The sequence below is a fragment of the Mustela nigripes genome, chromosome X (assembly GCF_022355385.1).
Source record: "Mustela nigripes isolate SB6536 chromosome X, MUSNIG.SB6536, whole genome shotgun sequence".
NCBI lineage: Eukaryota > Metazoa > Chordata > Mammalia > Carnivora > Mustelidae > Mustela > Mustela nigripes.
This window is the reverse complement of record NC_081575.1, coordinates 4,821,400-4,893,488: the sequence shown is the minus strand read 5'-3', so window position 1 is coordinate 4,893,488 and position 72,089 is coordinate 4,821,400. Positions and strand designations below refer to the sequence as shown.

The 72,089-nt window shown below is 46.8% G+C and overlaps 1 protein-coding gene across 2 annotated transcripts; it reads right to left on the bottom strand.

Moving 5' to 3' along the window:
- Window positions 1–30,122: 30,122 nt before the first annotated feature.
- Window positions 30,123–52,139, bottom strand: IDS (iduronate 2-sulfatase). 2 transcript variants are annotated; one of them, XM_059386293.1, is made up of 10 exons: window positions 51,904–52,139; window positions 51,314–51,450; window positions 50,438–50,615; window positions 47,399–47,487; window positions 45,658–45,858; window positions 43,993–44,163; window positions 40,018–40,144; window positions 37,706–37,879; window positions 34,520–34,702; window positions 30,123–33,339 (listed from the first exon to the last, which is right to left on the bottom strand). In XM_059386293.1, exons 1-10 carry the CDS (start codon window positions 51,998–52,000, stop codon window positions 33,284–33,286), a joined length of 1,413 nt encoding a protein of 470 aa, XP_059242276.1. In that variant the 5' UTR covers window positions 52,001–52,139; the 3' UTR covers window positions 30,123–33,283. The 2 variants fall into 2 exon arrangements, with proteins under 2 accessions (XP_059242276.1, XP_059242275.1); XM_059386292.1 differs by having other exon boundaries at window positions 30,123–34,702.
- Between the last annotated feature and the right edge of the window lie 19,950 nt (window positions 52,140–72,089).

The following is a 72,089-nucleotide window of genomic DNA, read 5'->3' as shown; positions in this document are numbered from 1 at the left end:
TTCAAGTGGTCTCTTCAAGAGAGGGCAGGGGCTTGCACACCAATCCTGCAAATCCTGCACAGAAAGGCCACCCCCCAGGTAGACCTTGGTCCACTGACTAACATTCCCATTTCCGCTTCTGTCACACATGCTCCTTGCAAAGCTTGCCAAACTCCCCCTCTTCCATCTTCTCAGCATTCATCAGGTTATTCCCTAGGTCTAGGGGAAGACTTTTATGCCTATTGAAATTCAACTCATCTTACAAGTTCAAATGGCCCCTCTGGGGACAGTATCAGGACTAAAATTTGAGGTGCCTATCTGTGGCATACAGTGAAAATAGCAGCTCTTTAAAATGATGAGACCTGATTAGAGCAGTTAATCCCTATTAAAGCCATCACAAATGTAAGGTTAATTTTTTAAACAAAAATGAGAGTGATATTTATGTAGTATGCATAAACCAATTATGAACATAAATCAATTAATAAAAAGTTAGTATGACACACCAGATGTCAGCTTATTGCCAGATGCCAATATTTATAACCATATCTATCTATATCACAAAATACCCTGCCACATAGATTAACATATAAACACTTTTGTATTATAAGATTACATGTGATTTGTAGATTTATATATGACAAAACACAATTAGCCAAGGGAAAAACTATAAAGATGATTGTCATACTCAATAGCCTAAACAATAAAGGAATGCCAAAAACTAGAAGATGATACCTAAGCAGCAATGATTTAAAGACAGAAATTTAGTATGTAAAGACCAAACACTCAGGTTTGAGGTTACCATACTGAAAGGAAACTCTGGTTATAAACTGTAAAGAATAGAATAGAATAGAAGAGAATTTTTATCCACTTAATTTGACTAAGCCAATCTAGTGGGTGAATAGTACCCCCCCATGTCCTTCTGAAAGCTCAGACTGTGATTTTTTTTTTACATTTTTTAAATTTATTTATTTTTTTCAGCGTAACAGTATTCATTGTTTTTTGCACCACACCCAGTGCTCCATGCAATCCGTGCCCTCTCTAATACCCACCACCTGGTTCCCCCCAATCTCCCACCCCCCCACCCCTTCAAACCCTCAGATTGTTTTTCAGAGTCCATAGTCTCTCATGGTTCACCTCCCCTTCCAATTTCCCTCAACTCCCTTCTCCTTTCCATCTCCCCTTTTCCTCCTTTCTATTTGCTATGCTCTACAAATAAGTGAAACCATATGATAATTGACTCTCTCTGCTTACTTACTTCACTCAGCATAATCTCTTCCAGTCCCGTCCATGTTGCTACAAAAGTTGGGTATTCATCCTTTCTGATGGAGGCATAATACTCCATAGTGTATATGGACCACATCTTCCTTATTCATTTCGTCGTTGAAGGGCATCTTGGTTCTTTCCATAGTTTGGCGACCATGGCCATTGCTGCTATAAACATTGGGGTACAGATGGCCCTTCTTTTCACTACATCTGTATCTTTGGGGTAAATACCCAGGAGTGCAATTGCAGGGTCATAGGGAAGTTCTATTTTTAATTTCTTGAGGAATCTCCACACTGTTCTCCAAAGAGGCTGCACCAACCTGCATTCCCACCAACAGTGGAAGAGGGTTCCCCTTTCTCCACACCCCCTCCAACACATGTTGTTTCCTGTCTTGCTAATTTTGGCCATTCTAACTGGTGTAAAATGGTATCTCAATGTGGTTTTAATTTGAATCTCCTTGATGGCTAGGGATGATGAATATTTTTTCATGTGTCTGATAGCCATTTGTATGTCTTCATTGGAGAAGTGTCTGTTCATATATTCTGCCCATTTTTGAAAGGATTGTCTGTTTTGTGTGTGTTGAGTTTGAGGAGTTCTTTATAGATCCTGGATATCAACCTTTTGTCTGTACTGTCATTTGCAAATATCTTCTCCCATTCCATGGGTTGCCTCTTTGTTTTGTTGACTGTTTCCTTTGCTGTGCAGAAGCTTTTGATCTTGATGAAGTCCCCAAAGTTCATCTTTGCTTTTGTTTCCTTTGCCTTTGGAGACATATCTTGAAAGAAGTTGCTGTGTCAGACTGTGATCTTATTTGGAAGTAGAGTCTTTGCATTGTCATTAGTTAAGGATCTCAAGATGGAATCATTCTGGATTTAGGGTGAGTCCTAAATCCAATAACTGGTGTCCTTATGAGAAGAGGAGAAGACATGGATAGCATATAGGAGAAGGCCATGTGAAGACAGGGGCAGAGCGTGGAGTGATGCAGCTACAAGTCAAGAAACACCAAAGATTGTTGATAAGCACAAGAAGGCAGGGGAGAGACAGGGAACAAATTCTCCCTCAGAGCCACCAGAAGGAACCAACCATACCTATGCCTTCATTTCAGACTTCTGACCTTCTGAACTGTGAAATAATGCATTTCTGTTGTTTCAAGCACCCAGTTCAGGATTACTTGATACAGCAGCCACAGGAAACTAATAGAGCCACCTTAACTCTGATATCTAAAGGTGCCAAAGTACCAAAACCAAGAAATAAAAAAACCTATCTAATTTGTGAATATAGAGGCTTAAATTCTAAATAGAATATTAGCAAAGAAATTCCTGAAGAATAATACATACTAGTTTACTATGACTGGGCACATTTTTTTGTAGGCATATATAGATGTTTGATTACTAGAAAAACCTTTGAAAAATATCCATCACATCAGAATCAAAGCTCTATGACCATCTTGATCAGTGTCAGGAAGGCAACTTTTAAAATCCACATAAATGAGTGCCTAATAACTTTTTTTTTTCTTTTAAAGATTTTATTTTTGTAAGTAATCCCCTCACCCAATGTGGGGCTCAAACTCATGACCCCAACATCAAGAGTTGGCACACTCCACTAACTGAGCCAGCCAGGCACCTCCCCTAATAACTATTCTTAATAAAGTGTGATTATAAAGATAGTTGCTTAGTGGGCCATACAATATACATCTGGATGCATATATGTGTGTATCTGTGTATACATACATATACTTCCTAGGTCTAGCCATTGGAAGGACCTAAAAGCAATGGCCCCAACACAAGCTGGGCCACACTTAGTGCCCAGATCTTGATTTCTAAATACCATTGTTTTGGAGAAATGGGCTGGGGCAGCAAACGTACAAGATGAGCCTGAAGCATCGTGTACTCACAGAAAGTAGGAAATGCTCAAAGAATAAAAACATGTCAATGGGATTCAGGAGGCAACCTGAAAGAGTACTCAATGGCTCAAGTTGAAATGACTTAAGCAACAAAGTAAAGTTGTATTGGAGTATAACCCAAAGTGTAAAATAAATATCCATGAGTCCACACTGAGCTAAATACATGATTGAATAAATAAATGAGAGGGAAAGGAAAACTCTTTCAATTCATAACTAGAAGGAATGATGGACATAGAAAATTACCATTTGGCAAACACCACAGTAATAATTACTTCTAGAAAAATCATCAGCAAATGCTAAAATTAGTGGGTAAAAGTATGATGAGAAACAGGATATTTACATAGTCTCAAAATATATTACCATAAGATATTTATAATTACCAAGGGAAAAATAGTAACTCCACAGTGAAGAAACCTGACAAACAATGATGATCATCATTACCATCATTAGTGTTGGGGCATAACTTCATGCACCCCTTGACATGGTGCCCTAAGAAGGGCCCATCACCACTTCCGTTGCATTCTTGCTAAAAACGCAAAATCTGAATTTCATTAAGGAAACCTCAGGCGGCAAATTTGAGCAATGTTACAAAATAATTGGCCAGTTCTCTTCTGAATTTTCAGAATCAATAAAAATAAAGCCTAAGGAACTGTCCTCCCAATTCATAAAAGACAAAGGAGACATGACAACTACATGCCATATGTGTTCCAGATTGGATGCTGGAGCAAAAAAAAGAAAATAGATATTAGTAAAACAATTGATAAAATTATTTTTATCAATTTGTTTTTTATCAATATATAGGCCTTGGTTTAATGATATTGCATCATGTTAATTTTCTGATTTTGATACTTGTACTATGATTACATAAGATGCTAACATTTAAGGAAGCTGGATGAAGGCTAGGTAAGAATTCTTTGGACTATTTTGCAATTTTTTGCAAATCTGGAATCATATGAAAATCAAGAGTTAAATTAAGAAATAAATTTAAAGAAACAAAACTTTTTAAATTATAGTGTATCTCATACAGGGGAATTTTATGCAAATATTAATCTTAGGGTTCTCTTAAAGTAATAGAATGCCAATGAGGAAATGCTCACACTATTTTAAATGGAGATATACATGAAAATTTTCTATTGTATATGATCCCAATTGTGTATAATTATCCATAGTTATATGATAGCAGAGCAAGAAAAATAAAGGAAATATATCATCACATTCTCCTTTTACTTAGGAATGCAAGAGATAAACTCTAAGAACTTAGGATAATTCAGTTAGGTAGTTATGAAATAAATGTATAGAATTTATGGTATTCTGTATGCAAGCAATAACAAGTTAGAAAATAAAATATTTAAATAAAATCCTATTCACAATAAAACCTTTAGAATACTGGGAAGAAACTTCCACTTTAGTCAGAAGGATATGAAATCCAAGTAAGTAAGAAGAGCTGGTAGAATTGGATAAATATGAGGGGAGACAAAAGAATGAATCTGTATCTTGCACTCTATGTTACTGAGGGTAACAGAATATACCACCACCAAATATGTCAATTTGGCATAAGGATTATTTTGAGCTAATTATTTTAAGAAACTGCAGACACAGGAGGGGCTTTGAAAACAGAGGAGAAGTGACCCCTTTTTAAAGGAAATTTACATTAGAAAGGTGGCCTGTACTAAGAAGAGAGCTATTACTAGAGATCCCTTTCTCATCTTAGACACTTATCTGCAGGAGACAGGATAAATTTTGTTTACTAAACATTTTCTCATCTCACCTTCTTAGGAGTTGCCTCTGCCCCACCCTTTTGAAGCAGCAGGCCCCTACCCCTTTCCACAGCTCAGGATAGAATATTAATCTCAATAGTTTGGTCACCTTCTGGGTCTCATATCTTTGTGGGGCTCCCATACATGCCTGCATGTAATTAAAATAGTTTATTTTCTTCTGTGAATCTGTCTTTTAGTATAAGGGGTTCTCCGCCAATAAACTAGAAGGGTAGAAGGAAAATTGTTTTTCTTCTTCTACAACATTATAAATACCCTATAACTATGAATTAAACTGTTAAATGTGAAATGTTTAACCACTGGGGTAAAATAAGCTGGGCATCATTAAGGTAAATACTTAATCTTAGGGGAAGGAACAATTCTTTGAGAATAAGTAGGTAGACGCTGTAAAGAAAAAGACTCCCACTTTTGTCTACACTGACATTTTAAATTTATTTATTTCAACATGACCATAAGTAAGAATAAAAGTGAAATGAAAAATTTGAGGAGGAAATTAATATATGTGACAGACAAATGTCAATAACCTTAATATGTAAAGAGCTCTTATAAATAAGCAGGAAAAAAGGCCCCAACAAAAGAAAAAACATTGGTAAGAGACATGGACAGAAAAACTACAAATGGCAAAAGAAAGAGAGGGAGAGAGAGCGAGTGGTGGGGGAGAGGTAGAATGTGAGGAAAGGACGAAGGAAAGAACAGAGGGGAAGAAAGGAAAGAAAGGATGTGTGACTTCATGAGTAAATGAGGAAATGCAAACAAAATACGTTCTTGTCTTTGAAATTGGCAAAAAGTACAAAGAATTATGTGAGGTTAGTGAGGATACAGAGATAAGTACACTCCCATAATGTAGTGTGAATAGGATATAAATTAGTGCAACTTTTCTGAAGTGCACTTTGGCAATATAACAGGAGCCTTAAAGAAATTTCATTCACTGTGATCTAGAACATCCAGTTATTCAGTGGATATATCAGAACTGTTCCAAAGAAAGTATGCATAATATACAGCAGTATTTATATGAGAAAAATATTGAAAACTGTATAAACAGGCAACACTAAGGACATGGTAAAGAAATCTTGGTCCATTTCTCTATTAAAAAAATACCATGTAGCCATCAAAAAATTACCAGAAAAAGGTGAAAATTTTAAGATAAATATGAAATACATTGTTAAGTAAGATATAATATGGGGTGAAGTGAGAAAAAGCATGCTACAAAATAGTACTAAAATATAATCTCAATTTAAATGTATATATGTTTAAACTATATAAACACCTCCACCATTTGGCTTATTTCAAATGTAACAACAAAGTCTGTTTTGAATATATTGGGAAACTTCTACAAGCAAAAAATTTTAAGACATAGTTGAAATTGAAATGCTGTGATATTTTAATAGAAGAAAATTCAATTATATGATTTGAAATCATCTACATGCATCTATATATATATATAAAATTCATATCTTTGATAAATATTTATCAGGCACCGATTATGTGGCAAGCACGCTAGTAGGCTCTGGGGACAAGATCGTGAACAAGAATACAGACTTGTGCTCCTGGCATTTACATTCTGATGTAGCAGTTGTATTCAACATATAAATACACAAATAAATACATAACTACTGATTTCAATAAGTGCCTTGAAGAAATATTATAAGTTCCTACTATCACACATAAAGGGGACTGATTTTTTAGGTGAGTGAGCATTGTGTGCAGAGCATGCCAAAAGAACTAAAAATTGTTTTCCATAATGCCAAAGTGATTCTTATTTTGATGGGATCGTTAGCAATTATTAGTGATTTTTCCTTTTTATCACTTTTGCTATATTTTCCCAATTCAGCAACACACATGTATTACTTTTATAGTCAAAAAATAGTAAAATACTTAGCAACACACTTAGCCAAGGAGGTAAAAGTCTTGTACACTAAAACCTGTAAGACACTGATGACAAAAATTAAAACAGACACAAATAAATGGAAAGATATCTCCTGTTCATTGAATGGAAGCATTAATATTGTTATAATGGCCACACTACCCAAAGTAATCTACAGATTCAGTGTAATCCCTATCAAGATCCCAATGACATCTTTAACAGAAATAGAAAAAAAAATCTTAAATTTATTTGGAACTACAAAAGACTCCACATAGCCAAAACAACTTTGAACAAGAACAAAGCTGGAGATATCACACTTCCTGATTTCATAATATTATAAGCTACCTTTGATAAGTGGTGTTGGGAAAACTGGATATCCATGTGCAAAAGAGTGAAAGTAGGTCCTTATCTTACACCACACACAGAAGTAAACTCAAAATGCTTTAAAGACTTAAAACATAAGACCTGAAACTGTAAAACTCATAGAAGAAAACTGAAGGCAAGAGCTTCTTGACATTGATTTCAGCCCTGATTTCTTGGATACAATAACCAAATGCACAGGCAACAAAAGCAAAACTAAACAAGTGGAAGCACATTTAAAAAAAAAAAAAAAAAAGCTTCTGCACACAAAGGAAACAATCAACAAAAAGACATTTTAAACCCACAGAATAGGAGAAACTATTTGTAATCCATATACTTGATAAAGAGTTAATACCCAAAATATATAAGGAACACTTAAAACTCAATAGAAAAAAAAAACAAATAATTAAAAACTGGGCAAAGGACTTAAATAGACATTTTTCCAACAAAGACATACAAGTGGTCAACAGGTACACGAACAGGTACTCAATGTCACTGATCATAGAGAAATCCAAATCTAAATCACAATTGAGATATGTTACCTCAGACCCCTTAGGACAGCTATTATTAAAGATAATAAAGGATAGTAAGTCTTTTGAGGATGTGGAGAAAAGGGAACCATTGTACAGTGTTCGTGGGAATGCAAGTTGGACCAGCCACTCTGGAAAACAATATGAAGGTTCCTCAGTAAATTAAATAGAATTACCCTATGATCTAGCTATCCCATTTCTAGGTATATACCGTGAAGGAATTGAAATCAGGATCTCAAAGAGATATCTGTATTCCCATGTTCATTGCAGCATTGTTCTCAATATCCAAAGAATGGAAACAACCTAAATGTCCATCATCGGATGAATGGATAAAGAAAACGTGATTGTCTTTATCAACTGAGGATGCTCTCACAAAGTACCACAGCTTAAGCAACAATTTATTTCTCACCATTCTGGGGGCTGGAAGTCTGAGCTCAGGTTGTCAGCATGGTTGAATTATACTGAGGACCCTCTCCCAGGTCACAGTCAACTCCTATCCTCACATGTCACTCAGAAAGAGAATGAGAGAACTCCCTGCGGTCCTTTTTCAAAGGGCACAGACCCCACTGATGAGGGCTCTGCCCTCATGACCTGCTTAACTTCCTAAGATCTCACCTTCTAATACTATCACATAAGGAGTTCAGGTTTATGAATATGAATTTTGGGGGGGGAGAGACACAGACTTTCAGTTCATAACATTGATATATACATACAGTGATATTAGTCAGCCCTTAACAAGAAGAAAATCCCACCATTTGTAATAACATAGGACATTATGTTAAGTGAAAGAAGTCAGGCACAAAAGGACAAATACTATGTGATACCACTTGTAATGAGGAATCCAAAATAGTCAAACTCATAGGAGCCAAGGGTAGATGATGATTGCCAGGGTCTGGTGGAAGGGGACCCAGGGACTTACTAGTCAACAGGTATAAAACTTCAGTTCTGCAAGCTGAATAGGTCCTAGAGATCCACTGTACAGCATAAGGCCTGTAGTTAAAAATACAGGATTTCATACTTAAAAATTTGTGAAGTGGGGGGACACCTGGGTGGGTCAGTGGGTTAAGCCGCTGCCTTCAGCTCGGGTCATGATCCCGGGGTCATGGGATCAAGTCCCACATTGGGCTCCTTGCTCGGCAGGGAACCTGCTTCTCTCTTTGCCTCTGCATGCCTCTCTGCCTACTTGTGTGTATTCGCTTGCTCTCTCTCTCTCTGGCAAATAAATAAAATCTTAAAAAAAAAATTTGTGAAGGGGATAGGTCTTATGTTAAGTATTTGTATCATAAAAATATGTTCATGGCATAGATGGTGGTGATGGTTTCACCATGTATATTTGTCTCCAAACTCATCAAGCTTTTTACACTAAATGTGCACAGCTTTATGTATGTCAATTAGACCTCAATAAAGCGGTTTTTTTAAGAAGTAAACAGTAAGTGTAAAAGAAAAACATACCAAAAGTAGAATAAAATTGTTTAAATATTACTCCTTAGCTTGCAGTCCTCCAAAAATCATACTAAAAAAGGTAAGCAGACTTGTCTGACAAGAGTCCCTGTATGTGCCTCATCCTTTTGTCCTGATGAACACATAGCCTTGTCCAAACTGCCTCTCAAGCCATCTTTCAAACTTTGTCATGATGTAAATAAACCTACTATAAGCTTACCACAAATACAAGAAGAAAGCCTATTTTGAATATACTTGAAGCATACTAAGAACAAAAATTTTAACATACTTGAAATTGAAATGCTGTGACACTAACAAAAGAAAAAGAAAATTCAAATTACAGTTGACCCTTGTACAATACGGGTTTGAACTTGAACTATGCCATTCACTTATATGTGGATTTTTTTATGAGTACAGTACTGTAAATGTATTTTCTCTTCCATATGATTTTCTTAATAACATTTTCTTTTCTCCAGCTTACTTTATTTTAAGAATATAATATATAACACATGTAACATACAAAATATATGTTAATCAACTGTTTATGTTATTGGTAAGGCTTCCAGTCAACACTAGGCTTTTAGTAAAGTGTTGCAGGGGTCAAAAGTTATACATGGATTTTTGACTGTACAGGGGCGGGGGGTGTTGTTGGCACCCTTAATACTTGCATTATTTAAGGGTCATTTGTATGTGATTCGAAATAATCATTGGTGTAGACCCCAATTATACGAAAAAGATACTGGGATGATTTGTGTATAGCAGTATCCTCCAACAATTATAGGATATTGATGTGGAAGAGAAATCTGATAGTGACTAGAAAAGAGTCTGGTTCAGACAAAGTGTGATTCTAAAGAACAATTAATGACAACAGAACAACAAAAACAACAAAGCAATGGGAATATATTGTAGCGCACTCAAGGCAAATGTATGTTTTAGGGCCATTTCTTGTGATCCCAAATTGAGCAATGCTCACTGGGCAAAGTTCCAGAAATCAGGAGGCTTTCAATCAACTACTGTAAGTGCTTCAGGGGTTACCTAGAGCTAGTTACAAACATTTTGGCATATCTCCTTCTGGGCACATGTAGTCAGATTGAAATTCCTCAACCTATTTGGAGAATATAACTTGTTTCTTCCCATATGGGTTGGCCAAGTTCTTGCCTGAGCCAATGAAATATGCAAGGAAGTAAGGCAGGGCCAGTGCCATCATGGTCATCAAAGCCTGTATGGGGCTGGAGGCTCCAGTGATGTAAGTGATCATAACGAGCAGAACTCCTGTCATCTGTCAGGCATGTATCATGGACAGTAAACATGCTTCTCTGCTAAGTCACTGAGATTTGAGGGTGTTTTGTAACTCTATCAAAACTTAATCCATGATGACCCATACTGTTATTAATCCAGACCATCAGCTGTCCTGGATCAAATTTATCTGAACTTTTATTTCTAGTAATAGAGAGTTTAGTTGCTGATATACAGCTGGCAAATAAATAAATAAAGGATATTGGTCTAACTTTCATAGGACAGAGAGAGAATAGCTCATAAGTAGCTATTACACATGCTTTGGATTCTGAAAAGAATAAGAACGGCGTGTTCAAGTTCTCGCTACTATGAGCGATATGCCATAGGCCAGTCATTGACCTCGCTGAACACCATTTTCTTTTTCAGATTTATTTATTTACTTGAAAGAGAGTGAGCGTGCATGCACACTCAAACTGGGGGGAGGGGCAGAGTAGGAGAATCTCAAGTAGACTCCCAGCTGAGCACAGAGCCCAAAGTGGGGCTCAATCTCAGGACCCTGAAATCATGACCAAAGTCAATACCAAGAGTCAGATGGATGCCCAACCAACTGAGCTACCCAGGTGCCCCAGAGCACCAATTCTTCTTAATCTGGAAATCACACAGTAACTATTTCTCAGGGTTACTGTAAGGAGAAAAAAAGACAATGGATGTTAAGCATCTGGCACTGTGGCCAGAAGACAGCAAGTTCAGTAAACAACTAGCAGCAGCAGCGGCATCATTATTACTGCTCTGTATGTATTCACAATCTTCCTTTTGAAATACCATTAGACCAGTAGCTTGTGAACCTTCTGGCTCCCCACATAACCTGAAATAAGCATTTTTTTTTTGCAGGCAAATACGCCATATTTATTGATTCCTCTGTCTCTGCTCAATGGAAGAAAGTACTGTTGGTAGAAATAAAATATCAGCCTCAACTTGCACATATACCCAAGATCTTGTAAGTCATTACAATGTGTTTTTGAGAGTTGCCACTTCACTGCTCTATAAAAAGCTTCCTGGAAAAAGTATTAACAGATGGCCTCTTACTCTCTGAGACTGTTAGTAGCACACCAGATGGCAACCCAAATGAGAAGATTCAACTTAAATTCTCCAAACTGAAGGAAATGTGACACTAGCTTTTTAATAGGTGTGCAGCATTAAAGGTAGCAAAGAAATGATCGGTTAAGATAAAAACTCATTTTCTCTCCACATTTCAATGTGGAATACAGTTCCCATTGTCTCACCAGCTTGCCAGATAGTTCATATGAAATGCGGGAAGTGGTTTGCCCAACACAAACAGAAATTTTATTTGAAATGACTGACAGATTTATGAGGTGTAAGGCCAGTCTAAAGAATGAAAATACAAGGCAGTGCCCCAGGGACAAACGCTCTGTGCCACGGACACTCCTTTCTCTCTAGGACCAGTCATTAGTTTGCAACATTTTGCTCTTATTTTTAGAAATATTGGGCCTCGGCTCAACTGTCAAACTTTTGACAGAGAGGTAATAACTATTCCAGGAAACTTATCATCTTTCTTGATGCCCAGGCATCACTACTATCCAAATTCTCCCCGGTGCCTTTGCCTTCCAAAACAACCCTCTCCCATGAAGGTTCAGGAAAAGCCAATGGAGTCTTTATATTAGCTTAGGAAGATATCCTTCTGCTATCATAGGTTACAGGAATCAATGTGTATATCTTTAGATATCAGAGAATCCCCAAATATCAATGTTTCAAGAGGCCATGGACCCCAGCCCTAAAATTGGTACTCAGCTATGCCATTCTGCAGGACACTGTGGATCTTCAAATATGGAAGCCAGTGGGACACATGGTACAGATGGGGTTTTGGCAGAGCACCTGGAAATACGGTCTGTAGCATGAACACACAATATTAAAATATGCATATATATTCTCTGAATCAGTCAGCTGGGGGGAATGGTAAATCACAGTCTCCCTGACTACACAGGGTCCTCAAACGGTCAAACCTGGGGATCGTTCAGTCTTGACCACTGCTGTCTTCTCCTGTCTCAAGTGCAGCTATAGTGTAGTGTTGGAAACATGACTTCCAAAAACCACATCAAATTTTCAGGAATTCCTTCCCATTTTCTTTTTTTTTTAAGATTTTATTTATTTATTTGACAGAGAGAGAGATCACAAGTAGGTAGAGAGAGGCAGAGAGAGGAAGGGAAGCAGGCTCCCTGCCTAGCAGAGAGCCCGATGTGGGGCTCGATCCCGGAACCCTGGGATCATGACCTGAGCTGAAGACAGAGGCTTTAACCCACTGAGCCACCCAGACGCCCCTCCTTCCCATTTTCTTATGAACTCTTAGGCCTGCTGGATGCAGTGAAACCCAAGGATTGGAGACCTTCCATACCTGTGAACCATTAACTAAGACTATGGGCACCCTACAATTGGAAGAGACTGGCATGGCTCCTGGGCTCCAGGGAACAGGAAAAATCTAAAGAAAGTATGTGTCCACCAAGGGGACTGACTAGCATAGGAAACCAAGTTCAAAGAAATAGAAGTCATCACATGTACCCAGCACTATCTAAGGGAGAGAAATCCTAAATCTGGGATCTTTAAAGAGACAACCTCTGCTGGGAGGTAGAGACAGATCACTGAGCTCCCTCAGAGCTGGTGTAAAAAAGCCTACCCCCCAGGCCGCCTACCTCTCCCAGCAATATTTGGCTCCATGATTCTGCTTCCCAGATCTGTGGATACGGAGAAGGAGACACAAAAGCACTGTGGCCACTGGAAAGAAAGAAGGCTAGTTATAAACACTTTCATTTTTTGCTTTGTACATCACTGGCTGGTGTTGCAGTTACCGTGAGCGTATGCTCATTTCTGATACCCCAACACAGTTCAGGACCGAGAACCAGACCCTAGAACTGGAGTTCTTATCCTGGGGTCCATGATCTTTTGGAATAGAGCTTTAGTAGTTCGGTGAACTCATTGGTAAACACATGGTGGTGCTGGGAGGGTGGCATACCTAGAGCGGGCCAGGGAGCTCTGTCTTGCCCCCATCCCTGTAATACCTTGCCCTGTACCTCTCTTCCATCTGCCTGCTCCTTCTCTAGAATGTGGTGAGCCAGCCAAGAAGTCACTCTTGAGAAACCCTCCCCACAACTAATCACCCACCTGAGATGGCATCTAGGTACCTAGAGGGCACCATCAAATCCCCCTAAGTTAACAACCACAGCAGGTGTGCCATTTCTACTCTTCCTACAGATGATCAGAAAAGCTTTTGCCGCCTCTCTCAGTTATAACCCACACGACTGTCCTCAAAGTAAAATAACTCTTACATTATTTGCCAACCAATTACTTGCCCCACAGATCGGTTTGTCTTTTCTGCCCTGCTAAGTCAGTACAGTTGGCTCATCTTCCAAGAATTAGAAGAGAGGGCCAATAGAAGTCTAGTTTTTCTCGATGCCAGAAATGTCTGCATTTTCTTTCCCATGTGAGGTGCTAGGGCTCCAAAAGAGGTTACATTAATCTCATAATAATTAAAGGAAAACATGATTGCCAATTAATGGCAGGGACAATGCATCAACCTGCAAACCACAGGCGATCCTCTGAGACAAAGAAAGCATTGATATAAAGGCAAATATACTGATAATAACCTCATGTATTTATCATGGTGGTGGATATAGGCAAATCCCACAGAGAAAGCCTTCCTTTCGGCTTCGGCATTGGCTGCCATCCAAAATTCACAGACTATAAACAATGAAAGCCTTTCCATAAAGAAAGTTCGGAGTGGAACTCACTTGGGGTCCCCAACTTTCTGAGGAAGTGCTCAAGCCATAACTCAAAGGAACATTTTCATCAGCCCGAGGTGGCAGGCAGGATAAATGGCCTGGCCGTGAATGCACGCGTTGAGAAGGAACTGAGAGGTGCTCAGGAAATGCCTGCGGGAGGCCGCGGCCCTCAGTGGGCCGTGCCATGGAGGAAGGCCCAGACAAGGTGTTAGGCCGCAGTGGGAAGCCTGGCTCCTCCAGGCCCAGCTCACTCCGGTGGAACACAATGGCATCATTGTTGACTCTCTATTGCAAGGAGTTTGAAGTTCTGCTAGCAGCCTCATTTGGGGGAAAGAGTCGACTGGGCTTTTCTGTTCTAGAAAGCTCTGAAGGTGGAAGATGGCCCTGGGTCAGGTCGTGGGCACTCAAGCCTGCTGATGGCCTCGTCCAGGAGATTCTAAGATCAGTGCTGTCACTGCCGCTCCCCCTAAACAGATGTCCACATTAGTTTACACTCTCTTTTCCTGAGGTGTTGACGTTTTGCAGCTTTTGAAGAGGTAAATTTGTGATGTGTGAAATGAAAAGTACAGTCCCAGGTCCTTTGAAAACTGAAAAGATAAAAGCCATTTGGAAAAAAATCTTTCCCTTTGAGGTCACTGGGTTGATTTCACCTTGGGCTGGGTGTTACCAAACTTAGTGATGAAGACTTCCTTTCTAAATATCCAAGTTTTTGCATACTGAGAGAAGGGAGGGTAAGGGGTACCCAGAAGAGGCTGGGAGAAAGACGGGATGATCAGAAAGAATTCTCAGGGGGAGCCTGGGTGGACGCCTCTGCCTTCGGCTCAGGTCATGATCTCAGGGTACTGGGTTCGAGCCCCACATTGGGCTCTCTACTCAGAGGGGAGCCTGCTTCCTCCTCTCTCTGTCTACCTCTCCGCCTACTTGTGATCTCTCTCTCTGTGTCAAATAAATAAAATCTTAAAAAAAAGAAAGAAAGAAAGAACTCTCAGCAGCTGGGTTGACTGAGGTCCAGACCCCAAAGAAGGTGGTGCTGGAAGGCCTAGAGCAATGGTCTCAAATCCACAAGGAGCTTGTGGGAATGAACACTCCTCGTGCTTTTCTCAAGTGGTGAAATAGCCGTGGGGTGCTCTGGTGATACAGAAGGGGAAGAAGTCACTTCCTCCTGCCCAGTGAATCACAATCGAGCCCCGCACCTCCTCTGGGCCAGGGTCTCTGGCCTAAGGAAGAGGGAACGTTGGAGATGATGATGGATGCCTGTGGCTTCCAGAATATTTGCAACCAGAGACATAGGGTTCAGAGACAATGCTTACAAAGAGATCCCACACAAGAAGAAGTATCACCAGGGAATTTCATGGGCACTTGGGGACCCTCAATTAGAGCTTTTCTGTGGGCAGACGCTGGGGACTGAGTTAGACTCCTTCCCACACACCAACCCCCTAGGGCCTCCATCAGAGTTACAAATGGCTGCGTGTTATGGAACAGTATACACAGAATAAACACATGTGCAAAGGCCAAATACCTATTTTATATATACTGAATATGTAAAGTGTCTGGGACAGCTGAGAGGGGTCAACACATCATAGATATTGATTGTGATTATCACATGATCAGAATTCTGAACAAGTTCCATCCCTGGACTGAATTCCCTGGGGACAGGCTCCTCTTGGGATCTCCTGCATAGTTCCTGGAAGAGAGTGTCAGTGCAGGTAGGGTTCAGTAAATGTTTTTCAATGAGTAGATGAATAAAAGAAGAGAAAGAATGAGTGAATAAAGGAAAGGAAAAACATGACATAGGGCAGGGGAAAGAAAGAACTTTCTCTCATCCTCCACGTCAAATCAACACTGTTGATCTTACCTCCTAACATCCTTAAAGGCATCCCCTCCCTCCTCTCATCACTGCCCTGACCTTGTCGCCCATTCAGCCTGGCCTCCTCACAGGCCTCCTAGCGGGTCTCTCCTCCCCGAATCTTAATTTCCTTCCCAAACTATGCTCCACTCTGCAGTCACCGGGATTGGTTTAAAATTCATAACTAATCATTGTGCCACCCTCCTTCTTAAAACATTACAAAGATCCTTTGCACTTGGGATAAAGAGCGAACTACCTACCATGTGGCGGCAGATGTAGGCTAAGCTCTCGGAGAGATCTGCGTGGCCACAGTCACGGGACTTAGGAGCAGGGAACAAGGAAGACGATTCAACTTCCGGGTAAGAATACCCACACCTGGGGCGCCCGGGGGGGCTCAGTGGGTTACGCCGCTGCCTTCGGCTCAGGTCATGATCTCAGAGTTCTGGGACGGAGCCCTGCATCGGGCTCTCTGCTCGGCAGGGAGCCTGCTCCCCCCTCTCTCTCTCTGCCTGCCTCTCTGCCTACTTGTGATCTCTGTGTCAAATAAATAAATAAAATCTAAAAAAAAAAAAAAAAAGAAAGAAAGAAAAGAAAAACAATACCCACACCTGGGGAGGGCAGCCCAGGCAGGAGTGGCAGATACTCTACCCAGATACTGAAGACACCTGTGGCTGAAGCTGAGTAGAGGAAGAAATTTGAGAGATCAGTTTGGCTTTTGATTTCTTTGGAGTTAAGAAATCTGAGCTGCGGACTTCACTTACAAGGAGAAGGGATTTCTATTTGAGACCTTAACTTCTTTAGACCTTAACTTATAAGAACAAGAGGATTTAATTTATTTTTGTTTTCCAACATTTTATTATGATATGCAAAAGGTAACCTAACACAGTATCTATTCTAATTGGAACTGAGTTTTTTCAAATAAGGATACATATATACTTTGCAACTCATCTTGTGTTTCCAATCTTAAAAGGAGTATAATATCATCTTTTTTTCAATTTTAAAATAAATGTTTTCCCTGGGAAATCTTCCAATTTATTTAATTTTCTGATGTTTTATTGTGCTAACATACATATAAGATAAAACTATCTTGAACATTGTTAAATTTTTAAATTTATTTTTATTTTAATTTCAGTACAGTTAACATACAGTATTATGTTAATCTCAGGTGTAGAATATTCCATACATCTCCCAGTGCTTGTCACACGTGTGCTCCTTAATCCCCATCACCCATTTCATCCATCCCCCTAACCTCTGCTCTGGTAACCGTCATGCTTTCTACAGTTTAATAGTTTAATTCTTGGCTTCTCTCTCTCTCTCTCTCTCTCTCTCTCTCTCTCTTTCATTCCTTTACTCGTTTGTCTTGTTTCTTAAATTCCACATGAGTGCAATCACGTGGGATTTGTCTTTCTCTGACTGACTTATTTTGCTTAGCATAAGGCACTCTAGCTCCATCTGCATAATTGCAAATGGCAAGATTCTTTGTGATGGCTGAGTAGTATTCTGTTGTATATATAGACCACAACTTCTTCAACCATTCGTCTATTGATGGACTACTTCCATAATCTGGCTATTGTAGATAAGGTTGCTATAAACATCAGGGTGCATATATCCCTTTGAATCAGTGTCTTCGCATTTTGGAGTAAATACCCAGTAGTGGGATTACTGGATTGTGCAGTAGTTCTGTTTTTAAATTTTTGAGGAACGTCCATACTGTTTTCCACAGTGGTTGCACCAGTTTGCATTCCCACCAACAATGCAAGAGGGTTCCTTTTTTCTCCAAATCTTCACCAACACTTGTTTTTTGTGTTTTTGATCCTAGCCATTCTGACAGGTGTGAGGAGATATCACATCATAGTTTTGATTTGCTTTTCCCTGATGATGAATGATGTTGAGCATCTCTTCATGCATCTGTTGGCCATCTGAATGTCTTCTTTGAAGCAATGTCTGCTCATGTCTTCTGCCCACTTAGTTGGATTATTTGTTTTGGGGGTGTTGTTATCTTGACCATTCAGTGATACTCAGTACAGTCATACTGTTGTACAATTTTCAGCACCCTGTATCTCCAGAACTCTTTCATCCTGTAAAACTGAAAGCCAATACTCCTTAACTAACTCACTCCCCATCAGCACCTGTAAAAGACCGTGCTACTTTCTTTTTCTATTTTTTAATCTCCTCTTTTCGCCCTTGCCCTAACTTCTGGTAACCACTATCCTACTCTCTGTTACTGTGAGTTTGACTCTTTTTTTTTTTTTTTTCAATTCCACATTTCAGTGATATCATGCAATATTTGTCTTTCTGTGTCTGGTCTACTTCACTCAGCTTGATGTCCTATAGGTCCATCCATGCTGGTATAAAAGGAAGGATTTCCTTCTTTTGTAAGGCTAAATAATATTCTGTGTGTGTGTGTGTGTGTGTGTGTGTGTGTGTGTGTGTGTGTTCTTTATCCATTCATTCGTTTTCTTTATCCATTCATTCACTGATAAACATTTAGGTTGTTTCTGCATCTTGGCTATCATGAATAACACTGCAATGAATATGGGGGTGCAGATACCCCTTTGAAAGAGTGATTTCACCTCCTTCAGATATATACTCAGAAGCAGGATAGCTGAATCATAAGCTACGTCTATTTTTAGTTTCTTGAGGAATCTCCATACTGCTTTCCATAATGGCTCTACCAATTTACATGCCCACCAACAGTTTAAAAGGGATCCCTTTGGTGCCACATCCTCACTGACACTCATTATTTTTGACTTTTTGGGAATGGCCATTCTAACAGGTGTGAGGTGATAGCTCATGGAGGTTTTGATGTGCATTCCCTGATGATTAGCATTCTTGAGCTCCTTTTCATATACCTACTGGCCATTAGTATGTCTTTGGTAAAATGTCTTTGAGGTCCTTTGCCTATTCTTCATTGGTTATTTGCTTCTTTCCCGTGTAGCTGTATGAATTTTTTATGTCTTTTAGATATTAACCCCTTATCAGATATATAACTACATCATTTTTTAGTGGGTGCCGGAAGAGCCTGTGCATAATTCCCAATGTTCCTGGCCCCCACCATGGTGTGATGAAAACAGAGGTGGACAAGGGAGCCTCCACCAGCCTGCATCCCAGCAACTATGAAGAGCAAAGTCCCCTGCTGATCTGCATTGGAAAATTCATGGGGATGAGAAACTGAATTTAGTTGTGTTACTGAATGAAATGTGTGGGGTTGTTTGTTACCACAGCATAACCCAGCCCATGTGGACCAATACAGACTGTCTTTGATGAAAGAGTTTTCTAAGGAAATTAGTAGTGCAAACAATTTCAGGGGCCAAATAATCTATGTAAGGATGTAACTTCCCTCTAGTACTTGAAGAGTGCCCTTTTAATTAACATGTTGATAAAAGTCATTATTGCCTCCTCATTAAGCAAGTTCCCAAAGATCCTATCTGATCCCAAGTTGAGTTATGTGAATTTATTTTACAGCATTCCACAATTGGTAATGAATTCTGGTAAAGACTTTCTGCCACATCTTCATCTTTTTGGCTGAATGCTTACTGAACACCTACTATGTTTCAGGTACTTGTTCTAGATATTGGGGTATCAAGAGTAAATAAGAAAGACATATTTCCTTCCTTCAGGGAGTGGGGAAATGTTCTAAAGGAAAAGAATTGGGTGTTTGGAGACCTACCTGGCCAGAGGAAACAGAGAAGTCCTCCTGGAAAAGATTGCATTCTTACCGAAACTGGAAAGATGAACAATCAGGAATTAGCCCGAGATGGCACCTGTCAGTACAATCTTGATCGAATGGAATATTCAAGAAATAGGGTATTTAGGTTCATTTAAAGTCCTAACTTTTAAATTAAATAATTAATTATACCTCCTTTATAAAGAGAAAAGTTTCAGTACTCTCATAGCTGTCTTCTCATCTGATTGTTACAAACTCTCAGTGAGATGGGGAGTTAAGAACATACTATTCTCTCTGGTTTTGTAGACATTTTCTGTGCCCTACCCATGTCCCTCAGCCCTGACTCTTTCCATGCATACTGGCCCAACCTCCAGCTGCCAGCCCCTGAGTCCCTCTACCTGAGCCCTATGTCTGACCACTAGTGTCTGATCTCCCTGCCCATGTGGCAACTGCAAAAGGTGAGGGATTAGCCACGGCTCTGAGCAAATGGCTGTTGGAGGTTAGTATATGAGTAACCAAGTGCCTTCAGCCCTTGAGCAGGACAATTCAGAGGCACGTGTTCTACTCTGGTACTTAGAGATCTCCAGGATTATGTCCCTCTTGCCCTCTGCGGTGGCTGGACGGTAACACACCCTTTATTGGCTACTTTCCTGGGTCATTCTTTCGTTCCTCTGCAGGTGTTTCCTGAGAGCACACCTCTGTGATGGTTAATTTTGTATCTCAACCTGACTCAGGCAGGGTGCCCAGCTGTCTGCTCAAACACTGGTCTACATGTTTTATGAGGGTATTTCTTTTAATGTGATTAACATTCGAATCAGTAGACTTTGAGGAAAGTGGCTTATAAAGCAGATGATCCTCCATATAGGGGAGGGCCTCATTCATTCCTGTGTTCGTGGCAGACATCATGAGTTGATCCCCCTTCTCCTCAGAAACTTCCATGGTCAATAGGGCTTGGCAGACCAGAAGGCACCCAGTGGCCGTCCCTTTCTGAAACGCATCACTGTGCTCTCTGAATTTGGCAGCAGCTGACAGTGTCTGCCTCTTATTCCCACCTCTGGTGTCTTACCAGCCCCTTGAAGCTGGAGCCAACTGTGCTCATCACTCCCCTACCACCACTCAGGTGCTGACGCCAGCCTGCTCCATTTCCTGTGGTGCAGAAACCACTCTTCCCCCACAAAACCTTCCACTGGGGGACCCCGGAGCTGGAAAAGAAGCATCGATCCTGGAGCCCAAAGCTACAGGGCTGCCCACGGCTGAGTCTAGCGAGTCACAAAAAGAGTCACAAAGCTCCATCCTGTGATTCTTGAAGCTCCGCATGCCAACCCAGGGCTCATTTCCCCTGCTGGCCAGAGTGCTTACAGAACCCACCAGCTCCAGAGACCATGCTCAGACAACACTGGGCAGGGCAGCCCGTGGAAGACAGGGCCCCCACAAACTTAGCTCATGGTTGCAGCAAGGCGGGACCCCCCCCCCCCAACCCAACCCCGGGGACCGGAGCACACTCAGCTGCAGCCCAGGCAAGAGAACGGACAGAATGGAAGCACTGGAGGCTGCAGGCAAATGGACACGGTGACAGTGACCAGGACAGACACAGTCAAAGCCTTCCACAAGGAAATGCAGCAACTAAGGTCAGGCCTCTGTGCCCTCACCCCACCTTCGAGCAGCCATCCTGTCAGATCAGCATGGGCCAGCTGGGCAGGCCAGGGTGCTAGGAACTCCAAAACCCTCGACTCCCAGTGAGAAACCAGTACATCACTCTCCAAGGTCACTCTGATGAGGTCATCCACAGTGAACCAAATGCCGTATGACCTACACAAGGGAGTAAGAAACCAGGGCACTAGTATGGGCATCACCACCAGCCCCCAAGATGACACACCCAAGGTCAAGGGCTATCCACATGCAAGATCACATTGCAGTAGCTCCATGTGGTCTGATCAAATCCCAAAAACAATCCAGTGATATAGGCGGGATGTATCACCCCCTTTTATCCACAAGGAGACTGATGAAGGCTCTGAGAGGTTAATGTACTTATCTATGGCCACACAGCCAGTCAGGGGTACAGTCAAAGTTCATACTCCCAAATCAGGGCCCATTCACACCTGCAATGGTTTCTCTCCCAAACTCTCAAACAGTGATCACAAAGCGAAGCAACACATACTTTCCAGAGGTTTGTGTGGCCCTGTGCTGAGTGCTGGAAAAGTAGTGGTAAATACGATACCGCAAAGTCCGTGGTCTCTGGATCCCATACAATAGTGGGGGAAATGGACAACGACCCAAGAACAAGAACACAACTCAAGGGCACAGAATGGTGGGTGCTGTGAAGAAAAAATAAAGCCAAGAAACGCGAGAAAGATGTGACTAGTCTGGAGAGTGGGTGGTCAGGGAAACAGGGGTAGGAGGAGATGACGTTTTCAATGACCCCATGCATCTAGAGGAATTCAGGCTCCCCCAGCCTGCGCCTGCACAGGGCTAACTGTCCAGATCAGGTCTGGCCTCTGGCTGTGATGACCTGCAGGGTCACCCCATGTCCCCACCCCCTCCACCAGCAAGCCTCCCCCAGTCCTGATTCTCCACCATGGAAGTGGCCCGCAAGCTACAGACTGGGCCAGGAGCATGCAAGTCTTGGCACACTCACGTGTGTGTGTGTGTGTGTGTGTGTGTGTGTGTGTGAGAGAGAGAGAGAGAGAAAGAGAGAGAGAGAGAGAGAATGAGAATCTGGCTTGAGACAAAACTCAACCAAGTCTAGTTTATACAGAAGGAAGGAAAATAAATCCATGAGAAGTGCATTGCTGCTCACAGTGGACACAGCTCCCATGTAGAGAAGAATTGGCCTTTCCCAGGACTCTAGAGTATGACAGCTGGAAAGGATAGCCCCTGGTAGGGGACACCCAGATCCAGGAAGGAGATCTGTCCCAGCTCACCCCATGGGTCACTGTCAGGGTCAGGGTCAGGGCTCGAATTTTAGTACCGGGAGGGCAGAGACTGAAACACAATTCCTAACCTCCAGGTCCTTATGGCTTCGGCAAACAATGAAGAAATGTCCCAAATAATTGCCCGAGACCTTGACACTTGACAAGTAATAATTCCATTCACTAGCTGCTTTTTTTTTTTTTTTCAGAAGTCTCCCTTAACCAGAGACCTGCTTCCCTCTTAATTGTTTCTATTCTGCCTATAGTGGTCTGCAATGGGCAGTCATCACTTTCAAGGGGGTCCCACTTTTGGGAAAAGAGGAGAAGATGCCAGATGCAGCCCAGGTGTGGTATGGTCTCAGTTTACCGAGCACCCCCAGCACCCAGCATGAGCAGCTCTGCCTCTCCCCTCCCCACCACCCTCCCCTGGAGGAAAGAAGTCCAGAGAGGGTAAGTGACTTGTGCAAGGTCATCCAGCTCTCGGGTGGCAGAATGGGATCAAGCCAGGCTCAGGGGAAACCAAACATTCCAAGCAGACCCAAAAGAGGAGACCAGAGGACCAGAGATTAGGGGCTCCTCAGGAAATCTGGTTTATTTGCCAAACCAGAAAATAGAAATTCTGGGGCGGGGGGGAGACTGCCTATCTCCACTGAGTCCTGGAGACCTCCAATCAGATGGGAGAGAGCCTTGTGAGGAGTCAGAGAATCCCAATGGCATTTGTTACCGCCCACCTTGCATTAGGACTCTCTGTGCCCAGCTTCAGCCCTGGCCACCATGAGTCCCCAAGCACCCTCAGGGCATTCCGTCCCTCCCCAACCCGAGTCATCCAAGACCTCCGGTTAAGTTGGGTTTTCCGATAAACAACAAATCTTTAAGTATGACCCATGTGATATCTGGGATAGACTTACAGAAAGCAATTATTCCTTGTTCATCTGAAATTCATATTTAACCACGGGTCCTGGATTTTACCAACAGCCCTATTCTTGCAGTCCCTCTCGGTGGCTGGCACCTGCTGCCAATACTGGTTGATGGAGAAAACAGTGTAATATCCCGTTTTGCAAAAGTATTTGAGGGAGAAATACTACAGGCTGCCGCCACATTTCTTCCTCTTATGTCATATTTGGAGGACGTTTTCGCCACATAGAAAGCCAGCCTCTTGCGGGATGCAAATGAGGCCCAGTCCCAGAGGGGGAAAAATTGAGTTAGAAAGCAGTTAGAAAACAACCCCAGGGGATCCGAGACCCGCGCTTCATCTGCGGAGTCTTTTATTCTCGTTAATTCATAACAGTGTCTTTTAAATCCTGGACTAGAATTCGAGAACAGTCAGCTTGTGAGTGTGACAGTCATTACTCCTAGGAAAAGCCCCCTCCGGTAGCTGGGCGCCCTCCGCGCGTTCTTGGTGCCACAGCGGACTCCAGTGGTCACGCGGGGAACCGCATGCTGTCTGCACCGCACAGCTGGACCAGAGCCCGGCCCCTGGGCTGGTGAAGACAGGGCCGCTTCTTTGGCTGCCCAGGGGCCTGGGCTGGGTGGAAGGATCTCCGCCCAAAGACACAAATTCAAGTGCGCCACGTGGAGACAAAGCCCTGTCCTGCTGCTGTGAAGCTCTGACCAGAACAGTGTTGTATTTCATCTTGCATTGCTGACCCAATTTCACAGATGTTCTCTTGAAGCCGGACTGTGCCTTGTGAATAGTTTTAACTATCAAGCTGCGGTGATGGAACCGTCAAAAAAAAAAAAAAAAAAAAAAAATAAATACATGAGAGGCAGTTGGGCTCAGAATTGATTCTTCTCCTGTCAGTTGGTTATACTTAAATGGTTAGCTGGGGGATGTGGGCAAGTTCAGAGGACAGGAATTAAGACCCCCCCCCCCCATTCGCACCCATTGCTTCTTACCTCCAGCTAACAACAGTCTCGCTTCATTTCTGAGAAACGGAGGCACTACCGATCGGTTACTGAAAAAACACACAACTCCCATAACCTTGTTCATTTTCATATACGTAGCTCGGAGCAAGAGGTCCTCTGCCTTTGATTTGAAAGGAATAAAAGAATAAAGGGAAATGAAAAATATGGTCACAGAGAGGCGGGCTCTTGATCTGTACACACACACACACACACACACACACACACACCTTGGTGCCTTTCCCCTTTCACAAGTTGGTCTTCACAAGTTGGTGGCTTCGCAGTTTTTAGTTGGCTCCTTTGCACATCATTTCAGCTGAAATCCCCCTCCTCGGTGGGGACACCCACAGAGAGGAATGTTGCCTGGGGAAGCAGCCCTTGCAGGGGGCCATGGAGACCTGAACAGGGAGGCAGCCACAGAATAGACTTGGTAGGTTGGGTCTGAGGTCTGCTCCACTGGGCTGAGTGGCTTCCCTCCTCTGGGCTTCATCTCCCCTCCTGGAATGAGGATTTGCGCAGTCTGAACCTGTGATTCTAGCTATGAGGCCTCTGGTCAAACTCTTAAAAAGAATTATTTTCATTCATTCATTTTCATTCATTCATTCATCTGTTCAGCAAACATGAGTGACTAAAATGTGCCACACACTGTGTTAGAGGCTCAGCATAGAGAAATTAATAAGGAATGCCTCCTTCTAGGATGAGGTCACTGCAAAGAGACAGAGGTATCAGAGAAGTACAAAGCCAGGGCCTGGATGCCCACTGATGGCAATGAAAATTTGTGCACACTCTCTGGAGGCCAGTTTGACCCCCACTCCCAGATTGCCAAATGCACACACCACATGAGTCAGGAGCCCCAGTTGCCTGACTAACTCTAGTTATCTTAAGCAGAAAAAAATAATTAAGCTATTGAGTCCCAGGGAACCCAAGGGAAGGATGAAGGCTACAGTCTTAGCCCCAGGAAGGGACACAGGTGACCAGGCAGTCGCCATGACCACAGTTGGAATCACACCGTAAAAACTAGTGACACCCGTGCTATTACCATTGCTGGACGCCTGCGACCACCACTCGCCTACCATTATGGCAGAGCCTACGCTCTTTGCCCTGCCACCATCCTACCACAAAGCTGGAGTCACCACAGTTCCTGCTTTACACACTCAGGGAAGAAGGTGTCTGCTTAGCTGGGTCAAGGTCACATGCCCACATTTGAGCCACAAGGGAGCCACAGGGAAAGCAGGCACCCAGCATTTGTTTCCTCCACAGCAACAAGTGGATTCTGCCTCCCACCCAGAGTAACAGCTCAGGCAATTTCACATGCAGACAAAGACATTTATAATGCCAGTGGCCAAAATCGTGACAAGTGTCCTCTACACACACCCTCGACCCAGAAATTCCAGTTCTACAATCTCCATGTCTGCAGAGAAACGTTAATGCTTTACACAAGGGCACACAGATGACTGCTTAGTGGTGTTCTCTGCAGAGAAACGAAGTCTGAAACACCTGAAGAGTCAGCAGTAGGGGCTTAGGTGAGTTCTGGACAACAAGGCTGCCATTAGAAAGATTGTACTCATTCATTCCATGAACATTTGTTGCAGGCGCCTTCGGGAAGACAGGGGAGGAGCTGAGACAAGGAGTTGTGGCTGGCCAGCAGGGACCAGACCCCGGAGGGACTACATACACAAAGGCCAGGAGAGAGTGTTTTCTGCTTGTTCTCATTTCAGGGGGAAGCCACTGAAATGTCTGAGGCCAGGGGAAATGCAAGCTGTGGGCAGTAACGCCATCAGATTCGTGTTTTTCGGAGATCACCTTTTCAAAGAACCACATGAACTTCATTGTAGCACAGTGCGAGTGGAGACCACTCAGGAAGTGGTCGTGTATCCCAGTGATAGGGGATGGGGGCACAGAATGGTACTGGTAGAGATAGAGATCTGGACGGGTTCAGGATATTCTCACAGGGGTAAAATCCACACAGTCTACGGGTGGATATCTACGCCCCATGGTGTTGTGAAGGCCAAGGCTGGGCATAGCAGCAGAATAAATGAATAAATAAAATCCTTTTAAAAAAGATTTTCAAGTTTACATGCAAAGAGCCACTCACCTTGTGTAGTCAGCAAGTTATTTTAATAATTGAGTGTGTACTCTCCAAATCATAAAAGTCTCAGAGACAGAAGGGGTCTGAATAGTTAGTTCGGATCTGGCAAATGATTGCCTGTGTCAGGATCAGGCTTTCTGAACCTTGGGACTCTGGCCATGGGGGTGCCAAACGGCTCTCTGTCATGGGGGCTGCCGTATGCGCGCCTGCTGTCATTCCTGGCCTCTCCCGAAACGTTTGTGCTGGTTCTTCCCTGGGGGCCGTGAGAGTTTGTCCAATCTCTCTGGCCTCAGAAGGTTCTGCAGAGATTTCAAGACAGTGCCATGCTCTGCCCTCATGCCTCACCCCCCCCCACCCCCCACCCTACTCCCAAGTCTTCTCTCCTCCAAGTTGAACACTCTTCCTTCAACTGTTCCTCACCTGACACATCGGGTCTCCTGTGGGGGCACATTTCCATGACCGCTCCCGGTCCTCAGCTAAACATGGTTCTCTGGGTGCTGGTAGAGCAGAGGCCGAGCAGCCGACGACCTCCCTCCCCCCGTGATTCTCGCATGTAGCCAGACATGGCTTTTCCTCCCAGACCTAGGTCATCCAAAGTCCCACACTGGGCTGCTTACCAAAAATGTTGAAGATTCGTTCTCACACGTGACCCTGCTCCCTTGGGTCACTCCAGCTTAGCACCTTGGTCCTGGGGCCCAGTGATTAGGCCTATGTTTATCCTTCTCAAACTTCACCAGTTCCCAAGAACTGGGTACCCACGCTTGCCTCTGAGGACAGAGAGCCGGCTGGGGAGGGGATGGAACGGCAAATGACTTGTCCTTGCGCACCTGTGCACTGGCTCAGCTCCGCACCCATAAACTTGGTGTGTTGCCTCATCACAGTCCATGGGTGGGCACACAAATCCACGGGGCCCACTTCACGTGCTTAGATTCACCCAGTCTGCCCCGCCTGTCCTGATCCACTTAGAAATTTATGATGTCTCACTTTCCTCCCCAAATACGACACACATGCCTTCCAAACCCCCACTCAGAGCCATCCCCAAGGCAAGGTGGAAAGGACAAGCCAGGGTCTGTTAAGACAATTTTAAGTCATGGCACTGAGTGGGTGTTTTTCCAGTTGCCACCCCACGAGCCCGCCCATTTCCCTCAAGAAGGCAAGTCAGCCCTCCTTTAAGTGGTCTCTCTAAATAGGGGCCCACCTGATTGGTGACCCCACTTCTTCCTTCTCCCTGGGGAGTCTCTAACTGCAGGAAAAGCTGAAAGAGGTAGCACTATCCAGAAAGGCGCTTCGACACTCAAGTAGAAAGAGAGGAGGAAGTGGGGTCACACAGGTGTGAGTAGGTCGGGTACTGTAAGGGGCGAAACTGGCACGTCGGGAGGAAGGTCTGTTGACTGGCTTCTTTTCAGGCAGCATCATGCAGTCCCAAAACGGCAGCAAGAATTGCACACATGATGATAATGGCAAATTTAATATGATTTATTCATACAATAACTCATGCTGCACTTAACACAAATACAAGGATACCTTTTTCAATAGTGTGGAAGAGATGAATTCATAAAACCTGTTAAGTAAATAATGAGTTTTGAATATAAATCACCTGCAAAGGTTCTTTCCAAAGCACACCCGAAACGACAATAAATTAGGGCGAGGGTTTTGTAAATGTCAGCCTTGGTCCCGCTCTGAACCGTCTTACCCACATAAATCACAGTCCCTGACTTTTACAGGCAGGAAAACACAAAAGCCGTTAACCCCTGGCCTTTGCTCCTCTCTGTGCCCACGTCCTAAGTCTGGCTTCCTCGCAAGTGCCAAAAACACTGGGCATCAAGCCTTTGTTCTCCACCGCCGGCGGGATTCCGCTCCTTCTGCCTGGGCTGCGGCGCCCCGCCCTCTGAGTGCAGTTGTAGGTGGCCTCCCTGACACCTCCCCCAGAGACAACCCAAGCCACACTTGTCTTCTCCAGTCTGGAATCACCCCCTTCAGAGGCCTAGGACCTTTGTCCAGAATCCAGAGCTCACCTCCAGTGGCTGCCGGCAATGCTGGATGGGACACGGAGTAACAGCCCCCGAGCAAAGCCCTTGAGGATGGGCTCTCCACCACATCCGACCACCTAGATTTCAGCAGACACCCGAGAGGAAAGCAGCATCTGCCCCACTGGGTAGCTAAGTGGAGCTTCCGGAGCACATGGGAGGCAAGTGCTAAGAGCAGCTCTTCCCCATCACAGCAACGCCGTAGGCGATCCAAGGGCACCGACTAGTGACAACTTTCTTGGCTCCAAGCTCTCGTGTGTAGGGGAGAGACTGTCCAGGAGAGGTAAGTGGATGCTGAGTGCCCCGGGGAGGGAGAGTGCTGGGCTGACGGCAGGGTCCACCACAACGGGCTGTACCTCCAGCCAAAAGAGATACTGGGTGGAGCCAAAGAGGCCAGCTGGGTTCTAGTTCAATGCCTGCCGGACCCCCGGCCAGAATTGAAGAGATTCCTCAAAGAAGCTGTAGTCTGCAGGCTGGACTTGGGCAAGAAGGGGCTGAGCTTCATTCGGGAATTGACACTCAAAGCCCCTCACACACTGTCCCATTAAACACTAACTCCCCAGCCCCTGCTAACCACCATTCTACTTTCTGTTCCCATGAATTAGACCACTGTAGGAAACTCACCGAAGTGGAGTCACGCAGTACTCATCAGTTTCTGTCTGCTTGCCTTTACCGAGAGCAGTATCTTCAAGGGCCATCCATGTCGTAGCACACGTCAGTTTCCTTCCTTTTGAAGACTGAGGAATGCTCCATTGTACAGACCACATGTGGTCTCTCCACTCACCCCCCGCCCCCCGCAACGGACACCTGGGTTGCTTCTACCTTTTGGCTATTGTGAATAACGCTGCTTTCAACATGGGCACACAGTTCCCCATCCCAATCTCTGCTTCTAATTATTTCGGAGTATATGCTCAGCCTTAATCACTTAAAAATGTTGGAGTGTGTGTTGAGATGAGCAAGGTGGCTGGAGAAGACTCACCCTGGCTACAGAGGGCGACATTTCTCGGAATGATGGCAAAAAGCCGACCTCCCTTATGCCTCCCACGCAGCAGGGAGGGGGAAGAGCAGAGGAGAGGGACAGGCAGACTCTGGGCTGAGCACGCAGCCCGATCCCAAGATTACGACCTGAGCCAAAATTAAGAGTCAGACGCTCCACCGAGTGGGCCACCCAGGCGCCTCGGTAATGTTATTTTAGATCACAGAAGCAGGATACAGGATTGGATGTGATAGATTTCATCTATGTAAAGACACAAATGTCCTTATGGCTACATATGTATGTGGGCAGGAAAAACAGCAGAGAGAAATGCAAGACTGTCACAACGGCTGTATTCTGGAAGGTGCTCTGCTTTTCACCCTCACCATTTTCCCCATCTTCCACATTTTATACGAGCATACAGTACTCTGCTAATGGCTGAAGAGACGGGGCCGATGAAGTATAAAACCGAACCACAAAAACAGCAAAAGAAAATTAATATTGTTCAATCTCCAGATGGGGAAGGGTCTCTATGTTTAACGGGAAAAAAAAAAAAATCAGACAGGAAAAGAGCAATTTGTTTATTTTAAAAAGTGAAACCAATAACCAAAATTTAAAGGCAAATTCACAGGACTGGAAATACAAACACCCAACAGTTTTACAAAGAGAACAATGATCAAGGTCACGGATAAGCAGAGAGTTACAAGCTCAAACAGGATACCACTTTCACCTGTTTTATATATTTGTTTGCTTTATTTCTAGTTTTACCACCCTAAGCTGCAGGAGAGTGGGGAGAAGGGCCAAAGAGAGAAGCTTTTAACAATTTGGCACCAAGAGACAAGCCCAAGGGAGTAATTTGAAATACATAAAAACATTTCATTTGCAAAGTTGTTCATCACAGCATTATTTACAATACCGAAATTTTGGAAATAAGCTGAATTTTCAATGAAAGAAGGTTAGGTTAGTTATGAAAAAAGTTACACAAGAAAATACATCACCACCAGTATAAAGCATCTTTGCAGAAATTTTAGTAACCACATATAATATTTAGTGATAAAAAGAATAGAAAACTGGAAGATAAAACACACAGGATGATCACAGCAATGTAAAAAAATTCATAGCCCAAAGAAGGCAAGATATTAAGTGACCATCTTGGGGCAAAGTACTGGTGCATTTTCTTGCCTTTTAGTACATTTCTGTTTTCCGGTTTTTCTATGATTAACACTTTATTTTTGTGCTCAGAAGGGGATACCTTTTTTCAAAGTGGTCACAAGACTCTTCAGCGATGCTCCTGGTCAGATCACGCCACGCCACGCCATGCCACGCCACGGCCTAGAGTCACAGAGCGCAGCCTCTTGGAGATGGCAGGGGCGGGGGAGTGGGCGTGAAGAATGGTCATGAACAGAGGGGGAAGGGGAGAAGCTGGGGGTGGGGCGCAGGGAGGCAGGGATCGGCAGGGAAGAGTCAGGGACCAGTGTGCACACTGGTCGGCCGAGGAAAGGGGCTTTGTGGAGCCAGGGAAGACTCTGACTGCTCAGCGAAGGTCGGTGTGGACCCCGTAGTAGGCACTGGCGGTGTTCGCAGAGGGCGGGGTCTAAGAGGGAGTTCAGGAAGACACGTGGATTCTTCAGGAGCGAGGGAGGAAAGAGGGGGGGGGCAAGCTAGGCGGGAAGGTGGTGAGAGGGCTGGTGATGGCAATGGCACTGGAGGCGGGAGCGCCGAGGGCCAGAGGGTGTTCCCTGTGGTGTGCCTCAAACCAACAGCCTTTGCATGCACACACAGGGTGGACAATTAGCCCCCAGGAGGAACCTGCCCGTCGCTGGGTAGACCCGGCTTCCATTCAGAGTGAGTGTAGGGCAGCTCCGTTCCACTTTCTACCACAATGGGAAGGTTCTAGATCTGTGCTCTCCAGGATGGCGGCTGCTAACCATGTCAGGCTGATGAGCACTTGAAATATGACAAGCCTCACTGAGATTCTGCTTTGGAATCGCTTATTTCATTTGAATTCATTTAAATGGTTGCATGTGCCCAGTGGCCACTGGACAGCACGTACCCAGGGGCGGTGATTCTCAAAGTGTGGTCTCAGGAGAGCAGCGTGATCTGCAGGAAATGCACATTCTCAGGCCCCACCCCAGCCGCGAGGATGCAGCAACTCTGCGGGTGGGGGCCCTGCACGGCTCTGGCTCATCCTCCTGCTTGGGGGCCACTAAAGCAGGGACACACAAAATTTCTACGCTCGCTAGTTCTGGTTTCCTCTGAACTGTATGCAAGAACCACTGCCGGAGTGAAATGGGCTTTTTAACAAGGAAGTGCCCAGGGGACCATGAGGAACACACGTCCAGCTCGGCGGGCCAAGAAAGGCTGTGTGGAACCCATAGAGACGTGCTCACTCCAGGCTGAGGCCAGAGAAGGAGCGTGGTCAGCTTGGACGCCTGAAAACCAGAAAGTGGCTGTGCATTCCAACATGTGTGGGAGACGGGCAGAAGGGAAGAAAATGTGGCTCTACATTGAGTTCAGGGTCAAAAACAGTGAACACGCATAACCTGTGAGCCGATCGGGAAAGCAGGCCACCCAGCGGGCAGCTCAGCCTTTGCTTCTAACGGGAGAGAGACTGAAGGGAGGCTGAGAGCAACCACCGCACCAGAATCAGCTCGGACACTGGGTCCTCGCACAGAAAAGAGGAGACAGAAGGACTTCCGGCAGAGACAGAGGGACACACAAAAGCCCCAGATGCGGCTCTGGTCACACGGGCAGACAAATTACTGCCAAAACGGCAGCCGCACCCCCAACGTAGCTGTCACTTCCCTCTTCTCTGACGCAGGTCAGTTTTCAACTTCAGCAAGAGCAGAACTGGGACATTTTTGATAAAACTGTGCTTCAGGAAGTGAACCAGGACGAAGTGTACGCACTGCGGCCAACAGACGCACGTGAAAGAAAAGCCCGTGTTAAAACTTCTCATCTTAACCAGGGAGTAGGAGATAAAGCTCAACACGCTGAAAAGATGGCGTGAGGAATTTCCAGACCAGATTATAAAAGTCTTAGTGGAAGTGATGAGACCGATAAAGAGGATGAAAAGGAGAAATAAAAGGCCCAGGGACCCCATCTACTAGTATAAGCCAAGACTTCCAGAAGAAAGATGAGCCTCGGGATCAGGAGAGATGAATAGGGCCCTTCACTCTTCAACTAGAAACTGCTGTTGCCAAGACACTAAGTCACTTAATCACTTAGGAGATCGTTGTGCTACCATATATGCCTCTGTTGTGAACTAATTAATTTAAAAAAAAGCACTGTCTGAAATTACTGATTTGAAGTCTTCTTTTACAATAATATCTTGCCTTTTTTGTTACAATACACGTAAGTATTCTTTCACAAACATTTACCTTTAAACACTGAAGCACTTGTAAAGAGAATTACTGGAAATCACTCACTTTGATACAGGACAATGTAAGATGTTTATTTAGAATGTGGCTGACTCCTCTGATGAGTGCTGATAACTGATCAACTTCCACGTGTTACAAATAGGAGTCGTGATCATCCCATCCTTTTTAAAGACGATGTAGGCTAAGCTTATTATGATTACCACCTGCCTTTCTGGTTACTTTCATATCTAGGGAATACAGAACTATGTTCTGGGGGATTAGAAATTACCTAATATATTAAGTGACGTTTTCACAATTCTCAAAATAATTCAGAATTTAGTAAAATTAATGTTGTCTTTAATCAGCTATTCAAAGTAGATTATTTCCTGCCTCCTGGATAAATGTATACCTGCAACCAACCATTCCTGAAAAAGGAGAACACAACAGTTTTGAATTACTTGATTTGTGGATACAGTTACACCTTTAAATGTTTTCCACCGTGAATAACAGGGCCTTTCAACAGGTGATCTTGGAGTTTAATGGTCATATTACTTGCTAACCAATTACTATTTGGGCCAGAAGTTCCTGAACATTTCTAACTAAATTTCCCAAATATCTCATGCCTCTAGTTGACTTAGCATCATTTATTTGATGCAGAAATTCTACATTAGTCGCTTCATGCATATTTTATCTTTGGATTTTGGAAAACTCGCAATCTTATTAACAAAAGTTGAAGATAAGACTTTAAGGCCTTAGCGCCTAGCATTATTATTTAACTTCACATTTTATAAACCTGAAACCTGAAATACTGATATAATACTTTGAATATATTTGGTTAAATATATTATTAAATTATAAACAAAAGAACCAGGGACTTTGTGTGAAACCTAATGTGACATATGGTTACTTTTTGAAATACACTAGATTCCAGAGGTAATTAACAGTTTTTCTTGAGTACAGTGTTGTGTTTGGTTATTATGGGCTCAATGGATAAAACCATGACAGATTTCGGTTGTTCCCTTTACACTTATCCACTCAATAAACAGGCCGTGATTGCCCCAAAAAGGACAGAACGGTTCAGCCTAGCCCCAGTCCAATTACCAAGTGGATATTAATAAAGACTCAAATTAATAAAGAATCAAAACGTTAGGCGATCACATATTCTTGGGTCAAGCTGGGGACATATGCTTTGCGTGCCTACCCCTTGGGTTGCTCCTAATAGTATGGATGATCACCAAGTGACCAGCTCTAATGCCTCCTCTCCCCAGCTGCAAGGGAGCATGTGACAGCTGCCCTCCTCCCCGGCTGGCCGGGGTCATGGCATCAGTGATTGGAGGAGGTCTCTGCCCCGGGAGTCATTATACATGTTGTGGTCCTGCAAAGGGTCAGAATCAACAAAATACAGTTCCCCTGCGTGGACGTCGGAAAAGTTAGCCAGAAACTCACGGGGATTGAAACCAACCCACACAGTGTACCGATAGTCTATTGTGCGTATGGAATAGCCCATGACCTTTATATCTTTTAAGCTCGGCTTGTCAGAATTCCACTGGGGAGAGTCTGCAGGCCGGGGGTACTGGCTATAGGCAATAGACTCACGGGGATTACCAGGAAGGTACTGGTCCTCGTCCAGGTCCTGGAATCGGAAATACTTCACAAGGCTCTGGCCTTCTCGGCACTGCGCCACACGAAATGAGGGAACAGGACAGCGAGGCGGCACGTGCAGTCCTGCAAGTCCCGCGAGCGTGGGGAAGAGAGACAGAAGTTCCACGAGGTCCGTGACTTGCCGGCCTGAAACGGGAACCGATCCAGCTGAATGCACTGCTGTACAGCAGCCTGCACAGCTCACAGACTAAGGAAGGGAGCACATCTGGGCTCCACGGGTTCTTTTCTCCTTCTGCGTTTATTTTGGGCCCATGAGTTCAGGAACAACGCCAACTCGGCACCTCCCCCCACAGGAGTATGCAAAATGAAGATGCCTGCAGCCAGTTGGCACTTGTAAAAACTACGTGTAATTTGGGAACCACCCGTGTAATCACTGATTCTGGCAAGGATCACCAACAGAAGCCCTATCTTTTGGGTAAAACTCGGTTGGGGGGACAGGATATTGGGAGTCTCAGCGGTCGCACCCTGCAGGGACTCCCTTCTAGATGTCAGCATATCCCCTTGAGACCATGGGAGGTTGCAAAAACAGCACATTCACCGTCTTAACCATCCCGTAGCGTCCTGTTCAGTAGCACCACAAACATCCACGGAGCCATGCAGCCGTGCCCACTGGCCGTGTCCAGAATGCTTCTCATCTTCTTCACCTGTGATCTGTCCTCAGTGAACACTCCCTTCCCATCGCCTCCTCCCTGCCCCCCGCCCCTGGCAACCGCTATCCTACTTTTGGGGGCTCCTTGCAGGATCTCTTGTAAGGGCAATCACACGGTCTTTGTCCCTGTAGGACTGCTTCCTTCTCTGAGCACAATGTCCTCAAGGTTCCCCCACGCTGTAGCACATGTCAGAATGCCCTGCCTTTCTTAAGGTTGAGTAACACACCACTACACAGAGAGACTACATGTGGCTTCTCCACTCACCCAGCAACTGATGCTGGTTGCTTCCACCTTGTGGCTACTGGACATTCATGTACAAGTTTTTGCTTGAATACCTATATCTAATTCTATGGGATATCTACCTAGTAGTGGAATTGCGGAGTCACACCGTAACCCTACATGTAACTTTGTGGGGACCCATGAAGCCACTTTCCATAGTGGCTGCACCATTCTACCTCCCCACCAGCAACGGGAGGGCTCCCCTTTCTCCACACCATGCCAGTGCTGTAGATTTCTATTTATTTTGCGAATGGGAATGAAATGACACCTCACTGTGGCTGATCCATCTTTAAAGTCTTAATCCTACGCTTTCTATCACCGTTAAAACCATGGGCTTTGAGCCAACACTCTGGCCTTCTTGGATCTTTAAGAGTTTGCTTTACACGGCCCAATTTTATTTCTGACACATCTGATAAGTAAAATAAAAAGAAGAAAAAAAGGTAAAGAAGCTTAAAAAGATACTTTCTACAATGGCAAGACCTGGTTGACCTGACCACCTTCATCAGGTGATCAAATCTGGCACCAGTGACAATGGCGAAGGCCACCGTGAAGTGCCCTCACTGTGACACACTTGGGAGCACGTGAGCTCACGTGTAGTGCACGTGTCTAAAATGTTTACCCTGAATCTAGTCATGAGGAAGCGATGAGACAAATCCAGACTGTGGGCTGCTGCCCAACACAGTTACCTGGAATGCTAGTAAAAAGATGAGGTCGAGGAGAAATGGAGGCCCAGATCACGTCAGGCCTTGTCGGCCACTATAAGGGCTTTCACTCAGAGACAGGAGCATAGAAGGCTCCAGAGCAGGGCTCTGACACCACCTTACTCAAGTTTTAACAGGATCACTTTGGCTACTGTGAGGAGGAAGAACTCCGGGGGACCAAGGGCACAAGTAGGAAGACTTCGGGAAGCTGTTGCAGGAATCCAGCAGGACACGGGGTGGTATGACCCATGGTGGCAGCGTGAGGTGGCGAGAAGCAGTATAGCCAGACTGAATGGAGAGCGAGAGGCTTGCAGACAGACTACGTTTCACATATGGAGGATGGGAGACAGGCAGGGGCAGGGGCCGGCTGGGAGGGAGACAGGCAGGGGCCGGGAGGCCTCCATAGTGAGCACAGCCATTCCCTGAGAGGGCAAAGAGGATCGAAAAGAAAGGCTCAGCCTGGGGCATGCCCAAGCTCGACTGGCCAAGTGAAACATGCTGCTGGAAGTCCCATCCAAAGTTCAGGGAAGAGACAGAGGCTAGAGATAAAACTGGGAAATAAACTAGGAACAGTACAGCTACATGAATTTATGACTTGCTGAACATGTCCCCAGAAAACTTTCAAAAAACCATCTCAACCTGTCAGATTCCTCCAAGCAAGCAGAGGCCTATAATCATGCCTATGGTTCGAGCTTTTTATAGATGACTTGAAAGAAGACAGAGCATGAAGCACACAAAACTCAAATGTAGAGAAAATAAAACTGGGCCATGTAAAGCAAATCTGGAAAGATCCATAAAGACCAGAATGATGGGCCAGAACCAAAAAAAGAAAAAATATCAACAGAAATTGACATAAAGGGCATGATTTAGATGTTAAATGGATTTAGATGGATTAAATGCAGAAGCCCAAAAAGCGGGCAACCTAGTTTCACAGAGTTCATAGAAAAAGTACTCTAACTCATACACAACTTGTCTCTGTGCTAAGCAGATCACCTCAGGAGAGAACAAAGAACCCACACAGGTCACCCATGCAGCCGCAAGGGGTATCTCATTGCAGGGGCATTTCTGGAAATGCTTTCTCAAGCTGGCGCTTTGGGGAAGGCAGAGACCAGGATAACTGTGGGTCTACCACCACTACTGTGAAGGAACTGCAGGCCTAGGGGTTTCTGCCTAGAGAAGAAAGGCATCAGGGTCGCCTTCAAGGCTGGGATGGACCGGCACATCGAAGTCAAAGCAAACTCGCCCTTCACTGCGCTGCTCAGCCGTCGGCCAACCCCTTCCTCTGAGCTTCGGAGCACCCGGTGGTCTCTGGCACGACAGTCCTCCTCATCCTGGGGATGCCACCTACTCCTTTGTCCCTCCCTCTTCCAGGCTCCTCTAGGCCCAGACCCATAGGTACTCAGGAGTGCCAACCCTGGACAGGAAGATGGACCAGGAAGCCCCTGGCTGTGCATCAGGGAGTCTCCTATCAAGCAATATCACTTCAGCATGCTTTATACCTGGCTCCATCAACTCCACGATGGAATCGAAAGGGTCGATGTACGGGAAAAGCTTCTCGCCCGCCTCCAGAAGCGGAGCTGTCCTCCCAGGAACATAGAACATCAAGGGCACGCGAGTGGCAACGTCAAAATTGCTGTATTTGGCCCACTCTCCGTGTTCACCGAGAGCCCACCCTGGTTCATAAAAGCACAAAATAACAGAAGACAAATAATGACATCACTGCTCGTTCATTTTCGATGCCATTTCATTCCCTGTTGTAGAAACCAGAGGAAGCAAAGTTCATCACAGAGAAGGAATTCCTCTGTGATTACCACAAAAAAGGTGATTTCTCTAAATACTGCTTTCTTTGAAGTTAGACATCTTTCTTGAATGAGGAAACCTCTAAAAGGGGAAAAAAAAACCCATACTAAATTCCCAAAACAAAACTATCTTCTTTAAAAGCAACTGACGTTTGCGGCCAGCTCGGGCTCCCAGGGCCCAGCCCCTACCCCCCAGCCCACACACAGGCCAGGCCTCCCCTCCCGAGAGGGGCTCCTCCTGACAGGGTGGGGGCCAGGGCAGGGCCACTGTCCTGTCCTGCCTTCTCTGGACACAAGTCCCACCGGGGCTGTTTTCCACCCAAGGGTGCGTGCCCCCAAACCATGAGCAGTGACGCTACTGCACTCACTCCCATTTTATAAGGCAAGGATAACTTGTTCCATTTTAAAAAATAGACCACAGACCCAAAAAAAAAAAAAAAATAAAACTTGATTCCAGACCCTTACCCTTCTAAAAAATACAACCCTCTTTGCCTGGACTGAAAACTCTCCTTGCGCAAGACAGCTTGAATGCTCCCCCTGGAAACATAATGTTCTATCTGAGTGCCCTTTTTGATATTAAAAAAAAAAAAGAGAGATTGCACGTTGAGTATTTCATGTTACAAAATAACCAAAGCCACATAAAGCCGCCATGTATGGACTGGAGAGGCTTCTGTGGTGAGGGGGCAGGGAGTCTCAGGAGGGCCGTTCAAGAAGGGCCATTTGGAATCAATGCAGCTGCCTCCGTGCAAAGAGAGCTTCTGAGTGGCCTTGCCTCCTTCACAGGCGCAGCGGCCTCTGTCCGCACTGGAGGAAACTGAGCACTGACAAGAGAGGCCAGAAGTGGATGGCGAACCATTAGGGAGACAGCGAAACATTATGACACTTATGTACATAACAAAGTAATGTGGGTCTTGACAAGGCTTAAGGTAGGCCCGTGAGAAATCACACGGAGGACTGTCTATGACATTAAGTGCAACCAGCAAACGAGGGGACCAAAGGGCTGATAAGCACAATCAATCCCGCCTTGTTCCGTGACTACATATTCCATACACACTCACACGGACATGCACCACAGCCATGTGTATATCCACAACCAAAGGCTAAAAGACAGCCCCCAGGTCTGCCAGCACCAGCTCGCTCCGCGCAGGTGGGATAAGAGAGCAGGGTGCTCTCGCCCTACATTATATGCTCTATGCCTTTTCCTTTTTACAATGACTCTAGGTTGATCCCATCCCACTGCACAGTTGACGATCCTCAAGAACTGTTGTCCCCTGAGTATGATAATGGTAGTATGGTTATACTTTAAAAGAGCTGAATTTTTTAGAGATACTATTCAGAAACCTGAACAACCCGGGATTTGCTTCAAAAGAGTTGGGGGGGGGGGGGGGGATGAGACAAACAAGACCCCTGGGAGTGGGTAACTGGGGAGCAGGATGATGGGGACTGGAGGTTGTTGTTTATTCTCTATTCTTGGACATGTTAAAAATTTTCAAATTAAGAAGAATCTTAAGTAAATTGTTTCCATTTTTGGAAAAAGTGGGAAACTGCCTGAAAAGAGAGAAAGCCTTGCCAGCACCAGGCTCTTGACAGAGAGAACACTGGGACTGGGGGTGAGGGAGTGAAGTCAGGTCTGAGGGCCTTGCTGGGCCATGCCAGGACTGTTCTGGTTCCTCCTAAGAAAAACTAAATGCCCTCCAAGCCTCTAGATTGGAAGCATGGCTTAAAAGGGCTCCCCACACAAATTGAGGGTTTGTGCTGCATTCATCAAGGATAAAAAAGGTTGCTACGAGGTCCCCACCCAAGCATCCAACATGGTCCTTGGGCCTCTATGGAGAAAGGTCCCAGGCCATCAGAAAACAGGCCATCATAAAAGCACCCCAAGACCCCAGACTTGGGGTACTGCTGATTCCTGAAAGAGAACACGCTTCTGTTTAAGGCAATCTAGAAAAACACATTTCCCAGAGAAGTCCAGCTGCCCTGATCGACTCCCCAGGGCACAAGAAAATGCTTACCGTGATCGGAGACAAATGTGATGATGGTGCTATTGGCCAGCTGGAGATCATCCAAAGCACTCAGAAGGTGGCCAACCTGTGTATCCAAATATGAAACGGAGGCAAAGTAGCTCTGACGGATTTTCCGCTGCACGGTAAAGGAGGAGGAGAGTGAGTGTGACTTGAACCGCAGTAGCACGTACAGAGCGGTGTCACCTGAGTGCGCCTCCACTGACGCCCGTGACTCTCCGCTGAAACGTAAAGCACATTTCCCCACCATCTGAGTCGCTGGGCCCCCATGCTCCTGGTGAAATCCGGGATCCATGGCAGATCCAAAAGGAGGATTCTTTTTTAAGCAAATCAGATTTCACTGTAGGGCACAGGTCACAGCAGACAGATGCGCCACTTACTGTCCCTTTGTGTCTCCTTCACCTGTTCTTACGGGTCCCAGGAGATGACCATGTAAACTGAAACACATGCCCCATCATTCCAAACTCTGCTGGGGGGTGCGCCAAGGACCCCATGAAGCTGTACTCCTTCCTTAAGGACCAGAAACCAGGGGGCTCAGAACAAGAGAAATGTTCTGGGATGTGGCCGAATCACCCCAATCTCTCCCTCTATCCCCACATGGCTTTCTTCCCGCATGTGTCTCTCTCCTCTTCTTAGAGGGACACCCATCCTATGACTCCAGTATGACCTCATCGTAACTAATGAATCTGCAATGACCCTAGTTTCACGCGAGGCCCCATTCTGAGGTGCAGACGGTCAGGACTTCCAGTTTCTGCGGGACACAGCAGGACAGCAACTGCTTGTCCTCAAAGACGGCGGCGGTCATGTGAGGCTCATGTCTAATGACCTCCCAGCAGGCAGGAGAAGAGCAAGGGAGGGACCCAGGCTGGAGGCCAAGGGAGGCACTGAGGTGATTCAAAGCAAGATGCTGCAGCCTGGGCTGCACGTGAGTGAGAGTCTGACCACAGCCCAGAGCACCTGCCGTGGGCCTGAGATGAACAGCACTAAATCCACGCCGGGCACACGGGAGCAGCTCCACGGACGCTCGTTGCATGAACAAATCGAACCCAGACCCACTCGGGTGGTCATGAAAGACTTGCAGATGGAGCCAGAGGGCCACGCGGACCTGGGAGGAAGGCCGGGACAACCAGCCCAAGTGCGGGGGGGGGGGGGGGGGGGGGGGGGGGGGGGGGGGCGCGGGGAGGGCCGGCGGGGAAGGAGATAAGGACTCCGGGGCTGACTGCAGGGTTCTGGTTCGGCTGGCGGCACCATTCAGTGGCTGGGGGAGCACAAGGAGAAGAGGAGCAGCAGCAGCGGCGGCACGGCCCCAGGAGCCAGTGAGGCAGAGGTCTCCATGGGCACTGGTGCGGCAATGACCCTCAGGGGCAAGTGGACAGACGTGTCTGAAATCAGGAGCCAGACTGGGACAGGAGGGGAGAAGGGGAAGAAAGCTTCCAGTGGAGGCCCTGGGGCTGACCCACTGGACAGAGCCTCCTAAGCAGCAGACACAGAAAGAGGGGTCTGCTGTGTGGAGGGGGGCGGAGGGGGTCCAGGCGGAGGACATGTCCAGGAGGAGTGGCGCCGGCCAACACTGAGAAAGCAGCAGGGACTCTGGGAAGGTAGGACCCACAAGGAGGAATTTCATTTGCCACGGGGGTCAGTGCTGACCTCGGTGAGAGCACTGAGTGGGCTAGGGAGGCAGGAGGCTGGGCAGAAGCGAATGAAGAACGGGCGGACGCTAAGGCCACATTTCACTCCTTCTGCCCTGAAGGGCAGGTGAGGGCACAGTGTCATCATCTGCTGAAAGATGGAGAAGAGTGGCATAAAGGACAGGAGGTGAGCGGCTCAGAGTGCAGAGTTCAGAGCAGCTGAACGGGCCGAAAGTCCTGAGCAGAAAGCCCTGGCGGATGGGCCGTCAGGGCTGGAGGCTGGGCCCGTGTGTGTCCACCTCAGCACCACACGGACTCAGGGCAGCAGCCTCGAGACTTGGGCTTGAGAGCGGCATGGTGGCCGGACCATCCTGTCATCGGGGCACAAGTGCAGCAGGGGGCTGGTGAGAACAGAATGCCACTTGCACAGGAGTGAAGCCCGGAGGGGACCTAGACCCGGGGTAGGGAAGTCCCCAACCATGATCCCCAGGAGGCAGGTGGGGAACGAGCATGTGGAGTGAGGCAGCTGTGAGAAGAGACTGTGGTCAGGGTGGTGACTGCAACCAGGGAGGAGCCAGCCTGGGAGGCCCGAGGTTGGGCCCTGAGGTCACTGGCTCCTGTGGAGCAGAGCCAGAGTGCGGGCAGAACCGAGAGGCTCAAGAGTGCGGGGAGATGCGGCCTGGGCAGAAACAGCCATGAGCAGGGCCCAAGCTCCAGGTGCATGTGGGGCAGGGAGCAGGACACGAGCACACCAGGGAGGTCCTCTGGGCAGCGACAGCAGCAGTGGGCAGGGGCATGGCAGGGAGGAAGGCATCTGTCCTGGACGCTTTTGCACGTTCACTGAGCTCCCTGCTGGAAATCTGTCACCACCTCATTTCTGTTTTACAGATAAGGAAACAGGCTCAGAGAGCTCAAGGGACCTTCCTGGGGGCTGTGCGGCTGGTGTGGGGGAGAACGGGAATTCGAACCCAGGCTGTTCTGAGCCGGTAAGACAAAGCACAAGGCCCTGGCATTCCATGTGTCCGGGAGGGAATTCAGACTCCCCAAGGCCGCATCCGCATGCTCTGGGGCAAGTTATCACACCTCCCTGCTGTCTCCCCACCTGGACGACCTGATGGTCACAAACCTCAGTCAGCCTCCACGGGGACTGGAGGAGAGGGCACACAGAAAACATGGAGCACCCTTCCTGGGACACAGTCCATTTTAAAGGGACATTTGAAGTGACGGTCACTAACAAGGCCTCCGGGTGCAGCCTCGGAGATGCCACTCAGACAAGCCTGCTCTCAGAAACCCCGTAATGGGAAGTCAGGGATGGAGCCACAGGAGGAATCCACTTCTTTGCCAAGTCTCACCACCGCCAGGCGAACCTAAGGAGGCCCACGGACACGAGGGGTGCACAGTCCCTAGCCCCTAAGCCCTCACTATCCAAACAGCTCTGAGTGGCAAGAGACGCCTGGATATTTCATCTGGTTTTGAACCATACCCTATGGCAGTGCTCACAGGCTTCTGCGTGCCAGCAGAACTGCTGGGCTGCCCTTGCAAATGCCAGTCCTCAGGCCCCACTTCCAGCTCCCAGTCCCCTAAGTCGGCACTTCCGACAAGCCCTCATGGGGATTACGATGCAGGGGGTCCAGGAAGCACCCTCTGAGACCACTGCCCTCTACCTTTCACTGCAGGCTGCCTATGGAGTCTTCACACAGTGACCGAAGGGCAGAGCTGCATGTGGAATATTCCAGAAAGAGTGCTGGTCGGCGTGTTTTCCGCACTCCAGGGAGAGGGTGACTAACGAGTCCACTGAGGAGTTGAACTCTGCGGCTACTCCAACTGCAACATCCAGATAGCACTGGCCACTTCGGTGCCCCTGCCCCCTCTGTGTCAAAGCCCTACTCCCCGCACCACCCCTCGAACGGGATGGGTGCCTGCGTAGGCTTTCCCCCAGAGGGGCCGTGCAACTGAACATTCTGGGTTGCAGGGGAGCCGCCCACCACTCTACAGCTGATGAACAGTCACGTGGATTAAAGAGCATCTCCCATGATTTAGTGACGGGGTGTCCCAGCCTCCTCCTTCTCCCAGGGCTCACACCCAGCCAATCACCAAACCTCCAGATGCTCCCCTGCTTTGCAAGAGACATGGCCTGGGCGACGATATCCACCCAGCACTTCCCAAACCCTAAATTCCTCCAGACCACCCCCAGCCCCAGAGCCTCATGAGACACCTGGCACAGAGAAGAGTCTCAGTAAGACACCACGGGTGGGGCGGTGTCTACTGAGCAAAGTGGTGTCACAATGATGCCATGCTATTAAGTACCCAGCAATTCCCCCAAATATGCCCTTGGTACCTGAAAATCCGCAGGAATTGGGCCATAGGGCACACTGAGGTTCAAGGCCTGGACATCCTCCCGCTGCCTGATGTCCATCCAGGGGTTGTAGGCCACAGGAGGGAGGCCAGCAGGGACCTGGGGATCAGGAGCCAGGGTGATGTTCTCCAAGGGATACAGCTTCTGAAACTCCTTGGGGGGAATAGCGCACAAAGACACCAGGTTGTCATTCTTCCGGCAAAGGCACAAAGCTGGGACTCTCCCAGTCTCTCTATTGCCTTTTCTCCAAGCCGGGGATGCATTTACATGGTAGCTCACTGACACTCCCCAGGTACTTCCCCCTACCTGAAGGTCAGGCCTAAGGTCACTTCACAAGACACCAATGGTAATGAAATCATGCCACTTGTGTCCTATAAACCGAGCAGCCACACCTCTCTCTTTTCATACAAATCAATACCCCCACTGCCTCCCTCCCATCCAGCTGGAAAGGGGTGGGTGGGGTGTGTTCAATTCCCAAAACCCCCTCAGCTTTGGCCACTCCCCGAGAGTGCTCACAGAACTTGACACAGTCCTACCTGCAGCTACCACACACAATCAGCAAAGGGCAAAGCCACATGGGCAAAGTCCAGGGAAAACCAGGCACAAGCTTCCAGAATCCTCTGCCGGTGAAGTCACACAGGATGGGCTTAATTCTCCCGGTGATGAGTGGTGTGACAACATGCGTGAGAGGCTGTTGCCATGGAAGCTCATTAGAGCCTCAGCACACGGGTTATTTACCGGGGCTGCCCGCCCAGGCCCCCTCTGCCGGCACAGATCGACGCCAGAGACTCATTGCAGAAGAGTAGGGCCATTCGTAAACAGTGCAGGCACAAAGAGCCACTCCTCGCTTGGGGAGTGGTGCGAACTCTTCCAGGATCCACGTTCCCAGAAGTCAGCCAAAGGCCAACCTTGCAAGCAGGCCTTGCTACGGAGAGGAGCTCGGCCCACTAGGGGAGCTCCTGTCTGCATGAGAGGCAGAAATGAGTCTCCCATCATCAAAGGGGAACAGATCCAGCTAGGAAGGCGAGATTGGCCCTGCACAAATCTATCAAAGCATCAAAGAGCACGCCTTCGGCTCCCAACTCCCACCACGAATGAAGGGCATCCTTTAAAAATTCAAAAGAGTGGGCTGCTCAGGCCCAGGGAAGACACAACAGGGAGAAACTGAAAAAGATTTTTAAAAAGAAGGGACCATACATTCTAAATGATGGACAGGAGAGCACAGCATTCAGGGTTGCACCGAGCAATGCAGTGCCCTGTGTGGGAAGGGTCTGAGATGCCCTTCCCTGGAACTGTGCCCCAAGGACTGTCCCTTAACTGCAGCCATTGGCGGCCAGCTCTGGCTGACTTCTCTACGTTGATATTCCCATCCAACCCAATATGTGCTCCCGAGTTCAAGGACAAGAATAAAACCTTTCATTGGGGAGGGAGGAAGCCAAGCATTTCCAACAGGATTCTTACGTGCCTTAAGTCTACTTTTTAGCCTCAACCTCTGATCCCATCTTCATGCCACTAAGTACAGTGGTGCCATAAGGCAGCCCCGGTGACCAGGGATGGCAGGACATGCCCCCACTAAACCAACCCCTCCTGTAACAAATGACAGAGCTGTCACAGAGGTGTGGGGTCAGCCCTCGGGCAGCTCTTCACCTTGGGGTATCTGAAGGGGATGTGCGGCTTATGATACCCAACAGCCAGGAAGAAAGGGCGGGCCGATGTTTTCATCTTTTCCAACAAGCGTATCGCTTGCTCGGTGCTCTGCTTGTCAGGCAAGGTGCCCTCTGGCACATCCGCCACGTCCACGGGGCAAAGCAGGTTGGCATGGAGTTCTCCATCTGGCCCCCTGCATGTCTTTCAAGACAAAACAGTGCAAGTCAGCTCTTTAAATGCAAAGAAGAGAAGTCATGAAGGGGCATACACAATGGATTTCGCATTCACAGCAGCAGCCCTCGAAGCCCACCTCACGGGTGCTGGCCAGGCATGCACGATGGAGAGCTAAGACAGAGAAGCATCTCCTCTTTCCTAGGCAGAGGCCAGAAACCTACCAGCACTTAGCTTCTTGCTGTTAATCTTCTGTCTCCAGGTCACAATTAATTAAAGGAAACCCATGGAAACTAATGATCAAAACAAATCTGTCTCTGGCTCAATAATTTTAAATAAAGCCAATTTAAAAATGGGCAAAGGACTTGAATAGATCTCTCTCCAGACAAGATAGATAAATGGCCAACAAGCACATGTGAAGATGCTTTGTGTCATTATTCATCACAGATATACCAATCAAAACCACAATGAGATACTGTCCCACACATGCCGCGATGGCTAGAATTTTTAGAACTGGACAATGACAAGTGTTGGTGAGGATGGCAAGAGCCTGGACCCCTCCCTCACACAGGGCCCCTGGGGGTGTGAAATGGGGCGCTGTGGAAAACACTCTGATGGTCCCTCAAGCGGGTAAGCAGGGCGTCATTACGTCACCCAGCAATTCCACACCTGAGGGGCAGCAAGAAAAACGAAAACCTAAACCTCCACAAATACATCACCTAGCGATTCCACCCAAGAGAACAGGAAACCTAGGCCACATACAAACACGTCCACGAAGGTTTACAGCAGTACCGTCAATAGTAGCCACAGAGTGGAAATAACCCAAGTGTCTGACAACTCATGAATGGATAAAAAAAAAATGCATTCTACCCATACAACGGAATACCATTTCCCTATAAAAAGTAACAGGGCTTTGCAACACCTGGCTGGCTGGGTCGGCAGAACATGCAACTCTGGATCCCAAGGCTGTGGGTTAGAGCCACACGCTGGATGTAGAGATTACTTAATAAAATCTATAAAAAGAAAGCAATGGACTATGGACTCTGAAAAACAATCTGAGGGTTTTGAAGGGGCGGGGGGTGGGAGGTTGGGGGAACCAGGTGGTGGGTATTAGAGAGGGCACGGGTTGCATGGAGCACTGGGTGTGGTGCAAAAAACAATGAATACTGTTATGCTGAAAAGAAATTTAAAAAAAAAGAAAGGTATTAAAAAAAAAAAGAAAGCAATGAAGTTCTGGGGATCCTGAGTAGCTCAGTCAGTTAGCGCCTGCCTTCGGCTCAGGTCATGATCCTGGGGTCCTGGGATCGAGCCCCACATCAGGGAGCCTGCTTCTCCCTCTCCCTCTACCTGTGGCTCCTCCTGCTTGTACTCTCTATCAGATAAATAAATCTTTTTTAGAAAAAAAGATCCCAACATCTGTCTCTGCCAAGTCATGATCACAGACAAAAACTACAAACTTCACTATAAAACCAGCTTGAAAGAAGTGGCGTATACGCAGCAGTTAACCTGAATCCTCCCAGACAGGAAACAACAGTTCCTCTACAGAACAGTGCCCTTTTCACATCCTTACCTTGGTGTTTTCATACTTTTCAGAGGAGGGATGATAAGGTGGAACAGACCAACTAAATGGGGAATCATCACTGTAATTGGAAGATATTCCTGAAGGGGGAGAAAAGAAAGTCATTAAATAAAACTGAAGCGTCCTTCAATGCCTTCCCCGCCCCAAATTTAAACTCTGTGAGCAACTACAGAAGTATCACCCCTTTCTTGGGGACTTATTTCCTCATCTATAAAATCAAGAGCTCAGGCAGATGATGAGAAGTCCCCACGAAAGCCAACTCTCTAGGTTTCTAGTTGAGTACTGAGCATGTGACCTCCTGGTCCCTTGAGCCCTGGCGATTCATGCAAAGCTGTACGGAAGAAACCCAGAAGGGCAGGCTCAGCCAACGGGCTCCAACGCTGCGGCCCCACAGAGCCCTCACAGGATGGAGCCTCTCCCCCAGAACAGACGCAGCACCACCGAAGGCCAGGTGCAGAAGGGGAGGCTCAGAGAAGGCCAGTGCCTTGACTGACACCAACCACGGAACGGTGAGTGAGCTGGGACTCAAATCCAGGCCTTAGGACCCCAGGTTCAGTGCTCATTCATGAAGCAGAAACCCACTGCCAAGCTCAGCAGTCTGTCGTCTATTCGGGAGGAGAAAAGAACGGTGAGCTACAGAAGGACGGCCGGCTGTCTAGAGAACAGAAGTGCTGTGTGAGTGCGGAAGCCACAGAGGTGGTGGGCCGAGGTAGCATGGGCAGTGAGGGCCATGAAGACGCAGTGAGGCTTGTGTGGGAGCGGAAGGGAAGGGCCGCCTCGCGGGGTGAGACAGGAGGAGCAGGGAGCGCAGTGTCGGTAGAACCACAGGGGAAAGAGCGTCACCAGCACAGTGACCGTTGGGGCTCCACCAGGGAGCACCAGGCAAAGCGAGACCAGAGGGAAGGGGGCAGTGGGCGGCGGGCTGACCAACACAGCAAGTATAGTGGAAAGAGCACAGGAGGCCCACAGACCCAGGTTCAAATCTCAGCACTGCCCCTTATTACCCACGCAACCTTGGGCAAGCTACTTGACTTCTGCAAGCCTCGAGTTCCTCCTCGGGAAATGAGGATGATGATAAAAATGATAAAAACCCACCCTGCCTGCTGCTGAAACATGGCTTCCCTCGGCCCTACTTCCTCTTCTCCCGAACTTGTCTCTCCCCTCCTGCTGTGCTCAGGCAGGGGCTGTCCAGGATGTAAGCGCCAACTGCGGAAAGTTCGGACGGAGGGCTTTTGGTGACATGACAGGATTCCTGACCGATTCTCTTTCCAAAATCTGGCCTTACTTAGCCCAGCCAAGTGTTATCCTCAACCGGGACCGGCCAGCTGGGTTCTGGAAGGCTGCTGAGCCTGCCTGTGTCACCAGCGAGCAAAAGGAAAGCTACTGAAAATGTTCAAGTCATCGCCCTTAGCAATAAGCACAACCATCGTATGAAGTGGGCTTTCAACCCACTCTCACACCCCTGAACCACCGGAACTAGGACGCTACCCTGGGAGTAATCCAAGCAGCTATGACTCATTTGCCAGAGAACTAATCTGAAGTGGAGAGGAAGAACGATCTGCTCAAGGTCAAGTGCACAACTACGACGTGGCAGAGCTGGGACTGGAACCCGGGAGCCTGGATCCCTGGGGCCACTGCCCACCGGTTCCCTCTGCAGAGGCATTCATTCCAGCAGTACGTGTGACAATGGAGACCTGAAATCAACATGACACTCAAGTACAGTGGCTTGTATGTGAGATGACTGTGCTGTTGTTAAAAATGATATGCCAAGGGGCACCTGGGTGGCTCAGTGGGTTAAGCCTCTGCCTTCAGCTCAGGTCATGATCTCAGGGTCCTGGGATTGAGTCCCCAATCAGGCTCTCTGCTGAGTGGAGAGCCTGCTTCCTCCTCTCTCTCTCTCTCTTTCTCTCTCTCTCTCTCTCTCTCTGCCTGCCTCTCTGCCTCCTTGTGATCTCTGTCAAATAAATAAATTAGTTTTAAAAAATAAAATAAAATAAAAAATGATTGTATGAAGGGCAGCCAAAGGGGAAAAAGTTTGTTTAAAACATTCACAACATAGGGGCGCCTGGGTGGCTCAGTGGGCTAAGTCTCTGCCTTTGGCTCAGGTCATGATCTCAGGGTCCTGGGATCGAGCCCCGCATCGGGCTCTCTGCTCAGCAGGGAACCTGCTTCCCCCTCTCTTCTCTGCCTGCCCTCTCTGCCTACTTGTGAGCTCCCTCTCTCTCTCTGTCAAATAAATAAAATCTTAAAAAAAAAACATTCACAGCATAAAACTGTATATAAAGGAAAATCTCAAATCGGAAAAAGAATATGCCTGGAATAAGGGATCATCAAACTTCAACCCCCTTTGGTGTGGTGCAATTACAAGCAATTCATATCCTTCAGTTCATACCCCCCCCCTTTTTGTCAAATAATCATGCATTACTTCAAATAAGTATTTTAAAAAGTTTTAAAGTCTTTTTTAAAGTTTAAAAAACTTTTAAAGTCTTTAAAGTGTTTCAGCATTCTCATTTTGGCATTAAAGAGCCAGTTTATCAGGCCGTGCTGCCAGTCAGCCTGGTGGCCCCCCCAGCACCATTCAGGCCTTGGGCGTCAGCTTGCACCGCTCTTGCTAATCTGACTCACAGCTGATGGGCAGCCCCGCCCAAGTGCTGCCTCTTCACTGGCAAATCCTCAAAACCACCCTGGTCTCCCTTTACTGACGGGGCTCCTGGGGCACAGAGAATCAGTCAGGTGCAGAGCTAGACTCACACCCAACACTGCTGCCTCCCCAGCCAGCATCCTTCCTTCTGCCTGAGAAGCCGAAGGAACCAAACGGCACTGTGACCAGTGGCCTACTACACTTCTTCATTTTGGTAAGAACATGAAGCTAAAGTGAGAAGTAGGATTTTGTACCAAGACACCAGTGACTAAGGAGGTGTCCCCTCAGCCCCAGCAGGCCTCTGTAAAGCCAGCTCTACCTCCAGAGGGGGATTCCAGCCCATGGGCACAAAACACAGAGGAATCCAGATTTTGGACACCAAACAGTACCAGGATGAAAGACTTTTCCAACCGACATGGTCACGTAGCCATTCTCCTTGAAGTGCTGGGGGATGGTAGAGAAGTTTCCAGCATGTACCCTCCAGTAGGAATTGAAGTCATACAGGCGGGTGGTGTCTGGTCTCCTCCCAGTGAGGAAGGACACACGGCTTGGGGCGCACACTGCTTGCTGTCAGGGAGAAGAAGCAGAGGGAAATATCCTCAGAGGCAAACAGAGTCTGGATGCTAAAAGGTAACCAGGCAACCTGAAGAGTCCTTAGCAAAACAGCCTGGCAGCTGAGTCATGCAGATCAAAGCCAGCCAGTGGCATAAGGGTCTCGTTCACACACCAGGAGTAAGTATCCCCACAAAGAGGCAGGAAAAGACTCAGCCCCCCCACCCACCAAGCAGATGTTTGGGTCCTATGTGATGGCGTCTCACAGGTGCACAGAGGCAAGAAGCTTAAAGGCAGCCCCATGAGTGTCACCATGGCAAGGAGCATGGTGCTTGCCCAAGGTCGGTTAGCAGACCTGACAGGGGCATTCGGCAACATCCTCTTCATCCTCAGCACCAGGCAAATCCTTCTGTGGAAGAAAGCTGGCCAGGGCCATCCTTAGGCATCTTAGCGTCAAGGGACAACCTCTGCCCAAGCTTGGAGGCACAAGCTTCCTTGCCAGTACACAACCAGGTTTTCTCTACTGCCATTTTCCAGACTATGCTTCCCTCTAATAAGGATTTGCCAGGCACCATCAGGGCCATCTAACCATATGCTGAGGCTCCGTAGCTCAGGGGTTAGAGCACTGGTCTCGTAACCATATGCTGAAAGGACTTCATCCCCCAGCCCACTGCACAAAGAACGCAACCACACCTATAGGTCCCCAGACATACCTGGGCGAAGGCATTCTGGAAGAGGAGGCTGTGGGATGCCAGTTGATCGATGTTTGGGGACCTTACCAGCTTGTCCCCGTAACAGCCCAGGGAAGGGCGCAGGTCATCCACGATGATCAGAAGGACATTCAGAGGAGCTGTATGGAAGGGAGGGACCTCAGTGAGATCGCCTGCACTGACAATGAACCCCCAGCCATGGTTGCTGCTCCAGTACTGAGTGGCCCCAGGCTGGCCCCTACACCCTGGACAGCCCAGCCAACCAAGCTAGGGAGGGGGAGACTAGGGCAGGGAGGCTGGGAGTGGGTGCACAGAAGAAACCCCAATTCTGGGTGGCAGAATTAGGCTCTGAGCATGGCCTCAAGCCCGGATGAGGGGGAGAGAGGGGGAGGGAAGGACAGAGGGGAGGAAAGAATTTAGGGAAGGAAAGAAAAATGGATGGGGGCGGGGGGAAGAAAGGATCGTGGGTGGGAGGAAAGGAAGGATGAATGTCAGAAGGAACAGTGGATGGGACAGAGACGGGAAGGTAAGGATGGATGCAGCCAGAAAAGGAGGTAGGGAGCCCGCAATCTGAGCGAGGGCCAGGACTGCACCTGTGGTCGAGTTGCCGGACGCCGCAGACTCAAGGGAGGTGCAGACTGAGGCCAAGAGCAAGCCAAGCCAAAGCAGGCACCAGCCGGCTGGCGGCATCTCTGCCCCGACGCGGCCACTCTGGGGCGACGGGGACAGGTTGCGGCGGACGGGCCAGCCGCGGGCCCCGCGTCGCCAACGCCCTCTGCACCAAGCGGCCGCGGCCGGCCCACAGGCCGGGGCACAGAGGCCCGGAAGCTAGTGCGCCTGCGTGCCTCGTCCCCGCCCCGCCCCTAAGAGGGGCGGGACCTGGCTGCTCCCGAGGCCCTTGCGCGTGATCCCAGCCTCAGAGGGCGGGGCCGGGGTTGGAGCGCGGGTCCTGCCGAGCCGGCGCCGCATGCTGAACCGCCTGGCTGCGGGCAGCTACCTTGCTGGGGAGCTCCCTGGAGAATCTTTCCGGGTGTTTCTAAAGATTTGCGATGCAACCACTGTCCTTAACCAGCAGTTTTCTGCCTCATTGCCTTTGTTCCTGTTTTGCCTTCCACCTAGAAGCCCTTCCCTTCACCGTGAAAGTCACACTCACTCGCAGACCAGCCCAAATGCTGCAGTTCTCCAATGCAACCCTTCCTCCATCTAAAAGAACCCCCCTTTAAAAAAAAAGATTTTACTCCTTTATTTGACAGAGACAGAGAACGAGAGAGGGAACACAAGCAGGGGGAATGGGAGAGGGAGAAGCAGGCTCCCCTCTGAGCAGGGAGCCTAATGCGGGGATGGATCCCATGGGGCTCCATCCCACGACCCGAGGACCATGACCTGACCCAAGGGCAGACATTTAAGGACTGAGTCACCCAGGCGCCCCTAAAAGGATCCCCCTTTTTACGCATTTGTTCAACAAGTACTTATTAAGTACCGCAGATATGTATACGAAGCCCTGTTGGTGGCTCAGGTATTCTAAGCCCCTGCCCTGGTGGAAATTGCATACAATAAATAAGCAAAACAAAAACAAAAACAAAAAACAAAGAATGGCAGTGGGCATGCCCGGTCTGGACAAAAATAAGGCAAGGTGGAGTTGCTTGTCATTGTCTGTAGGGTGGCCAGGCAAAGCCTCACTAGGAAAGTGACATTTGAACAGAAACTTGAAGGAGGTGAGGGAGCAAGCCACAGGGATGACTGCAAGAGGGTGCTCCCGCAGAGTGAGCAGCCATTGTGGAGAGCCTGGGTGACGGTGTTAGGGACAGCACAGAGACTGGTCTGGTGGCAGAGAACTGGAGATGGATCGGGAAGGCATCGGAGACGGGAGGAGTGAGAGTCCTAAGGCCTTCCAAGGCAAGAATCATTCACTGTCTGCCTGGGACTGTAGGTCAAGAAGGACATCACTGTCCCTCTCTCCTGGAGCCTCTGACTCACCCTCTGGGTGACATGCTAACTTTCTCCTCACAGCAGCACCATGTAGAGCCAGAAATTAAAACACAAAGAGGCTCCATCACTTAACAGAGGACACACACCCAGGAAGTGGAGGAGCAGGGTGGGTCTCCATGTGAGTCCTGCTTCCTCAGGAGGGAGCCAGAGCCTGGTCACCGCATGCAGCCTGCTCCCAGATGCTGCCTCACTGCATTGCTGTTTCCTCCGGCGTGCCAGCCTGCGTGGCTGTTCACACAGGAGCCTGCGGAGCAGTGCTGCGGCTTCTGCCTGCACTCCTCAGACCGGAGCATGCCAAGTCCCTCAGGGTGGGCCGGCTCCAGCCAAGGACCCAAGCTGTCAGGCCTCAGAGGGCCCCTCAGCTGTCTGTCTTCATCCTGACACTTCCCCTGTATTGGTGGCCGCTCAGGGTCTTAACCTTTCCCTCTCAAAAGTATGGCCCTCATATTTCTGGACACTCTGAGCCTGGTGTCCCCAAAGACTCCAGTGGCTGTTTAGAAATTTTCTCTTACTTCCTCTTTCCTTGGCATCTGTAATACTTTCTCATAGCAACAGATGTCTCCTGTGCTCGAGCTTGTGAACTGAGGACCTCGTTATAGCATACTTATCTTTATCAAAAAGCCACTGATTAAAAAAATTATTCAATAAAACCCAGGGTTAACCAAAGAAGGGAATGAAGCAAGTCACGCACAGTTCCTGCCTCCAAAAATGTCTATTCTTTCGTGGACTCCTTTCAAGTTGGGAAGCATTTCCAGAGCCAACCACATCCAGGCCCTGGGGGCGTGGGGCAGGGATATATGAGGAATAAGGAGACAGACTAGTCCTTGTCTCCTCGCCATGCTCCACCCCAAGGAAGACACAGTCTGTGGGGAGGAGGACAGCGGCGCAACCAACTCACTGTCACACAGATGGACTTCTGACTTGTCAGAAAGAACAGTTTCTCCAGAGGAAGCAGCTGGGGGTTCACGTGCCCCAACACCAACTTAAGCCCCTCTGACATACTGCCGAGGTGTTGGAGTGCATCAGGAAGGCGCAGCTGGAGAGACTGTTCTGTTGAACAGCTGGGCCTCTAGTCGCAGATATAAGGAGCCAGATATGGGGGTGTGTGATGCACTTGAGATGGAGGCTCATCTGGATCCTTCTGGAAGAGTTTAGACTTGAATAAGGGGGAACGGCTGTGGTGGACACACCAGAAGGAGTCACGCCCTTGTATAATCCCCTCCCTTTGGGTGTGGGTAGAACCTGAGCTTCTAGCCAACAGAATATGATGAAGGTGAGCCCGGGTGAACCAGTCACATCTGTGACTACATTTTGGTGGATGTAGAGTCCATCTTGCTAGCACACACAAGAGACTTCTCCTGCTGATCTTGGAAAAGCCATATTGTAACCTCCCCTCAAGAGGGCCACATGGCAGGGAGATTTGGAAGGCCTTTATGACTTGAGGGTGGCCTCCGGCCCACAGCCAGTACGAAGCTGAGAACTTGGTCCTGGAACCACCAAGAAATAGACTTGGCCAACAACCACATGAGCTTAACAGAGGACTCTGAACTCCAGAAGGGAATGAAGCCAGGGTATGTGATGGCTACACAATTCTGAGCAGAAAGGATGGCATCTCTGTCCTTAATATAGCCATGGCCATAATCAAAGAAAAGACCGAGGGAAAGGGGAATTTCTTCCATGTAACAAAGCCCAGGAGACCACAGACACAGCCGAGGTTGAACTTGCGGGGCAACTTGAGAGGCTGGGAGGAGGAAATGCCAAAGTAGAGGGAGATATGATGCAGAAGACATGAAAGCAAAAGCTGAAGACTCACTCTCTTGGCTACGAAGTCCCATTTGAGGAAAAAAAAAAAAAAGCAAATTTTTTTCCTCAAGTACTTACATATCCCAACAGACCAAAATGTGAAGCATCTTCCTAAATATCAAAGCCATTCACACAGTAGCTTCAACTCACTGAGAAGTTCTTAAGGGAGTAGGCTGGTTTCCCCAGAAATGAAAATTTTTAGCTGAGACCATCATAAAATCAGGCCTCCCACGTCTCCAGGTTGGCACCACTTTTGTAGCTCAGTGCCCACATCAGACTTAATAGGGGCATCCAAAGAAAATAGCCCCAGTCTTTCTACATAGAATATGTATAAATGAGTATTAAATATGTTTCTGGAATAGTAAAAAAAAATAATTATTGGTTCCACCTCCAGTTCGAGTTAGTGAACTAGACACAGGCGTTTATTGTCTTATATGGGTTGCATTCCTCAGAAAGCTGACTCTAAGACAAAGTCAACTGGGTAGGATGTCTGTAGGCGAGGGCTTTTGGGAGAAATACATGTTAAAATTATGAGAAGGGAGCAAGAGTGGGAAGAAGCGGCAGTTGAGCTGTGATACGGGCCCTGGCTAACCCCACGGGCCAGTCTAGAACAAGAACAGCCCTTCAGGGTCGTCTCAAGTTAGGCCAATATGGCCCGATGGTTATACGCCCCCTTCACAAGCCACTGAACGCAGCTACCCTGGGAGGCGTCCAAGCTTGGTCGGCTCTCTGCGGCTGTGGGAAGCCCTGAAGGGAGGGGACAGCCCTGAAGGAGGTGCCCTCTCAGCAACTGGGGCAAGAAGGCCTTCACCAGAGGGGGTTTACTTGGCACCTCCCTCTGCTCACCTCACCCCTTCCTCCCTTTGAAATCATCACAAGGCACCAAACAGCATAACCCAACAGCAAGAAAGAATGGGAAAAGATGCTCAAGTTCATCAGTTCTTAGGGAAATGTAAATCAAAAGCACAAAGAAGTAGCATTTCACACCGGCTAGGATGACTGTTATCAAAAACTGTCATAATAACAAGGGCTGGTGAGGGTGTGGAGAAAAACCAGCACCCTTACACATTGCTGGTGGGAATGTAAAATGACTCAGCTGTGGTGGCAACAGTTTGGCAGTTCCACGAGAAGTTAAACATAGAATTCTCATACGACTCGGCAGTTCTGCTCTTAGATACATACCCAAAAAGTTGGAAAACGGGTATTTCAACACTTCCGGGTACATGCATGTTTGTAAGGGCGCCATTCGCAAAAGCCAAAGCTAGAACCGGCCAAAATGTCCATCCCCAGATAAATGGAGAGTGGTCTAGCCACACAGTGGAATATGATGTGGCCATGAAGAAGCCCTGGAGCCCTAGGGCATGCTGCAGTGTGGAGGACTCAGGAAGGCATCATGCTAATGGGAAGAAGCCCGACACGAAAGGTCACATATTGTGTAATTCCATTTACATACACTATTCTGAGTCAGTAAATCTATAGAGAGAACACGAGTTAATGTTTGCCAGGTGTTGGAAAAGGGGCTGGAGAACAACTGCTGAACATGTATGGGGTCTCCTTTGGGGCTGATGGAAATGTTCTGGAACTAGATAGAAGCCCTGATTATACAACATTGTAACTGCACTGAATGCTACTGAATTATTCACTTTAAAATGGGTAATTTTGTCTTAAATGAATTTTATCTCAATTTAAAGAAGGGAAAAGATGGGAGGGAGCCTAGCCATGGCTTAAGAATTCCACCAAATTTCTTGAAGCTGCCATAGTGGAGACAAATGAAGCCACAGCCTAGAACACCTGCAAAGAGAATTCAGCTAAGGAGGGAGCAGACTTACCCTAGCCAGTCCCTCAACTCACAGAGAGCAGGTATCAGAGGCCAAAAGTAAGGAATGGGATTTAAACCAGAGAGATTCATTGAAGGATTCTTTTTTTTTTTTTTTAAGATTTTATTTGAAATAGAGTAAGAGAGAGCTGGGGGACAAAGGGAGAGGGAGAAGCAGCTCCCCACTGAGCAGGGAGCCTGACACAGGGCTAGATCCCAGGACCCTGGGATCATGACCTGAGCAGAAGGCAGACACTTAACTGACTGAGCCAGCCAGGTGCCCCTAATTGGAGGTTTCTATGTGGATGTTAGCCTCCCCCCAGAAGACCCAAAAGCCAGTGTTTAACCCAATAATGGGAAAAAAAAGGTTCTTCTCCGAATAAATGTAATAAAGTGTCTGGGGAAGACTAGGAAATCTGGAGTGGGTATTGAAACCACCAGAAACCACTCCCTCCAGATTATGACATTTTGGTGGGTCCCCACTGTAACTGTCCTTCAGAACAATGCATTACTTAAAATATAGCCCATGACAAATTATACTAGTTACCAAGCATGCTTAAAGATAGCCTTAAGAAAAACATGTACTAGCAACAGGCCTTTTGGGGAGAGGATGATACACATCCTTGAAGCCGAACAGTTGGGAATGCCTGGCCCACTCAGGGCGGAATGCCGCCTGCTTCATTTTTTGATATCTCCCCTTCCCCGGGGAGCACCTGCAGTCAGTCAGACAATCCTTTTTGTTTGGGCTTGCTCACTATAGGTCATGGACTATGTCACCAGACATATTTTGCCTTTCTTCTTACTTATCTATAAGACTCATGGTCAATGTGTAACCTACTTTGGCTTCTTTGTTGTTTGTTACCTACTTTCCAATAAATATGAGACTGACGGGTTGTTTGGGGTGACAATCTTTTCTACTGTTGACCCTTGCTTTCTTTCTCTTACAGTTGACTCCTTTGTGCCTCATTCTTCTCCCATGTGCCGTCGGGAAGTGGCACCCCACAAAACTGTCGGCTTACTGCCACTTCATCTTACAACAAAGCCTGCAAATCAGTGAGTTCCGTGGCCACAGAGCTGCCAGCCAGTCTCATTCATAAGCATAATCAGACAAAAAGAAGTCTAAATATTTGAGGATGATGTACAAGATGACAGAGAAATACCAAGAAACAGAAATAGCAAAGCTGGCCCTAGAGGAAAGAGATGATTAAGGGAAAGAAAAGAACAATTTTAAAAAGACAAATAAAAATACCTTTTATTCAGGCATCTGGCAGGCTCAGTATCCAAAATCTATAAAGAACTTCTTAAACTCAACACCCAAAAAGGAAATAATCCAGTCAAGAAATGGGCAGAAGACAAGAACAGACATTTCTCCAGGGAAGATATACAAATGGCCCACAGACACATGAAAAATTGCTCAACATCACTCATTATCAGGGAAATACAAGTCAAAACCACAATGAGATACCACCTCACATGGTCAGAATGGCTAAAATTAACAACTCAGGAAACAAGAGATGTTGGCAAGGATCCAAAAAAAGGGGAACTCTCTCACTGTTGGTGGGAATGCAAGCTGGTGCAGCCACTCTGGAAAACAGCATGGAGGTCCCTCGAAAAGAAAAACAGAACTATCCTATGACCCAGCAATCACACTACTGGGTATTTATCCTGAAGATACAAATGTAGTGATCCGAAGGGGCACGTGCATGCGAATGTTTACAGCAGCAATGTCCACAATAGCCAAACTATGGAAAGAACCTAGATGTCCATCAACAGATGAATGGATCAAGAAGATGTTGTATAGATATACAATGGAATATTGCTCAGCCATCAAAAAAATGAAATCTTGCCATTTACAATGATGTGGATGGAACTAGAGTATATCATGCTAAGTGAAATAAGTCAAATATCATATGATTTCATTCATATGTGGAATTTAAGAAACAAAACAGTGAAGGAAAATAAAATGAGATAAAAAACAGAGAGGGAGGCAAACCATAAGAGACTCTTAACTCTAGGGAACAAACTGAGGGTTGCTGGAGAGGGGAGGTGGGTGAGGGGATGGGGGAACTGGGTGAAGAGCATTTAGGAGGGCGGGTGATGGAATGAGCAGCAGGTGTTACACGCAACTAATGAATCACTGAACTCTACCCTGAAACTAATAATACACTGTATGTTAACCAACTTGATTTTAAATAAAATATTTTATAAAATACTTTTATTAATAGCCTCAAAAATATTTGAGAAGATAGGGAATATAAAAAACAAAAGCAGATTGCTGGGTGCCTGGGTGGCTCAGTGGGTTAAGCATCTTCATTTGGCCCAGGTCATGATCCCAACATCCTGGGATTGAATCCCGCATCAGCCTCTCCACTCAGTGGGGAGCCTGCTTCTACCCCCTCCCTCTGTGTGCTCTCTCTCTCTCTCTCTCAAATAAATAAATCTAAGAAAATTTTTTAAAAAGATTGCTGTGGAAGAAATACCAGAAAACGTGAAAGATCCTTTAAATTAAAACTATAATTACAAAATTAAGAATTTGATAAAAGAACTGACAAATTAAGTTCAGAGGAATTTCAAAAACATAGAGCAGAAATCCAGGAAAGGACACCACCACTGAGTGCTGACAAGAATGCGGAGCACTTCAAACTCTCCTACTTGTTTGCAGCAGCGTGAATAGATACAACCACTCTGGAAAATGTGGGGGCGGTATTTACTAAACCCAGAGCTGAACATGTGCATGCCCTATGAACCAGCAATGCTACTCCAATGAATATGCCCAAAACACATGAGTACCTATGGCCACAAAAAGACACACACAATTCAGAGTAGCATTATTCATAGTAGCCCCAAACTGGAAGCAACTCAAATGTCCCCCAGTGGTGTCCAATAATTTGTATAGACCAACTGTGCTAAAATTACAAAATGGAATACGATGCAGCAATAAAAACAGAACAATCTATCTATACATGGAACCATATAGTTGAATTCCACAAATACGTGGACTGAAAGTAGCCACACATTAAAAAAAAAAAAGTACCTAGTATGCAATTACATATATACGAAGTTCTAGAACAACAAAATTGATCTATGGTGATAAGGTCAGAATAGGGGTTGCCTTTGGGAAACGTACTGACCGAGAGCGGGGCATGAGGACATCCATACAGGTGCTGGAAATGTTCTAATATTTTACCTGATTAGTGATTACATGACTGAGTATATATGAAAAAAATATCTCTACAACTAAGATTAGTACACTTTACTGTATGTTATGTCTCAACATAATAAGGTAAAATGCAGTCTAGGAAATACAAAAGAAAATATGAGTCGATTAGGAAGACCAACATCTTAAGTTATAGAAATAGAAAAGAAAAAAAGTGGACAGGAGGAAAATTATTAAAGACATATTGAAAAAAACAACTTCAGAGCTAAAGAAACAACTGAATTCAGACTGTAATGACTTCTTTGAGTAAGTTCCTAGCACAATGAATGAAAGTGAAATTTCAGAGCACCAAGGATAAGAAAAGATTCCACAAGCTTTCAGAGATTAAAAAAATTACATAAAATTTCAGTGTGAGGTTTTATACACAGCCAAACTGTCAAACAGGGTAGAGAATGAAGAGTTTGCCAGACATGCAAGAATTCAAAAACTTAGCCCTACTTGATCCTTTCTTACAAGGCTTCTTGAAGATGCACTCTAGCAACTGAAGGAAGTATGAAAGAACGCCATCATTACTGCCATCACCATAGCTAATACATATATATATATATATATATATATATATATATATATATAATAAGGAAATTATACACATTGATAGCATTAAATATAATTATGTTAAGTTATTATTCATACATATTTGTTTAGGAAATCCTCCAGTATGTCTACTGTGCAGCAGACCTAGAGGGTAACCAGTCCAGAGTGAAACAGAAGGTTAGAGACTCTGGGAGGAAGATCTCTAGGATATAAAGGAATTGCATCCAATAGATAATATAACTGAGGCATTGGAAGAAAAATATATGCTAAAAGCACAGAGTGCCACAGGGTACCTGGGTGGCTCACTGGGTTGAGCTTCTGCCTTCGGCTCGGGTTGTGATCTCAGGGTCCTGGGATCGAGCCCCGCATTGGGCTCTCTGCTTGGCAGGGGGCCTGCTTCCCCCTCTCTCTCTGCCTGCCTCTCTGTGTACTTGAGATCTCTCTGTCAAATAAATAAAAATAAGATCTTTTAAAAAAATAAAAATAAAAACACAGAGTGCCTAAAGCAAAACACCAGAAGTCTCTAAAAGTCTCTGTCCAAATATTAAGCAACCAGTTCAGATTGAAAGAGAAGTCAGTGACATTCAAGAAGAATTGGAGAGATTTCAGGACGTGCATAGATAAAGAAGCTAAAAGGTTTAGGGTTATAGCTAGAAGAAGGCTTTTGTTCTTTCTCCCACCTACACATAAAAATTCAGCCAGCAATTCCAGGAAAAACCAAAACCATAAAAGAAAGTCACAGTTTAATATAACACAAAGGAGAATGTGGTAAGATTTGGGACAAAAAGTAAAAGGTACAAAAAAGGAACTCCATTTGAATACTTGTCATTTGAGCAGCAATGGGGTCATTACTATAGAAATGAAATCAGAAACAAAACCAATGAACAAACAAACAAAATAAAAACAGAGGCAGACTCATAAATACAGAGAACAATCTGGTGGTCACTAGAGGGATGGGGGATGGGCAACACAGGTGAAGGGGATGAAGAGGTACAAACTTCTGGTTATAAAATAAAGAAGTCATGGAGATGAAAAGTACAGCATAGGGAATATAGCTAATGATATTGTAATAACCTTGCATGGTGACAGATGAGGACTACACTTCTTGTGGTGAGCACTGAGTGATGTGTAGAAATGTCCAATCCCTACGTTATATACCTGAAACTAAGATAACATTGTATGTTAACTGTCCTTCAATTAAAAAGAGAAATGGGAATAGTATCCTAACCCTACACTGAACTGTAATGAATAATATGACCACAGTCACAATACTGCACAGCTGTTTGCCTTTCAACTTTGAGAATCAATCTGCAACAAAGCCCAGAAGACTTAATTACAGTTAAAGAGCAATGAACAATGGAAAAGTACAAACACATCTGTGGCAGTGCTGCACGATGCCCGGCTCAGAACTCCCTTAAGACCGAAATTCTTATTTCCCTGGCTGGCTTGAGTGCTGTCAGCCGCTGTCAGCCCTCCTCAGGAATTGCGCTGGAAAAACAGCCACCTCAACTAAGTCACACTGGTCCTCAGGAAGCCCACATCCTGCCCCAGGGGATGGGCCAGAGCATGTTCTGAGACCGCATCACAGCCCACCTTCTCCACCCATCCAAACTCTTCCCTTCCTTCGACAAGTATTGATCCTGAGACAACTGCTTATGAAACCCCTGCATATTGGTCTCCATCTTAGAACCAGCACCCCTGGGAACCTGACCTACAACAATCATCAGAGGATTGGGAGGAGGAAGGGGAGAAGCGTAGGGAAGAGCTCGCACATTAATATCATTGCAAAGCAGAAAACCAACAGTTATTGCCCCAGTTGATGGGATGAAAAATCAAAGTATAGGGAGATTATTTAAAGACACAAAGGAGCCAAGAGAAAACCTAGAAATAGTGATCTATCTATAAATTAAGAGAAGGGAGAATTGTAGGGAGAGATGAAATTGGTCATGAGTCAATAACTGATAAATTTCAGTGACGAGCACTGGCTTTTAGTATACTATTTTATGTGCTTTTGTATATGTTAGATCGATTACTGCAATCAAAATTTTAAAACATAAGAGGAAGCAGAGAAGCATAATCTCTGTCACAACAGGAAGTCAGCTGAGAATGTCTGAAGTTAACATAAAAAGTTGATACAATAAGCACAGTTTTACCCAGACAGAGGCAAACTACCAGAACGAAAACTAGAAATACTCAAAATGAGAATAGAGATGCTAAGGAGTATGGCACGGGCCCTTTGCTTTGTATTATACGCTTTTTGTTCTCTTTGACCTATGCTATGGGTTGAATTGTGTACCCCTACTCCCACCTCCTACACACACACAAAAAAAGATTTGTTTGAGTCCTAACCCCTTAACCCTCAGCATCTGATCCTATTTGGAAATAGGATCTTGATAAGGTAATCAAGTTAAAATGAGGTCATCAAGGTAGGACGTAATCTTACTACAATCCTTACTAAAAGGAGGAACTTTGGACCCAAACACGAGCACACACCAAAGGCAAATGTTCACGTGAATGTGGAGGACTGGAGTGATGCATCTCCAAGCCAAGGAATGGTGAAACCTGGCAGTAAACCTCCAGAAGCTGGAAAAGGCAAGAAAGGATCCTTCCCCTGGCAGTCTCAGAGGAAGCATGGCTCAGCCAACACCTTCATGGCAGACTTCTTGCCTCTAGAACTGTAAGACAATGTATTTTTGTTGTTCTAAACCACTTCGTTTGTGGTCCTAATACAACTTAAAAGCATTTTGAACATAGTGAAATGGATGGGCTCTGGGTTCTCTTCCAGGCTCATGCTGTCAGCAGAATTCAGTTCCTTGTGGATGGAGGGTGGAGGTCCCCTTTGCCAGCTGGCCATCAGACCGAGGCCACTCTCAGGTCCTAGAGATTTGTCCCAGTTCCTTCCCAGATGACCCTCCCATTGCTGCTCTCACAACCCGGGGGATTTACTTCTTCAAGGCCAGCCTGGTCGTTGCTCTAACTTTAGCCTCTTTTATTTTTAAGATTTTTATTTATTTATTTGACAGAGAGATCACAAGTAGGCAGAGAGGCAGGCAGAGAGAGAGGAGGAAGCAAGCTCCCTGCTGAGCAGGGAGCCCGATGCGGGGCTCGATCCCAGGACCCTGGGGTCATGACCAGAGCTGAATGCAGAGGCTTTAACCCACTGAGCCACCCAGGTGCCCCTAACTTTAGCCTCTTTTGAAAGGCTCATCTGATTAGGTCAGACCCACCCCAGGTCATCTCCCTTCTGATTAATTCACAGTCAACTGATTGGAGGCTTTAATTATATCTGCAAAATCCCTTCACCTTTGCTATGTTCTGTTCCTTCTAAGCAATGAGGGAGGGCATTATACAAGGGCATGTACACTGTGGGAGTAGGAGGTCTATATGGACTTCTGCCTACCACAGAAGAGCCCTGTCTTGAGCCTAAGTTCCATCAGAAAACAGATAATTTAATCTAGTCCATTCCATATTTTTCCAGTACTTTAGGGTTTTCCTACTAATTACCAATTATCATTATCATTCAGGATTTTCTTTTCCTTGGCACCAGGCTATCACCTAGATTCTGTGAGGCAGAGTTTCATGGCATTTGGAGAACGAGCAAGCCAGCACATCTGATCCTTGTCCTTGGTAACGGTCTTTGCCAGCCTTTCCCGCAGCATGCAATCCCACCCCGCCCCGAGGTAGCGCCCCTTCATGCTAGCTTCCAATGAGGGGTCATCCTAACCTAGTATGTGGTCCACACCACCTTCCTCTGTGACATTCTTTGGAGGGTGACTCACTTTCTCTCTCCCTCTCTCTCTCTCTCTCTCTCACACACACACACACAATCTCCAAGCCCTTTTTGGGGAACAGGTAAATCTAGCTGCTTTCCTGTGCCACTTTAGTGCCACAGGAAATTCAGGTGGGGGGCAGAGGGGAGGTTGTCTCAGGCACGTCTGCAGCTGAGCCCTGCTGATCTGGTATGAGGAGAATTCTAAGAAAAACAAAGTTGGTGGCATCACAATTCCAGACTTCAAGCTCTGTTACAAAGTTGTAATCATCAAGACAGTGTGGTATTGACACAAGAACAGACACATAGATCAATGGAACAGAGTAGAGAGCCCAGAAATGGACCCTCAACTCTATTGCCAACTTACCTTCAACAAAGCAGGAAAGAATGTCCAATGGAAAAAGTCTCTTCAACAAATGGTGTTGGGAAAATTGGACAGCCACATGCAGAAGAATGAAAATGGACCATTTCCTTACACCACACACAAAAATAGACTCCAAATGGATGAAAGACCTCAATGGAGACAGGAATCCATCAAAATCCTTGAGGACAGCACAGGCAGAAACCTCTTTGACCTCAGCCTCAGCAACTTCTTCCTAGAAACATCACCAAAGGCAAGGGAAGCAAGGGCAAAAATGAACTATTGGGACTTCATAAAGATCAAAAGCTTTTGCACACCAAAGGAAATAGTCAACAAAACCAAAAGACAACTGACAGAATGGGAGAACTTATTTGCAAATGACATATCAGATAAAGGGCTAGTATCCAAAATCTATAAAGAACTTCTCAAACTCAACACCTAAACAACAAATAATCCAATCAAGAAATATTCAGAGGACATGAACAGATATTTCTCCAGGGAAGATATACAAACAGCCAACAGACACATGAAAAAGTGCTCTGCATCACTCGGCATCAGGGAACTACAAATTCAAACCACAGTAAGATACCACCTCATACCAGTCAGAATGGCTAAAACTAACCAGTCAGGGAATGACAGGTGTTGGCAAGGATGCAGAGAAAGGGGAACCCTCCTACACTGTTGGTGGGAATGCAAGCTGGTGCAGCCACTCTGGAAAACAGCATGGAGGTTCCTCAAAAAGTTGAAAATAGAGTTACCCTATGACCCAGCAATCGCACTACTAGGTATTTACCCCAAAGATACAAATGTAGTGATCCGAAGGGGCACGTGCACCCCAATTTTATAGCAGCAATGTCCACAATAGCCAAACTACGGAAAGAGCCTAGATGTCCATAACAGATGAACAGATAAAGAAGATGTGGTATTTGTATATGGTGTATGTATGTGTGTGTATATGTATATACATATACACACAATGGAATACTATGCAGCCATCAAAAGAAATGAAATCTTGCCATTTGCAACGACGTGGAAGGAACAAGAGGGTATTATGCTGAGTGAAATAAGTCAATCAGAGAAAGACAATTATCATATGATCTCACTGGTATGAGCAATTTGAGAACAAGACAGAGGATCATAGGGGAAGGGAGGGAAAAATGAAATAAGACAAAACGAGAGAGGGAGACAGATCATAAGAGACTAACTCTTAGGAAACAAACTGAGGGCTGCTGGAGGGGAGGAGGATGGGAGGGATGAGGTGGCTGAGTTATGGACATTGGGGAGGGTCTGTGCTATGGTGACAAAAAGTTAAAAAATTAAAAAAAAAAATTAAAATGTGTCCATATCCCACCATCTAATATAATTTTGTGCATAACTCTAAGGGTCAAGTTGCACTTGAGTAGCTGACATGATACATTAAAGATAGCTAATTACACACTAAAAAAATAAAAAGGAAACCTAGAACTCTGCACTTTCCAGGGGATGGTCCAGCAAGGGAGCACAAGTGCCTTGCCCTTGGACTTCTACTGCACTCCTCTGACTCTGACTCTGACTCCAGGGGCTGAGGGCAGCACCCATCAATACGTTGGTAAATACCACACAACACCTTGCCGCAGCAGAAGGGTGAGGATTCAGGGGAGAGTTCAAGGCCTCCCTCTCATCCCCAATCCAGGATCCTCAGGTGGGCCCTCCTTGAGGCCAGGCTCTGTGCCTTTGACTCACTGCCATAGCCCCGGGGCTAGCCCTGCTTACTGGGTTCCAAAGGATTCCTGGGATAAGAAGCATGATCAGAATGACCTGGATGAGAAGGCAGAGCAGTCGGCCTGCTGCCAAGAAGGGCTCTCTCACCCTGTGCAGAGAGGCAGGCAGGGCCCTGGTCTCTGTGGATGTATGTAATGGCTCTGAGGACCCTGAGGTGGGCTGTGACTGCCATCAAATATGCCACCACCAAGGGCCCTGTCCCGGAAGTGGCTGTCTCAAGGTGTGCGAGGCAGTTCTGGGAGTCTGTTCTCCAGCAGCCTGAGGAGGGCCATACGGACAGGGCTGAGGCTGGGCTGCTCCTAGCTGGGGGCCCAAGAGGGTGAAAGTAAATGGGATCACAACCAGCATCTGATTCTGTTGAAGTAGAAGCCCCGTGGAGCACGCCCCATGGAGCATGAGGGGTCGAGGAGGGCCTGGGCATCGCTGCAGCCTTAACGGTTGCTGAGCTCCTTCTGTGGCTCACACACTGAGCCAAGAGCTTTATAAGGCCACGATTCTCTCACATGCAAGGGGTTAGTCTCAGTCCCATTTGCCTCTGGACATCTTGCATTATCCTGTAAGCAATCTTTCCCTTCCCGCCCCTCCTCTCCCTTTTTCTTTTCAAGGCCAGACTTTCCCATCTTGCTCTGTGTGGATTCCGCCCGGGGCCCAGATTGGGGGGGACAAACGGGCAACCGCCCCGGAGTTGGAGCCGGAAGCAGAGCATTTCTAAGGACCGTCCACCGGGGGTCGCCCAAGTGCCGGTGTTTGCTAGCACCGCTTCCTAGGCGATTCACTTCCTGAAAACAGGTATTCTGTGTAAAGGTTACGCTGAAAACAAAATGAGTAAAACGGAACTGCCTAATCAGATATTTGTAGGCATCGCTCTGTCACTGAGTGAGGCATGACTATTTGTTTTCCCATTTGCGTTTCATTTATTTGGATGAGGAGTTTACGTTTGGTCACTCCCTCTCCTCCTGACTTCCCATTCCTCTTGGATTCAGGGAGAACTTCTGTGTATTCCCCTAGCTCCAGCTTTACAAAGAACGTCAGGGAAGGGAAACAATGACAGCTCTTTGGGAATAAAAAAGGATTCTCGTGGCGGAAAGCTTTCTGTGCGAGGGGTGGGGCTTCTTGTCCCTGGGTCCCCAGGCAGATGCCTCTTGCAAAGGGGACCCCACAGCTGGATGGCCAAAGCAAACCCACTGCCTCCTGCACTTCTGAAGTAAGAACCAGAGGACAAGTCAGACTGGGAAACACTGCAAGGCTTTGGTGATGTTCTCGGGGGCCTTTCTCCTGGTGTCCTATGAGACACACCTCAGGCATGAATCTATGCTTTGACAGAAGGGACAGTTAAAGACGGCCTGAGCTATGATGCTACCAAGGGATAAAAACCAGAAGCACATAAGAAATCTTCAGAGGTGCACCAAATGACCACGTGCCTTGTGCGACAGACGCCTTTGTGATGTTAATAGTTTACAGCAGGAAGGATAGTAGGAGAGCAACTTTGCCAGCTCAGTGACGAAAATCAGCCCTCCTTTGCTATGATATGAGGTTAATTACTGAAAGGGAGGGCAAGTTTTGCCAAGAATTTCAATTCTGTCTCTTTACCAAGACATGACATCTCGATATACCACACGCAGTCACCTGCTTTTTACTTGAGGAAGTGTGGCATTAGGGAAGCAGTGGGTGTTACCCTGTGTGGAACTGGTGGGATGTGATTTTTCTTTAACGTCATTCAAAGTCTGTCAATATGAGAGACTTCTTGAAGGGTCTCTATGGGACCCATGAGAACACTCAGGGGTGGCAGGCGTACCAAAAGGGGTTCTTGTTAAAGGGTGTATGTTGTTTACATTTAAAGTTTTCAAAAGTCCATCAAGTGGGGATTTCTCTCCATTGAATCTTGGGGCCCAAGTGCTGCCTTTGGATCCTGGGCAGGAGCAAAGCCTTGTGACTCCCAGTCCTAGCCTCGAGTGACAGGACGCTGAGGGGACCCACAATGGGCCAGTTGAAAGAACATGGGCCCTGCTGTCAGACAGAGCTGATTTCAGCCCCAGGTCCACAGTGTGGACTTCGTCCATGGCTAAACTTCTCTGGGCCTCAACTGGAAAGGTGAATCCCACACAGAGACCACCAAAGGGCCCCTTCCCAGCCTCTGGCAGGCACTTAACAAACAGGAACCGTGTGCCTGGCTAGATGCTGGCCCACAGAGTCCCAGATCCCAGCCTACCCCGCCCACCCCAGCTCCAGCCCCCTGGGGAGGGGCCAGCTGCAGTGACTGCTGGTTCACCCAAGCCCCCCACCATGGCCTGTGAGCTCCAGAGAGATGTGAGCTGGGCCAGCAAGACGTGAGCATTTATAAAGCCATAGTCTGTGGCATGGCTGGGGCGGGGGTGGCACTGCTCAGCCTTCACTCAGGTGGATGCCAGCCCAGACGCCAAACAGGCTCTAGGGAGAGTGGGTGGCATGTTCCGGGCACCTCTTTCCCAGTACTCAGATCAGGGGGATTCTGGTTTTCCATTTCCTGTGTAACTTGTCTTCTCCATCAACAACAAGCTGCTGGAAGACTAAGTCCCCAGAGGCACAGGCTGGCGGGCTGCTGGTGGGATGGTATCAGCTCTTCTGTGCCACTGTCAGCTGGTGCTGGGGCGGGGGACAAGTGAGACAAAAGACCCCAACACCACGGTCTTGCTTCTCTTCCCCGTAACATCTTTGTGCGCCAAATCCATCCCGGCCTTTTCAGCTCAGTGTGTCTCCACGGCCACCCCAGGGACCAGGCGCTGCTCTGGGCTCCCAGCACACAGATATTCAGAATGAGGCTTGGAGAAGGGATGTCCCTTGCTCAGGGTTGCACAGCCAACAGAGCTGGAACCTAAACCCTGGCCTCCTAGCCACGACGTCACTCACACTGCCACAGATAGATCCAGGCCAGGGCCCTGTCTGGGCAGCTCAGCCTTTTGCCATGAGGGTCATCACTGTGTGTCTTCCCAGGCAGCCAGGGGACATGGAGAGTCACTGAGGCACAGAAGCAGGGTAGACAGGAAAGAGAGAGCTTCCAGAACTTAGGCTGGCAGAAAACCCCAATTTTGCTCATGGAGAACATGCACTTGGCAATTTAGGGTTCATATTAATTCTAACGAGAATACTATTAGCCACCAAGGATGTGGTGAGTGAGAGCTAGATGCTGTGGCCTGAGATTTATGTCCCAACAGCACTGGCTGTGAGTCCTACTAGCCTCCTTTTGCATCAGGAGAAAAGGAAGTCAAGCTAAGGTCTTGCAGCTTGCCAGTGACCAAGACTGACCGAGCTAGGACTCCAGCCCCACTCCCTCACTTGGCCTCTGTGCTCAGTACTACTTCGCTGAAGAGGGAGACCACAAACAAAGACATGCGCAACTGTGGCCCACTACCCTGCAGCGGGCACTCACCATGCGCCAGGCCTCACACACTACCCTGCAGCGGGCACTCACCATGCGCCAGGCCTCACGCCACCTGCATTGGCCTCCGGGCTGCCCGGCCTCGCCTTGCCTCACCACCCTGCCTCCTGAATGTTCCCTTGTGTTGGCTGCAAGACATGAGCTCTCCAGTCAAGACACCTCAAGGTGAAGGGACAAAAAAAAAAAAAACAAACCCATCAAGTAAACAAATGGACACAACGAACAAAAACGGGACCCCTGAAGACCTGGTGGGGCCAACTGCTTTCTGGCATCTTATTGTCCTGTCCAGAGATGATCCACAGGCTCCTCGGGCAGAGGCCCATGTGAGAGTCACCAGGGAAGGCTGAGCAGTGCCCCTCTCTGCCCCTCTCCTCCGGCCATGCCTCCGTGTCGATGCTGGCCCACAGCATACTGTGAAAACAGCAGCCAGGCACCTGGGGCCTCCCAGTGGCCTAAGTCATCACCTTCATCTCAAAATCAGACTCCAAATCATACAGTACCCCAAAATCATGGGAGCGGGCCCAGGCTCGGTGGGACTGCCCCAGGAGATGGCACGGGGCTCAGGACGGCCTGTATTACCCGTGGTAATACAGATGACTAGTGTACGCACACACTGGCCAAGGGGCCTTCCCATCTGGAGCTCTGTGTTCATCCACCACGGAGAACTGCGACTGGTACCAAATGAGATTTCCCATCATGGCACAGGTCAGCGGCAGGCAAGGTATCCGGCCATCCAGGTGGACCCAGGGAGGGCCCCTGTCCTGCGTGGCCCAGGAAGGGCGTTCCTGCTGCCTGACGGCTGGAGGAAGGGACATACATCCAGGAACGTGGCCCTCCATAAATCCTCATCAAATGTTGGCTCTCACTGCTGTTAGCATCATGCGTGTGTACCATTTCATCCAGAACCTCAGGGCCAGGTGAATTTCAGAATTCAGAAGGGTAATGAGGACAGACCATAAATCAGTGACACCCTTGCAGGGTCTAGAAAACACAGGGACAGCACTGTACAGAAATGTGACTATTAACACTGGTGTTAATAAGACAAATAAAGAAATAAAGAAAATTCAGGATTCTCTCAATAGCTTCACGTCGTCCATTTCTGGTTTTACCCCCAGAAGAGTTTAGGTCAAGCTTATGAAAACACTTTTGGTTACCAAAGCTTTATCAATGACGGAATTGTGGGTAGCAGATCCTGGACCTGTGTTACCCAAGGCAACAGGCTGACATCGACTCTCACACAGATCTGGAGAGAGGCTCCAAGCTTTGTGCATTCCCGGCACTGATTACCAATGAGATTCTTTTCAGTGTCTGCTCATCTCTCATCAGCAGGCTTCACGGCACAGGCCAGCACCCCCCACACTCCTTCTTACTTAGCAAAGCCTTCTTGGGAGTAGATGCCCCTTCAAGCACTATTAGTAGAATGCTTTATGGTTTACGGACCACTGTCACAGGAGCTATCTCGTGTCATCCTCGTCCCTATGAGGTAAAGTGGAAAATGTTATTACTCCTTAGGGAGAGATTTTTGTGTTACGCGCATCTTTCAGATGAAGGAAATTGAGGCACAGAGAGGTAAACTGAGTTGCTTGGACTCACACCGTCGTAGCAGGGATGCCACAGGTCAATCCCAGGTTCTTAGCTATAGAACAAACACTGTGCTTCCTGCCGGCCTACCTGCCGGGCTCCTGCATGACAGGAGCCTGACCAGCCACATCTAGGTGGCTTCGCATGCACGCACGCACTTACTTCTGGGGGGAAATGAATGCAGCTTCACAGCGTATCAAAATCTCCCAAGCTCTGATGCCAAAAATTGTACATCAGACCTGAATTGATGGTGCCAGGCTGGGGGCGTTCCGCAAATGTGTCTGCTCCAGCCAGGAGCCCTCCTTCAGTTCCCTGCGTGCATCTGGCCCTTCGGGGCAGCTTCCGCCGTCCCCGCCGAAGAAGCCTTTGTGTGCCTTCACGGCCCCGCTCTTCCTCTGCGAAGCTTTCTGCAGCCCCTTTCCCTACGTCAGCACTTCCTGCTTGCTCACATTTACCTAACCTCATTCTGCCTCATGCCAGGGTCGGCAGCCTACAGGTTGGCCTAGGTGTTGCCTCCAATCAGCCACAGAGGC

Bases quoted from the DNA above. Each gene is read 5' to 3' on its own strand.
- IDS (XM_059386292.1), bottom strand. From the start codon at position 52,000: ATGCCGCCAGCCGGCTGGTGCCTGCTTTGGCTTGGCTTGCTCTTGGCC. The intron at 47,488-50,437 runs GTACTGTTTGGT...CTCCCCCTTCAG, and splicing joins TGGAAAAGTCTTTCATCCTG to GAATATCTTCCAATTACAGT. The intron at 34,703-37,705 runs GTATAAAGCATG...TTCCCGTTTCAG, and splicing joins CGTGGAGTTGATGGAGCCAG to GCCGGCAAGTCACGGACCTC.